The sequence below is a fragment of the Triticum aestivum genome, chromosome 6B (genome assembly GCF_018294505.1).
Source record: "Triticum aestivum cultivar Chinese Spring chromosome 6B, IWGSC CS RefSeq v2.1, whole genome shotgun sequence".
Classification (NCBI taxonomy): Eukaryota; Viridiplantae; Streptophyta; class Magnoliopsida; order Poales; family Poaceae; genus Triticum; species Triticum aestivum.
The window spans coordinates 647,710,838-647,782,926 of record NC_057810.1 but is presented as its reverse complement, the minus strand read 5'-3'; the positions used below and the strand labels follow the sequence as shown (position 1 = coordinate 647,782,926).

Here is a 72,089-nt window from a genome sequence, read left to right as displayed (position 1 = left end):
AGTACACCATCATTGTTCGACTTCCCAAAGAGGCAAAGAGCCAAGCGCAGGTCGGACGCTCGTGTGGCAGTTTCATGTGTAGAGTAGTCTAGATAGCATGTACCGTGCCTGTAAGCTTAAAATTGTTGGGGTCGGCTCCATGCTATGTGGCCGCCTTGAAGTTTTTTTTAAATTAAAATAGTCTTCTGGCCCTACCTGTCACCCTGGTGATTGTAGTTTGCACGCTCATCTGGTCAAGACAGGAATATATATTTTAATTTGTTTTTTTCGAAAAGGGGGGACTCCCCGGCCTCTGCATCAGAACGATGCATACGACCACATATATTTTAATTCGTGGTGGGTAAATGTTAGAGGTTGCAGCAAATATATTGTACACTGCGGGTCTTTCAGCCAAGTTTAGAGGCAAGCATGTGGGGCCAGTGCTATGATGTGTCGCGTAAACTCATAGAACGAGGAGAAGCTTGATTTTACTACACGCCTTCTCCCTCGCCCATGCACGCTGTTGCTCGCAAACGAGGACAGGCTTTTTCTTAGTAGTACTTCTACAACAAGCTATCCGTCCCGCTCGCGGTGGACGGACATGCAGCAGTGGATTCAACACTGTAGAAGCAGTAGTAGTAACATCATTGTTCGTCTTCTCGAAGAGGCGAAGAGCCAAGCCCAAACCAAACGTTGAAGTTGCGAACATTGGAGCACGCATATAGCCAGGCTCTTGCATGAGACAAAATTGCTATGTGAGCCCACTATTGTACTAGTACGTACAACTACTTGCTAGTATAGCCCTGTAAACCAGAAAGGAGTATTTGCCCTTCTAGAGATTTCAACAAGTGACTAGACTACACCGAGACGGAGTACATATGGAGCAAAATGAGTGAATCTGGATCGTAAATAAATATGTACTAGTTCTACCATTTTCCTCTCCGAGGTGCACAATATTGAGTATACCGACTAGTCTCTTTTTGACACGCATTTATGTTGTTTTTTTGACACAGTACAGATGCAAGCGCTCATATACACGCGCATACACTCAGCCCTATGAACGCACACACGCACGGCACTATCATCTTGAAATTTACGAAGTCACCATAGGCACCTCGTCGTCGACGGGTCCATAGGTGCTTGAATGCCAAGGAGGAAGAGGGTAGCGGTTCCCGAGACGTTGAACGGTCAATGATGCATCCTCAATTACATGCAGAGGGAATTAATTGGAGAAGAAGACTAGAGCGAGCACGATGTGAATGCAACAGAGTTTGGACTTGTTGGAAATATGCCCTAGAGGCAATAATAAATAAGTTATTATTATATTTCCTTGTTCATGATAATCGTTTATTATCCATGCTATAATTGTATTGATAGGAAACTCAGATACATGTGTGGATACATAGACAACACCATGTCCCTAGTAAGCCTCTAGTTGACTAGCTCGTTGATCAATAGATGGTTACGGTTTCCTCACCATGGACATTGGATGTCATTGATAACGGGATCACATCATTGGGAGAATGATGTGATGGACAAGACCCAATCCTAAGCCTAGCGTAGAGATCGTGTAGTTCGTATGCCAAAGTTTTTCTAATGTCAAGTATCTTTTTCCTTAGACCATGAGATTGTGCAACTCCCGGATACCGTAGGAATGCTTTGGGTGTACCAAACGTCACAATGTAACTGGGTGGCTATAAAGGTGCACTACAGGTATCTCCGAAAGTGTTTGTTGGGTTGGCATGAATCGAGACTGGGATTTGTCACTCCGTGTAAACAGAGTGGTATCTCTAGGCCCACTCGGTAGGACATCATCATAATGTGCACAATGTGACCAAGGGGTTGATCACGGGATGATGTGTTACGGAACAAGTAAAGAGACTTGCCGGTAACGAGATTGAACAAGGTATCGGTATACCGACGATCGAATCTCGGGCAAGTACAATACCGTTAGACAAAGGGAATTGTATACGGGATCGATTGAGTCCTTGACATCGTGGTTCATCCGATGAGATCATCGTGGAACATGTGGGAGCCAACATGGGTATCCAGATCCCGCTGTTGGTTATTGACCGGAGAACGTCTCGGTCATGTCTGCATGGTTCCCGAACCAGTAGGGTCTACACACTTAAGGTTCGATGACGCTAGGGTTACAAAGGAAGTTTGTATGTGGTTACCGAATGTTTTTAGGAGTCCCGGATGAGATGCCGGACGTCACGAGGAGTTCCAGAATGGTCCAAAGGTAAAGATTTATATATGGGAAGTCCTGTTTTGGTCACCGAAAAAGTTTCGGGTTTTATCGATAACGTATCGGGACCACCGGGAGGGTCCCGGGGGTTCACCAAGTGGGGCCACCATCCCCGGAGGGCTGCATGGGCCAAGTGTGGGAGGGGACCAGCCCCAGGTGGGCTGGTGCGGCCCCCCCACAAGGGCCCAAGGCGTCTAGGGTTTGGGGAGGGGGTGCTTCGACCTAACTTGGGGGGAAAGTTTCCCCTCTTCCCCCCCTTGGCCGCCACCCTTAGATGGGATTGGGGCTGCCACACCCCTTGGGATGGAAACCCTAGAGGGGGTGCACCCCCCTCCCTCTCCCCTATATATAGTTGAGGTCTTGAGGGCTGCCAACACATGAGTTTTGACCTCTCCCTGGTGCAGCCCTACCTCTCTCCCTTCTCCTCTCTTGCGGTGCTTGCCGAAGCCCTGCAGGATTGCCACGCTCCTCCACCACCACCACGCCGTTGTGCTGCTACTGGACGAAGTCTTCCTCAACCTCTCCCTCTCTCCTTGCTGGATCAAGGCATGGGAGACGTCACCGGGCTGTACGTGTGTTGAACGCGGAGGTGTTGTCCGTCCGGCATTAGGATCTCCGGTGATTTGGATCACGACGAGTATGACTCCTTCAACCCCTTTCTCTTGAACGCTTCCACTTAGCAATCTACAAGGGTATGTAGATGCACTCTCCTTCGCCTCGTTGCTGGTTTCTCCATAGATAGATCTTGGTAACACGTAGGAAAATTTTGAATTTCTGCTACGTTCCCCGACAGTGGCATCATGAGCCAGGTCTATTGCGTAGATTCTTTGCACGAGTAGAACACAAAGTAGTTGTGGGCGTTGATTTTGCTCAATATGCTTACCGTTACTAGTCCAATATTGTTTCAACGGTATTGTGGGATGAAGCGGCCCGGACCGACCTTACACGTACACTTACGTGAGACAGGTTCCACCGACTGACATGCACTTGGTGCATAAGGTGGCTAGCGGGTGCCAGTCTCTCCCACTTTAGTCGGAAAGGATTCGATGAAAAGGGTCCTTATGAAGGGTAAATAGAAATTGACATATCACGTTGTGGTTTTTGCGTAGGTAAGAAACGTTCTTGCTAGAAACCCATAGCAGCCACGTAAAACATGCAAACAACAATTAGAGGACGTCTAACTTGTTTTTGCAGGGTATGCTATGTGATGTGATATGGCCAAGAAGAATGTGATGAATGATATGTGATGTATGAGATTGATCATGTTCTTGTAATAGGAAACATGACTTGCATGTCGATGAGTATGACAACTGGCAGGAGCCATAGGAGTTGTCTTTATTTATTGTATGACCTGTGTGTCATTGAATAACGCCATGTAATTACTTTACTTTATTGCTAACCGGTAGCCATAGTAGTAGAAGTAATAAGTTGGCGAGACAACTTCATGGAGACATGATGATGGAGATCATGGTGTCATGCCGGTGACGATGATGATCATGGAGCCCCGAAGATGGAGATCAAAAGGAGCAATATGATATTGGCCATATCATGTCACTATTTGATTGCATGTGATGTTTATCATGTTTATGCATCTTATTTGCTTAGAACGACGGTAGTAAATAAGATGATCCCTCATTAAAATTTCAAGAAAGTGTTCCCCCTAACTGTGCACCATTGCGAAAGTTCGTCGTTTCGAAGCACCACGTGATGATCGGGTGTGATAGATTCTTACATTCACATACAACGGGTGTAAGCCAGATTTACACACGCGAAACACTTAGTTTAACTTGACGAGCCTAGCATGTACAGACATGGCCTCGGAACACAAGAGACCGAAAGGTCGAGCATGAGCCGTATAGTAGATACGATCAACATGAAGATATTCACCGATGATGACTAGTCCGTCTCACGTGATGATCGGACACGGCCTAGTTGAATCGGATCATGTAATCACTTAGATGACTAGAGGGATGTCTATCTGAGTGGGAGTTCATAAGATGAACTTAATTATCCTGAACATAGTCAAAAGATCTTTGCAAATTATGTCGTAAGCTCGCATTTTAGTTCCACTGTTCAGATATGTTCCTAGAGAAAAATATAGTTGAAAGTTGACAGTAGCGATTATGCGGACAGAAGAAAGCTTATGTCCTTAATGCACCGCTCAGTGTGCTGAACCCCAAACGTCGTTTGTGGATGTTGCGAACATCGGACATACACGTTTTGATAACTACGTGATAGTTCAGATAAACGGTTTAGAGTTGAGGCACCAAAGATGTTTTCGAAACGTCGCGGAACATATGAGATGTTTCGAGGGCTGAAATTGGGATTTCAGGCTCGTGCCCACGTCAAGAGGTATGAGACCTCCGATGATTTTCTTAGCCTGCAAACTAAGGGAGAAAAGCTCAATTGTTGAGCTTGTGCTCAGATTGTCTGAGTGCAACAATCACTTGAATCGAGTGGGAGTTGATCTTCCAGATGAGATAGTGATGTTTCTCCAAAGTCATTGCCACCAAGCTGCTAGAGCTTCGTGATGAACTATAACATATCAGGGATAGATATGATGATCCTTGAGGTATTCGTGATGTTTGACACCACGAAAGTAGAAATCAAGAAGGAGCATCAATTGTTGATGGTTGGTGAAACCACTAGTTTCAAGAAGGGCAAGGCCAAGGGATACTTCATGAAACAGCAAATCAGCTGCTGCTCTAATGAAGAAACCCAAGGTTGAACCCAAACCCGAGACTAAGTGCTTCTGTAATAAGGGGAACAGCCACTGGAGCAGAATTACCCTAGATACTTGGTAGATGAGAAGGCACGCAAGGTCGATAGAACTATATTGGATATACATTATGTTAATGTGTACTTTACTAGTACTCCTAGTAGCACTAGGGTATTAAGATATCGGTTCGGTTGCTAAGTGTTAGTAACTCGAAATAAAAGAGTTATGGAATAAACGGAGACTAGCTAAAGGTGAGCTGACGATATGTGTTGGAAGTGTTTCCAAGTTTGATGTGATCAAACATCGCACACTCCCTCTACCATCAAGATTATTATTAAACCTGAATAATTGTCATTTGGTGTTTGTGTTGAGCATAGACATAATTGGATTATGTCTATCGCAATACGGTTATTCATTTAAGGAGAATAATGGTTACTCTATTTATTTGAATAATACCTTCAATGGTCTTGCACTTAAAGGAGTGGTTTACTGAATCTCGATCGTAGTGATACACATTTTCATGCCAAAAGATATAAGATAGTAATGATAGTACCACTTACATGTGGCACTGCCATGTAAGTCATATTGGTATAAATCGCATGAAGAAGCTCCATGTTGATGGATCTTTGGACTCACTCGTTTTTGAAAAGTTTGAGACATGCGAGCCATGTCTATTGGTGTATACGCATGAAGGAACTCCATGCAGATGGATCATTTGGACTCACTTGATTTTGAATCACTTGAGATATGCAAATCATACCACATGGGCAAGATGACTGAAAGCCTCGTTTTCAGTAAAATGGAACAAGAAAGCAACTTGTAGGAAGTAACACATTTTGATGTGTGCAGTCCAATGAGTGCTGAGGCATGCAGTGAATATCGTTATGTTCTTACTTCACAGATGATTCGAGTAGATGTTGAGTATATTTACTTGATGAAACACAAGTCTAAATTATTGAATGGTTCAAGTAATTTCAGAGTGAAGTTGAAGATCATCGTGACAAGAGGATAAAATGTCTATGATATGATCATAGAGATGAGTATCTGAGTTACGAATTTTGGCACGCAACAAAGACACTGTGGAAATTGTTTCACAATTAATACCGCCTGGATCACCATAGTGTGATGGTGTGTCCGAACATCATAGTTGCACCCTATTGGATATGGTGCGTACCATGATGTCTCTTATCAAATTACCACTATCGTTCATGGGTTAGGCATTAGAGACAACCACATTCACTTTAAATAGGGCACCACGTAATTCCGTTGAGATGACACCGTATGAACTATGGTTTAGAGAAACCTAAGTTGTCATTTCTTAAAGTTTTGGGGCTGCGATGCTTATGTGAAAAAGTTTCAGGTTGATAAGCTCGAAACCAAAGAGGATAAAATGCATCTTCATAGGACACCCAAAACAGTTGGGTATACCTCCTATCTCAGATCCGGAAGCAAAAGTAATTGTTTCTAGAAACGGGTCCTTTCTCGAGGAAAAGCTTCTCTCAAAAGAATTGAGTGGGAGGATGGTGGAGACTTGATAAGGTTATTGAACCATCACTTCAACTAGTGTGTAGCAGGGCACAGGAAGTTGTTCCTGTGGCACCTACACCAATTGAAGTAGAAGCTTATGATAGTGATCATGAAACTTCGGATCAAGTCACTACCAAACCTCGTAGGTCGACAAGGATGCGTACTGCTTCAGAGTGGTACAGTATCCTATCTTGAAGGTCATGTTGCTAGACAACAATGAACCTACGAGCTATGGAGAAGCGGTGGTGGGCCCATATTTCGACAAATGGTTAGAATCCATGAAATCCGAGATAGGATCCATGTATCAGAACAAAGCATGGACTTTGGTGGACTTGCCCGATGATCGGCAATCCATTGAGATAAATGGATCTTTAAGAAGAAGACGGACGTGGACGGTAATGTCACCGTCTATGAAGCTCGACTTGTGGCGAATAGTTTTTCACAAGTTCAAGGAGTTGACTACAATGAGATTTTCTCATCCGTAGCGATGCTTAAGTCCGTCGGAATCATGTTAGCATTAGCTGCATTTATGAAATCGGGCAGATGGATGTCAAAACGAGTTTCCTTACCAGTCTTCGTAAGGAAAGGTTGTACGCGATACAATCAGAAAGGTTTTGTCGATCCTAAGGATGCTAAAAGGTATGCAAAGCTCCAGCAATCCTTCTAAGGACTAGAGTAAGCATCTCGGAGTTGGAATGTACACTTTGATGAGATGATCAAAGATTTTGGGTTTGTACAAAGTTTCCGAGAAACTTGTATTTCCAAAGAAGTGAGTGGGAGCACTATAGAATTTATGATGAGTATATGTTGTTGACATATTGTTGATCAGAAATGATGTAGAATTTCTTGAATGCATATAGGGTTATTTGAAAAGTGTTTTTCAAGTGAAAACCTAGATTAAGCTACTTGAACATTGAGCATCAAGATCTATGAGGATAGATCAAAAACGCTTAATGATACTTTCAAATGAGCACGTACCTTGACATGATCTTGAAAGTGTTCAAGATGGATTAGTCAAAGAAGGAGTTCTTGCCTAAGTTGTAAGGTACGAAGTTAAGACTTAAAGCTCGACCACGGCAGAAAAGAGAGAAAGGACGAAGGTCGTCCCCTATGCTTTAGACGTAGGCTCCACAGTATGCTATGATAAGTACCGCACCTGATGTGTGCCTTGCCACATGTCTGGCAAGAGGGTACAAAGGTGATCAAGGAGTGGATCACCAGATAGCGGTCAAAATTATCCTTAGAGGAATAAGGATTTGTTTCTCAATTATGGAGGTGATAAAGAGTTCGACGTAAAGGGTTACGATGATGCAAGCTTTAACACCTATCTGAATGACTCTGAGTAGCAAACCAGATACGTATAGTGGAGCAATAGCTCCAAGTGGAGCGTGGAAGTAGCATTTACATTATGACCTAGAGATTTGCAAAGTACATACGGATCTGAATGTTGCAGACCCGTTGACTAAAACTTCTCTCACAAGCAAAACATGATCAAACTCCAGAACTCATTGAGTCCTAATCACATGATGATGTGAACTACTTTAATGACACTAGTAAACTCTTTGGATGTTGGTCACATGGCGATGTGACGTGTGAGTGTTAATCACATGACGATGTGAACTAGATTATTGACTCTAGCGCAAGTGGGAGACTGTTGGAAATATGCCCTAGAGGCAATAATAAATAAGTTATTATTATATTTCCTTGTTCATGATAATCGTTTATTATCCATGCTATAATTGTATTGATAGGAAACTCAGATACATGTGTGGATACATAGACAACACCATGTCCCTAGTAAGCCTCTAGTTGACTAGCTAGTTGATCAATAGATGGTTACGGTTTCCTGACCATGGACATTGGATGTCATTGATAACGGGATCACATCATTGGGAGAATGATGTGATGGACAAGACCCAATCCTAAGCCTAGCGCAGAGATCGTGTAGTTCGTATGCTAAAGCTTTTCCAATGTCAAGTATCTTTTTCCTTAGACCATGAGATTGTGCAACTCCCGGATACCGTAGGAATGCTTTGGGTGTACCAAACGTCACAACGTAACTAGGTGGCTATAAAGGTGCACTACAGGTATCTCCTAAAGTGTCTGTTGGGTTGGCATGAATCGAGACTGGGATTTGTCACTCCGTGTAAACGGAGAGGTATCTCTGGGCCCACTCGGTAGGACATCATCATAATGTGCACAATGTGACCAAGGGGTTGATCACGGGATGATGTGTTACGGAACGAGTAAAGAGACTTGCCGGTAACGAGATTGAACAAGGTATCGGTATACCGACGATCGAATCTCGGGCAAGTACAATACCGTTAGACAAAGGGAATTGTATACGGGATCGATTGAGTCCTTGACATCGTGGTTCATCCGATGAGATCATCGTGGAACATGTGGGAGCCAACATGGGTATCCAGATCCCGCTGTTGGTTATTGACCGGAGAACGTCTCGGTCATGTCTGCATGGTTCCCGAACCCGTAGGGTCTACACACTTAAGGTTCGATGATGCTAGGGTTATAAAGGAAGTTTGTATGTGGTTACCGAATGGTGTTAGGAGTCCCGGATGAGATCCCGTACGTCACGAGGAGTTCCGGAATGGTCCGGAGGTAAAGATTTATATATGGGAAGTCATGTTTTGGTCACCGAAAAAGTTTCGGGTTTTATCGGTAACGTACCGGGACCACCGGGAGGGTCCCGGGGGTCCACCAAGTGGGTCCACCATCCCCGGAGGGCTGCATGGGCCAAGTGTGGGAGGGGACCAGCCCCAGGTGGGCTGGTGCGCCCCCCCCCCCCCACAAGGGCCCAAGGCGCCTAGGGTTTGGGGAGGGGGTGCTTCCACCTAACTTGGGGGGCAAGTTTCCCCTCTTCCCCCCCTTGGCCGCCACCCTTAGATGGGATTGGGGCTGCCGCACCCCTTGGGGTGGAAACCCTAGAGGGGGTGCACCCCCCTCCCTCTCCCCTATATATAGTTGAGGTCTTGAGGGCTGCCAACACATGAGTTTTGACCTCTCCCAGGCGCAGCCCTACCTCTCTCCCTTCTCCTCTCTTGCGGTGCTTGGCGAAGCCCTGCAGGATTGCCACGCTCCTCCACCACCACCACGCCGTTGTGCTGCTGTTGGACGGAGTCTTCCTCAACCTCTCCCTCTCTCCTTGCTGGATCAAGGCATGGGAGACGTCACCGGGCTGTACGTGTGTTGAACGCGGAGGTGCCGTCCGTTCGGCACTAGGATCTCCGGTGATTTGGATCACGACGAGTACGACTCCTTCAACCCCGTTCTCTTGAACGCTTCCGCTTAGCGATCTACAAGGGTATGTAGATGCACTCTCCTTCCCCTCGTTGCTGGTTTCTCCATAGATAGATATTGGTGACACGTAGGAAAATTTTGAATTTCTGCTACGTTCCCCGACAGGACTCTCATATAATAAAGGCGCCCCACCACTCCAATCCATCTACTCCCAAGTCTCTGCGCAACACTGCTCACTCCAATCCAAGACCAAGTGACCAGAAGCCACAAGCACCTATGGAGGCGATGGACGCGAGCGGCAGTCGGTTGTGCCAAATCATCCAAGGCACAGGCCTGTGGCCCCGCACTGCGCAGTGTTTCCAGACGGTGCTGGCGACCGCAGGCATCGTAGCCCTCGCCGACGCCGGCTTCTCCTCTCGCATGGACGAGATGATGGTCAACTCCATCCGCAAGTTCACCACCGTCAAGAAGCGCGCGGACGATCTTGCCGTACTTCTCCAGCCCGCGTGCCCAGGCTCCTCATTGCCTGCCACCCTCATCGGCCTACATGGTGACGAACTCTTGCAAGCCCTGGTGGCCCTGCAGGTGACGGAGGTCGCGACGAAGAATGTGCACCTCGAGGCCGCGCTCGCCGCGCAGCGCCTCACCATGCAAGAAACCGTCGAACTGCACATCCATGTCTATGAGGAAATCGTCTACATAGGCCACTACAAGGCAAGCAAGGACAGAAAGATGTTGGCCTTCTTCTAGCGGCTGGAATCTTTGGACGCCATTGTTCAGAAGCACGTCGACCTGGCCACAAAAGCCGCTGCTACTTTGGCGCCGTTCGGTGGGTCGGTGCCCTGAGTCGAGGAGGTGGACGTCGTCGATGGATGCATCTCTTCTTCTTGCCTCCTGTAACCAGCACTGCATCGCCTCATGGCCTTGATGTTTTATTAGTATAGTACTCCCTCCGTTCCCAAATATAAGTCTTTCTAAAGATTCTAGCAAGTGACTACTACATACGGAGCAAAATGAGTGAATCTACACTCTAAACTATGTCTTCATACATCTGTATGATGTATTCCATTTGAACTAGTATCTAAAAAGGCTTTTATTTATGAATGGAGGGAGTATATGGCATTTTTTATTCCAGTCATAACGTTTTCACTGTGAGGTGGGGCCGCAGTTGAGCAAACCCACCCCACCCACTGGGCGTTGGCCGAGTTTAGAATTAGAAGAGAGAAACGAGGGAGGAGAGGTAGCTGTAGCACGGACGCTGTTGTTAGATGGGACTCGTGTTTATAGAATAGGAGTACTGAGCACTCGTGCCTCTTTTTTTTGAGGGAAAAATTAGTCGTATGTCTAGTACCACTAGTTGGGTGCGTGCGACCTATAGCTGTCATCACTTTAGGTCTCCTTTTTGAACCGCGGCTACGCTTCACAGTACATATTTTTTCATGCATTTATCCTCCTATATGTACTCCTAGGCTATTTCCACGTGCTCCCATTTGCCGACATGTGGGACATAGAGCATCTGGGTCGTAGTGCATGCACGACTCGGAGCATATGCCAGGGTACTGTACATTTCAGACCTCACGAATTACATGCAAACCCCCCGCAGAAGAATAAATAAATCAATGAATTACTACATGAAACCAGATTATTTACGTGGAAACTGGAGCACATTCGTTAAATTTTGGACATAACACGTTTATAAAAAATGACCGGACCTAAACAAGTCTAAGGGCCTCTTTGATTTTTCCCGGAAAAAAAGGGCCTCTTTGATTCGCAGGATACTGAAAACACAGGAATGGGGAAAGTATGATGGCGATGAACCGAGACGAGGAGAACTCTAACTCAGTTAGAGGTTAGAGTTAGATTCTAACCCTGAACTAACTCTAAACTAAAGAGGTGTATGGATGGCAGGGTTAGATTGACAATAAATGCTCTATCTCAATCATTTGACTACTTTGGACCCTATTTTTAGTCAGACTAAAATAAGTCCCTTGGATCCAAGCACCCTCTTGGTGTGGCTGGCTCTTCTATGGCCTCCTCCCGCTCACAATTGACATAAACGAACCATCTATAGAAATCAAGCATGCAAAAACATGATAATTTTTACTTTGTCCATACAAACGAGATATCCCACTTAAACATACAAGTCATCAATCAAGCTTCACAAAATAAAAAAAACTTCATGAAACAAAGAATGAGCTAACTCATCACGAAAGTTGTTCACGATAGGGAGGGAGCCCGGAGCCCCTCACACGCCGATGGAGGATCTCGCCATCGTCGCTCTGGAGGAAGGCTCTGTAGAGCCAAAGCCCCGGGTACCCCTCCGACGCTGGCCCTTGCGAGTTGAGGTCGACACCAACATGGGTAGCAGGGCCGCTTGCCGCCGACTGGGAACTTAATCTTTGGGCCTCTAGAAATAATGCAAGCCTGTAACTAAAATACCTAGAAAGGTGAACTGAATCTTTGGGCCTCTAGAAATAATGCAAGCCTCAAACTAAAATACCTAGAAAGGTGAACCAAATCTTTGGGCCTCTAAAAATAATGCAAGCCTGAAACTTAAATACCTAGAAAGGTGAACTGAATATTTGGGCCTCTAGAAATAATGCAAGCCTGAAACTGAAATACCTAGAAAGGTGAACTGAATCTTTGGGCCTCTAGAAATGATGCAATCCTGAAACTGAAATACCTAGAAAGGTGAACTAAATCTTTGGGCCTCTAGAAATAATGCAAGCCTGAAACTCAAATACCTAGAAACGTGAACTGAATCTTTGGGCCTCTAGAAACAATGCAAGCCTGAAATTGAAATACCTAGAAAGGTGAACTGAATCTTTGGGCCTCTACAAATAATGCAAGCCTGAAACTGAAATACCTAGAAAGGTGACCTGAATCTTTGGGCCTCTAGAAAGATTTATTACCTCCTCAAGCAGCATCAATCAATTCCATGCGTGCACCGCAAATCTATAGTAAGTTTCATCAAGATCTACTTTTCCAAATCAGAATTAGCGCTAGAGCAAGCAAGATAAATTATATGGCCGTGAGACAGAGAAGGAACGAACAAACTCACCCCTCTCGCGACCTCCCTGGTAGATGCGCTGTTGCCGCGCATGACAGAGGGAGAAAAATGACTGGTGAAGGGGGAGCGGCGCGACCTTCGAAGGTCGGAGGGAGAGGGCGGCCGGAGTAGGGCGGCGGAGGCCGGAAGGAGAGAGCGGCCGGAGGAGAGAGAGGGTGAGCGGCGCTTGGGCGGGCGGCCCTATGGGGAATAGAGAGGAGTCGTGCGAGAGGGGGGAGCGATCTGGTGCGGGCAGGTGAGATTTTTTTAGGGGAGCGATCTAGTACGGGCAGGTGAGATTTTTTTAGTTCTCTTTTAGTGGGCCCGAGGATAACTAACCCAATTAGAACCTCTCCACCGGGCTATTTTTTTAGCTGGGATAGAGCAAACTAGCTCAAACTAACCCCTCTTGTTTCGATAATTTGAGGCTATTTCAACCCAAACTAGCTCTAACTCAGGGATCCAAACAAAGAGGAGTGTTACTGTACATGCTACAGCATGGACCGTAGCACATTGTTTTTATGGCCATATCACCACATTGTTTTCTACTGCTGGTTCACTGGGCTACCGTGGTTCGCACGACTGGTTCACTGGGCTGCCGTGGTTCGCACTCCTCCGACTTGAGTAGTACTTCCTCTGTTCCTAAATATAAGTCTTTGTAGATATTTCACTGTGGACCACATACGAATGTATATAGGTGCATTTTATGTGTAGATTCACTCATTTTTCTGCGTATGTGGTCCATAGTGAAATCTCTCCAAAGACTTATATTTAGGGATAGAGGGAGTAGTATAGTACTAGTATATACCGCATCATTCTTTGCTCCTTCTTACTACTCCGACATGTGGGAGAGCCAGCATCTAGGTCGACGTGTCTTGCACCAGATTAGAGCGCGGAACGGAAGGGGGGCATCACCCCGGTCGGAGCGCCAATAATTCATGACTATAGTGAGTGGTCATATCACAAGTCTTTCCAGCAGTAACGCACCGTCAAATCGCACAGCCCCACTTGCTCACCCTCCTCGCCTCTCTGTCAAACCGCCTACCCGAAAACTGCCGCGCGTACTGCCCGGGAAAAGCCCTGCCCTCAACTTTTAACTACGTGAAAATAGTTCGAGCTTGTTCATTCTATATAAATACAGTACTTACTGTATGTTTATTCACCCGTGGGGTTGTTCAATGAATGGAGGGGCGGGGAGCACAAGTGAACAATACTGTAGTAGTAAGTAGGAGTCATAGAGTAGTCACCTTAAATAGAGAGTTTCTTTTCTTTAATGCCACGTACAGAAATTGAAACGCTTGTTGTGGATAGAAAAAAGATAATCACTCCACTATATATGGATGCAGGGGCCTGAGCGCTTGCTTTACTAGGTTTGCTCTCTTCATTCTCTCATCCTCTCCAAATATAAACAAGACAACGGTAGCGACATTTTCTCTCTGCTCACCGCTGGTCACAGATCCGGCCGGATCCCTTCGGCCAGTGTGTGTAGAGGACTAAAAGGTGCATCGTTCACGTGGTCATCGCCGCCGAGGGAGGAAACCCACAGCTGCTGGAGGGGCCCGATCCTCTGCCCGTGCTGTTCTCTCCGACACAGCGCCTGCTCGGGAGGTCCTCCGACCCTTCTTCCTCCCTGCCGTATTGTCCGCAGATCCGACCTGCCGCCGCTGACATCCCGGCGACCCTTAAGTATAAGTTCTTCGAAAGCGGCCTTGCTCTACTGCCCCAGCTCCCCACGTGTCTGCATGTGCATCTTTTTCTACTCCCATCAGCTCTTCCAAAGCCACCTAAATTTTTAGTATTATTAGAGGTAAAGCTACTTCATGCATTAATCTAGGGCTTTGTTCAAACAACGAAGAAAGGGGGGGAAAGTTGTAGCATGAATCTAGGACTTGATTCAAAGACGAAATAATATGGTGAAAGTAGTAGAGACCGGATACCCAACCGGTCTCTTGGTTGAAAAGGGAAATAATGGGAAAATGCAGTACAAACTGGATAAGGAACAGATCTATTATTGGTTGAAAAAAGGATAGAAAGTGGCGGCTGGTGGACAAGTCAATAGAGTATGTCCAGGATTAGATTTGCTGCCATCACATAGCAAAAGGTCTCCAGGATTAGATTTGCTGCCCTCACATAGTAAAAGGTCTCAGGATTAGATTTGCTGCCCTCACATAGTAAAAGGTCTCGGGATTAGATTTGCTGCCCTCACATAGTAAAAGGTCTCAGGATTAGATTTGCCGCCCTCACATAGTAAAAGATCTCCAGGATTAGATTTGCTTCCCTCACATAGTAAAAGGTCTCCAGGATTAGGTTTGCTGCCCTCACATAGCATGAACAAGCTCGGCATTGATACGTCTCCAACGTATCTATAATTTTTTATTGCTCCATGCTACTTTATCTACTGTTTTAGGCAATATTGGGCTTTATTATCCACTTTTATATTATTTTTGGGACTAACCTATTAACCGGGGGGCCAACCCAAATTTGTTGTTTTATGCCTATTTCAGTGTTTCGAGGAAAAGGAATATCAGACGGAGTCAAAATGGAACAAAATCAACTGGAGAAGTTATTTTTGGAAGGAAAGCAACCTGATGGACTTGGAGTGCACGTCAGGGGAGTCCCGGGCTGCCCACGAGGGTGGGGGCGCGCCCCCCTGCCTCGTGAGCACCCCGGAGGTCCACCGACGTACCCCCTGCACCCATATATACCTACGTACCCTAAAACTTCCAGAACAGAAGATAGATCGGGAGTTCCGCCGCCGCAAGCCTCTGTAGCCACCAAAAACCAATCGGGGCCCCGTTCCGGCACTCTGTCGGAGGGGGATCCCATCACCGATGGCCATCTTCATCATCCCGGTGCTATCCATGACGAGGAGGGAGTAGTTCACCCTCGGGGCTGAGGTTATGTACTAGTAGCTATGTGTTTGATCTCTCTCTCTCGTGTTCCTCTATGGCACGATCTTCATGTATCCCGAGCTTTGCTATTGTAGTTGGATCTTATGATGTTACTCCCCCTCTACTCTCTTGTGATGAATTGAGTTTCCCCTTTGAAGTTATCTTATCGGATTGAGTCTTTTATGAGAACACTTGATGTATGTCTTGCCGTGATTATCTGTGGTGACAATGGGATATCATGTGCCACTTGATGTATGTTTTGGTGATCAACTTGCAGGTTTCGTGGCATTGGGAACCTGTGCATAGGGGTTGGCACACGTTCTTGACTCTCTGGTAGTAGCTTTGGGGCACTCTTTGAAGTACTTTTATGTTGGTTGGATGAATCTGAGATTGTGTGATGCATATCGTATAATCATGCCCACGGACACTTGAGGTGACAATGGAGTATCTAGGTGACATTAGGGTTTTGGTTGATTTGTGTCTTAAGGTGTTATTCTAGTACGAACTCTTTTATAGATCGATCCGAACGAATAACTTTGAGGTGGTTTCATACCCTACCATAATCTCTACGTTTGTTCTCCGCTATTAGTGGCTTTGGAGTGACTCTTTGTTGCATGTTGAGGGCTTGTCATATGTTCTATCTATGTTATTATTGTTGAGAGAACTTGCACTAGTGAAAGTATGAACCCTAGGCCTTGTTTCCTATCATTGCAATACCGTTTACGCTCACTTCTACCACTTGTTACCTTGCTGTTTTTATTATTTCATATTACAAAAACCCATATCTACTATCTATTTTGCACTTGTATCTTCATCTCTTTGTCGAACTAGTGCACCTATACAATTTACCATTGTATTGGGTGTGTTGGGGACACAAGAGACTCTTTGTTATTTGGTTGCAGGGTTGTTTGAGAGAAACCATCTTCATCCTACGCCTCCTACGGATTGATAAACCTTAGGTCATCCACTTGAGGGAAATTTGCTACTGTCCTACAAACTTGTGCACTTGCAGGCCCAACAACGTCTACAAGAAGAAGGTTGTGTAGTAGACATCAGGCATCACCACTTTATGCCTCCTTGTAGGTACATTGTGCTAATGCGTCCACTATCACATGTCCTTATACCAACCTTTTGTTGTTGTTAATGTAAGGGTGCATGTAAAATGAAGCGATCACACTGTTACCTTAGGGACATGTCTAACCAGTGTTATTGTTAATCTAATGCCTCCAGTGATAAGATGGAATTAAACTGTGTTACAAATGGCACTCCTGCTGTTTTCCCCAGTATGATAAGTAAGTTGCTCCTTTACGCTGCTGAGTGTCCTGGTGTCCCCACGGTCCCATGCCCTTAAACCAACTCTTTAGCTGTTGTTGATTTACTGTGTCTGGTAAACAAGCAATGCCACCATTAAAGTAATCCCATATCTGAGGAATCTCATTGTTGATCGTAATGCTTCTGGTAACATGAAGCATTGCTGACGTTTTAAAATTTCTACTGTCCTTGCATGATTGCCATGAACATAATTAAGATGCTTCTTTTCATTTTGTATATGTTTCGTATATTCTTATTGACCAGCAACCGTTTACTTTCTATCATTTTGTGCAGATAGGGATATCCATTTCACCTTGTTGCTATTGTGACCTTTTGGTGAACTGTACAAAACACTTTTTTTGGAATGAGTGTCTTGTGTAGGTCAACTAAAATGTCACGTGGGCAACATCTCTCAATTTTGGTGGAACTGCACAAAATGGTGATTGGAGTTTCCAAAATCTCCGTCAAGTTCTGTTGGTAATCTCGTGCAACGTTTTATTAGCCTTTGCAAGATGGAGCCGTCACTGTCACCACAATGGCACTTTATTTTAGTGGAACTGCACAAAAGGATAAGAAAATTATAGTTGCACCTTACATGAGCCAGACAGCCAACCTTAATGTTCCTCAATTTTAGTGCAACTACTAAAGAAGAACCTGCCAGCTCACAAGAGCAAGTACTTCTTGCTAGCTGAATGATGCAATCTTTGCTTCATTTCAGGTGAACCGTAGAAAAAGGCGCATGAATTGAGTCATGGAACTCCAGGCTGACCTCATCCTAGTGGAGCTAGAGGTTGAGTTCAAGGAGGCCGCTATTAAAGTGAAATCGTGCTCTCCTGTCTCCTTGTTTGTGCTGTGCAAACGGGAATACTCAACTACAGATGTTGTGACGGTCAAGAGCATTTGCCAAGTTCTTCGATTGTATGACATGGCTAGCCAAGATGGATTTAATCCCGATATTCACTTTATCAAAAGGCTCTAATGGGTTGGTTCTGAATCTTGCAAGCTGGGAATCAATGAGATGTGTAGGCATCTTTGTTGTACTTATTATTTGAATCTTATTTGTTGGTTCTGAATCTTGCAAGCTGGGAATCAATGAGATGTGTAGGCATCTTTGTTGTACTTATTATTTGGATCTTATTTGTTGGTTCTGAATCTTGCAAGCTGGGAATCAATGAGATGTGTAGGCATCTTTGTTGTACTTATTATTTGGATCTTATTTGTTGGTTCTGAATCTTGCAAGCTGGGAAACACGGCATGATGATGCAGAGGACAGCAACCATAACAAACAGTTCAAACTTGGTAGTATTTCTTTGTGAAAGTGCGACAAATGTGCTGATCGTGTGTGTCCTGAGAATAATAATTCTAATTGTTGTGCATGTTGATCCCGTGGCACTGATAGAACAAGCCAATGCATTGCTTGTTTTAAGTATAAATTTCTATTAAAGCTAATTAAATTTAAGTAAAGTGACCACTAACTCCTGTTATTACAGTACCAATACAGACCCGCTCGTGAACCGACGTGTGGCTGGAGTAGGTTTCTTAATGGAGGCGTTTGAATGCGCCGAGGGTGCATCTTCTGCCGGGCGTGCATCGGACAAGGGAGGGGTAGTAACTGTTGTCGCCTGTACACACTCAGCTTACTCTTGAATCCAGTTCCCCAAGAGCTGAAAAACGAACTGCTACCGCCGCCTACATACTCGTTCACTCGAAGAGACTCCAATGGCGATCCGAGGGGTGAGCCTGTTGGATATGGACTTCAGCAAGCAGTTAGTTCGCCATTCAGTCCTATGGCTGCACCAAGTTGAATGTGATGTACACCAACGATACGGACTCGATGATATGGCTGCACCAGGTTCTGGAGCATTCGCCCGTTTCATCGGTAGCGCCGACTGCACCTTCGCTACGGTGGAGAGAAGGAAGAACGCGACGATTCGGCCATCTGGTGCAACAAGCTTGTCAACATCCAGAAGCAGTACAAGATCATCAGCAACAGCGAGGGCGTGTCTGCTTCCCGTAACCGACGAGTACACGGACAGCCGCAGCGTCATGATCAAGCATGCCAGGAAGGTTTAGATGTTGTACTTCATCTGCTTATAAGCACCTTTATCATCTGAGTGTTTCATGCATTAGCCTATGTGTCGTAATTATCTGTTTTGTCCGAAATATTTCTTTTAAGAACCCATTAACCTGATTGCTTTTTTAGTGGCTATTTGCTTATGTATGTAAACTAGTTCACTTGTCCATAAAAAAACTAATTCACTCGGTTGCCGTGCTTTGAATCTCCTTCCTCCCAACATATTCCTCTCCTCAGGTGGACCCAGTAGGTCTCTGAATTTTCTCCCACTTTCTTTTTCGATGTAAACTGAGTTTTCTCCCAGTACTTTCCCCTAGAATCAACTCAACTGTCCCACGTCTAGCCTAAAAAATAATAATACCCCACGTACTATTAACTCATCAAATTAAAATGATATTTTATTTCGTAAGTTGAAAGTTCTTACAAAATAATAATAATAATTGTTTATATATAACTTGCCAAGTTAACTCCTAGTGATTGCGTACATAAGCTTGCAAAGATTTTACTGACGTGCAATCATGTGTTTATGTTTTTATAACATTTCTCCGTCTAGCCCAACATGATATTTTCACCCAGCCCAGCAAGTCTGCGGATTTCGAGAAAAATGCAAATGGGATTTAAACGGGCTGCATAGATGCTACATCATTGTTTCACCCAGCCCACCAAATGGACTAAAAAACAAATGGACTGGCTGACATGTGGGCCAGTAGATCGAATCCTAAGAAGGCATTGGATTTACATCCAACGACTGGCATTCTTCTTCAATCTCTCGTCTTCTTCCCCCAGCGCTGCCGGAACCGCCTGCTCCAGCCTTCGGCGTCCAGCGGCATTGTTTTGCGCTCCTCAGCGAAACGCTACCCCGCCGACGGCCAGGTCATCCCTCCACTCCGCACCTCCTGTTATTCTCTGTCGAGTGTAGGCCCACCCCGCACCCGAACCAGTCAAGTTTCCCACTCCTCTCCATTTGCGACTCCACTGCCGCGTCTTCCCCATCTCCGGGTCATTCCAGTCTAGGGCCTTGCCGTCGTCCATCGCCTCGGTGCGCTCGGCGCGGCATGGTTAACATACGAGAGTCATCGGAAGAGGACTGTACGTGGAGAGCCTGACGGCTGGGACCCATGAGGTCCATGGTCGCACGCAAGGAAAGTTCCTCCGTATTACGTACTGTACATGCACTGTACGTGGGAAGGGCTTCTGTATTTCGCGAAAAAAATGTTACCCTGCTGACAGGTCGGACCCACCAACTATATCTTCACACACAAGTGCCTCCTTATTACACACCAAAAAATGAATACCCCCTGCTAGCTGGGACCGACCATAGTGGGTGGCTGACTTGTGGGCCTACTAAGTTGATGAGGACAGAGGGCTTTGTCAACTTAGTCAATATGAATGATTCTAGCTCCAGTGATCGTACGATGTCCATCCAACGGCCATAGTGCTTCTTCAACCTCTGGTCTTCTTGCTCCAGCCGCCCAAAGCAGTGCCGGTCGTGCCGCATGCTCCTGCCTCTCGTGGTCGGCTGTGATGCCGCGGAGGCCTCACCGCCCCCTACTACTCCCACTGCTGCCCCAGGGTATCCCTCTACTCACCCATACCCCCTGTTATTATGCGGCGACAGCAGCCTCACACCACAGCCGAACCAGTGAACCCTCGTACTCCTCTCCGCGTGGGCATCCACTGCCGGGTCTTCCCCGGCTCCGCGTCGTCCCCTTCCTAGGCCTTGCCGTCGTCCACCGCCTTGGTGCTCTCGGCGCAGCGTGGTCAATGTGGTCAACGACCGACTTCCATCGGAAGAGTACTGTACGTGGAGAGGCTGATAGCTGGGTCCAAGGCCATAGCCCAGTTTTTTTGTGATTTGCCAAGTAAGTCGCTTTGTCAGGCCTGTTGGGCTGCAAATCTTTCAAGACGAGGAGAGCTTCATTCGGCTGGCCGAGAAAATGGCCTATCAGTAATGAGAAATGGGATGTACATTTTTAAAACACATTAAACCGGCAATTAGTTTCAAATATCTTTTTTTTCATTTCAAGATTTTAAATTACATTAATTTTTATGCATGGAGAATTTGTTGGATTTTATATCTATATACATTTATTTTTAAAATCAGTTTGAATGTGAGTCAAAATTTCGGGATTAAAAACAGTTCGGACCGCACCGAAATATGCAAACTTTCGTATAATTTTTTAACTGTGGCCACAATATGGGTTGTAATGCTAACAAAAAAAATATGGGCTCCCAAAAAAACCTTAAGAATTAGCAAATGGGCTGTAAATTATTAGAAATAATGGCAGATGGGTTGTATGCTGTTTTCCACATATTTGAGGCTTTCCTTAAAAAAAGGTTGACGCACAAGCAGTGACTGTTGGATGTCCATCCAACGGTCATCGTGCTTCTTCAATCTCTGCTCTTCCTGCTCCAGCCGCTCAAACAAGCGCCAGCGGGACTGCCTGCTCCCTCCTCCCCACGGCCGGCTGTGCTGCCGCGCAGGCCTCACTGCCCCACCGTACTCCCATCGCTAGCCTAGCCATCCCTCTACTCACCCACACCTGTTGTTATTCTCGAGCGACGGCATACGAACTGGTAAACCCTCGTACAGTCGTACTCCCCTCCGCGTGGGAAACAACTGCCGGGTCTTCCCTGCATCCGTGTCGTTCCCTTCCTAGGTCTCGCCGTCGTCCACCGCCCTGGTGCTCTCGGCGCGGCCTGGTCAACATGGTCAACGACCGACATGCATCTGAAGTGGACTGTACGTGGAGAGGCCGACAGCTGGGTCCACGGCCGCACGCAAGGAAATGCCTCCTTATTACGCGCAAAATAATGATTCCTCCACCTGACATCAGGGACCCACCGAAAGGGCCTCTGTATTTCGTGAAAAAAATGTTACCGCCGCTGACAGCTCGGACCCACCAGCTATATCTTCGCACGCAAGGAAGTGCCTCCTTATTACACACAAAAAAAATGAATACTCCCCCTGTTAGCTGGGACCCAGTATAGTGGCAGGCTGACTTGTGGGCCTACTAAGTTGACGGGGACGGAGGGCTTTGTCAACTTAGTCAATATGCACGATTCTAGCTCCAGTGACAGTACGATGTCCATCCAACGACCGTAGTGCTTCTTCAACCTCTGGTCTTCTTGCTCCAGCCGCCCAAACCAGCGTCGATCGTGCCTCGTGCTCCTGCCTCCCGTGGCCGGCTGCGATGCGGCGGAGGCCTCACCGCCCCCTACTACTCCCACCGCTGGACAGGCCATCCCTCTACTCACCCACACCCCCTTTTATTATGCGGCGACGGCAGCCTCACACCGCAGCGAACCAGTGAACCCTCGTACTCCTCTACGCGTGGGCATCCACTACCGCGTCTTCCCCGGCTCCGCGTCGTCCCCTTCCTAGGCCTCGCCGTCGTCCACCGCCCTAGTGCTCTTGGCGCGGCGTGGTCAACATGGTCAAGGAATAGCTTCCATCGGACATGGACTGTACGTGGAGAGGCTTACGGCTGGGTCCACGGCCGCAACAAGGAAGTGCCTCCTTATTACGCGCAAAATAATTATTCCTCCACTTGACAGCGGGGACCCACCGGACGGGCCACCATATTTCACGAAAAAAACATTTCCCCCTGACTGCTGGGACCCACCAGCTACATCTTCCCAAGAAAGGAAGTGTGTCCGGGCAAAAAAAAATAAACGATTCGCCCCCCTGACTGCTGGGACCCACCAGCTACATCTTCGCAGGCAAGGAAGTGCCTGACAGTCGGGACCCACCTGGTCGAAGCGTACGTAGGGTTGTCATTCTGGTCGCGAACGTGTACGTGCATACTGGTCGTTGTAGAGGCGCGCACGTGTCGTAGTAGAGGCGCGCACATAACATGTACACGTACGTACAGCGGCGAGGGTGCAAGAAAGAAAATACAGCCACGTACATACATACGGGCAGGGTCTCGAACGCCTACTCGCGCATACGTACATGGCTGGGTCGGAACGAAGAAACAGCGTCGTCGTCGTGTTCATGGGGAGCCAATCGGCTGGGTCGGAACGAAATGCGTGGTCTTGTTCATCGGGAGGGCTTGGACGGAACAGGCAATGGAAACGAGGCCTGGCGTACCGCACAACGAGGAAACGGACCTCCTACATTCGGAACGGGGTCCTGTTGATCGGGAGGGGTGTGGCGTACCACAAAATGGAGGAAATGGACCTCCTACGGTCGAAACAGGGGTCCTGTTGATCGGGAGGGGTGTGGCGTACCGCAAAACGGACGAAACGGACCTCCTACGGTCGAAACGGGGGTCCTGTTGATTGGGAGGGGTGTGGCATACCGCAAAACGGACGAAACAGACCTCCTACGGTCGAAACAGGGGTCCTGTTCATCGGGAGGGGTGTGGCGTACCGCAAAACGGGACTCCACGGGATACTGTTCATCTCCACCGTCGATCTCCTCCAGCCTCCACGGGCTACAGTCAACCTCCTCCAGCCTCCATGGGCTCCTGTTCATCCAGCCTCCACCGCGCGCTACTCCACCGGCTACTGTTCAACCACCCCTCCACCGTCTACTATTCATCCACCCCTCCACCGTCTATTGTTCATCCAGCCCTCCACACCACGGGGTCCTGTTCAACCACCCCTCCATGGCCACCCCTCCACCGTCTACTGTTCATCCAGCCCTCCACACCACGGGGTCCTGTTCATCCAGAGGCAACGCCACCGCTCACTGTTCATCCAAACCCCCTCGCAACGCTCACTGTTCATCCAATCGATCGGCTTCAGTTAGCAACAGTAGTGAAGGAATCGCTCCATCGTGTTCAGTTAACAGCCATCGATCGATCGCTCGAGTTCAGTAACGCGTAGCCTGCAGTGCAATCGCTCGGGTTCAGTTAGAGCCCAATGCCTCGCTCGGGTTCAGCTAGAGCCAACGCCTCGCACATGTACGAGAGAAACGCGCATCGCTCGGCCCCCGACCTCCCACCGTAACCGGCAACTCCCCGAAATTTGCATCCCCCTCGCTTCTACCATGGTTTTTTCCATCATGGACGGCCCAAAGAATGTCATGCAGCTGCGTCTCCGGCCCACCGAGGACGAAAAGCCCATTTTCTATCATGATTTTTTGTCATAGAAGTAGGAGCCCACCACATCTATGATGATACCGGGTTTTGTCACAATTATCGTCATAGAAGTGTCATATGTATGACAGAAAAAAATTCGTTCGGCCCAAAATGTCATGGATGTGTCTTTTTTTTGTATTGTTGGTAGAGTGATATTCGTTGCATCTTTCATATGGTGTCTAGCTTTCATTGCTTCTAATTTGTTGAAATGCCTTCTCCTTAGTTTACACATCATAAGTTGTGAATATGCAATGTTGTGAATATGCAATGGCACTAATGACGAGAGACCTCTAACATGGTAGTGTGATGTTGTTTGCATCTTGCATATGATTTATTTCTTGTACTACTTCACATTTGTTTAAACGCCATTTATGATTAGACACTGTTAACTTGGCAGAGCGATATTTGTAGCATCTTTCATATGGTGTCTACCTTCCATTCCATTGCTTCTAATTTGGTGAAATGTCTTCTTCTTAGTTTACACATCATAGTTCTGGTTATCTCTTCCGTCCTGTTTTTCATACATATTGTATCCTCCTATCATGTGGTTGTCTAACATCAAAGTTCAGTTCGTCTGCATCACGCATCAATTTGTTCTGAAGAACTAAATTGTTATTCCTTTTATTGTCGGCTTGACTTAACATGGCACAGAGAAAGAGGAAGAAACACAGAATGGTAGGGAATGAGAAGCGGATGAATCCTGCAGATTCTTCTGGTACTGATGGTGCAATAGAAGGTCAAAGTCCAGCGGAAAATTCTACAAACACGCCATCCCATGCTACACGAGCTGCAAAACAAGCCAAATAGAAACAAATAGCTGCCACCAAACAAGCAGAGACAGCCCTAGTTCTTGCAACACCTACCACAGTACTACCAGTTGCACGACTTACTTGTGCGTCAACTGAGCTAGCAGCCCGTTCCGAAGCTCCCTTGCCACCTGACACTACTTCCCAAGCACTCTTAACACAAGACGAGTTGGCAATATCAGATGAACCTTGTGAGCTTCAACAGCAAGAAGGTAGTTGCTAGAGTCAAGTTATAGTTGCATGCTTCTTTATATGTAGTCTCACACCTTGATGTACAATAACACTTCCTATGTTCGTTGTTGGACTAGCACCTAGGCGCAAGAGGAAACAAACATTAGGGATAATGCTCGATAGGTTAACTAAATCTAGAGGAGGAAGAACGGAGATCCGTTTTGAGGCAGGTTTAAAAAGGCCACATGATGCTATAGAGTCAGCCAAGTTAGTATCAGAGGCAGCGGTTGCCGTTAGGTGTCATGTACGTATCCTCCCAACATGGATTCAGTACAGGAATGACAAAGACGAAACCCAGTTCAACACCTTCCTCGACCATTTATCTGTAAGTATGGTTATGTATGGAAACTAGTAATATCTTCTTGCTTTGTCCCATACTTTCTAGGTTGCTGATAATGAGACTCCCATAATTTTCAACAGATGAGGTTCAAGTTGGATAGCCAAGACGATGCAACCAGACAAGCTTGCACCCATGTTTTCAAATCTGCTCTGCTACATCATCGGTATAACTTGAGGAAAACTCACTTTGAAGGCAAGGCTAACAGTGAACTTTCCCAAACATCTCCAGTGGAAAATATATCGGATGAAGACTGGAGGGGGCTTGTTAAACACTGGTCTGATCCGAAGTATCAGGTACATTATATATATGTGATCAGATCACATGTTGAAGTCCTATTTACGCATGTGCCACACAAATCTATCTTCTTGTAGGTGAACTGTTCAAAGAACAAGGCCAACCATACGAAAGTAAAATTCCAACACATGACAGGATCTCATAGCTATATTGCACACTGCGAGGCTCTTGTAATTAGCTATTGTTTCACTCTTTTCACTATACCATATCATTAGATCTATATTGACTTGTTCGAAATGCAGAGGAAAGCCCGCAAGGACCAAAAAGTACATGAACCAAATGTTGTGGAAATCTTCAAGGACTGTCACACCAGCAAGAAGAAGGGCATGACTACACCAGTCAAAGCCGCTGTTGTAAGTCATTAATCCTCATGCCTTTTAACTACTACTTACTCTGACTTGTGCCTTGAAATGCATGGTTTGCAGCCAATGTCTATTACTCTTTCAATTTTATACACAATTGTCTTAGTGTATCATTGCACCTTACAAGGTTTAAAAGAGAGGAGTGATGCTCCTTTGATCTTGACCTGTAATCTAGTTCCATGCTGGACTTGCCCACACAACGTTACAATTGCCTGTTTGTCTGTTCTCAGTTGTTTTGTGATATGAATGATGTCATACTATGCTTACCGTATTATAAACTTCGTCCCTTTATCCTTAGCCCTCAATACAATGTGAAGAAATAGACAATACATTAGCGATGGTACATGGTCATATGTTTGGAACCTGGTTTTATTATGTACTTTGCAATAAAATACAACTAATATTTACATGGGTTCACTTGAATAAGTTCTGTATATAGACCAAAGCTATTTTGTTTGGTTTTGCTACCTCCTTAATATCTTCTGTTTTGGTACTACTAACGTAAAACCTCAACTTTTCAGCGAGCTATGGAAAAAATGGTGGAACCACCACCTTCTGAAGGTGGCGAGGCAACTATAACCGCAATGTCAGCTCTTGCAGCAGTGGGTCAGTACCTGTCCACTAACAGTGCCAAAAGCACGTTCCTGTGTAATACTGGGTTGGTTGTTAAGGCAATATCGTCCAAACTGCCTCATGATCAAGATATGCAAGCTCAAAGCAATGTTGTATCTGCGCTCCAGACACAAGTCCATTCCCTAGCAGAGACCCTTTGTGAAATAAGGAGAGACATTGTTTGATGTCGTCAAGATATGCATGGTTTTGAAACCAGACTATCAGACATTTCCTATGTTGTTCAGGAGCCTAGGGGAAATGAAGGCTAGGGTTATGGTGCTCCATCGGACAATACAACATGAAAATGTAATAGTCAGGTCAAATGAACTAAGCTTCTGAACTTCTGGTGGTGCATTTATTTGCTAGACTTTTAAGTCTTATGCCAACCTTCCTTTTGTTATATAGTTGTAATTTGTTTTGGTGCAATACAAAATTTATTCTTAACGTGCAGCCACCGGCTGAAGAAAACATCAAGCCATTTTTGTATAGTGTAGGGTGTTCCCTATATTTGCACTGGTGGCAATCTTTGATGCCGAGTGGACGTAATCTGTGCAATCGCCTTAATAGCCTAGCGTTAGTTTTGGCCTTATTTATTTCCTAGTCTTCTTTTTCCCTGGTTTGCTAGTGGCCGCAACTACCATGGGCCATATACGGGTCGTAGGATCCATGGGTCTCCTACGGACCGTCGATAAATGGGCCTCCAACAGGGCCATAGAATCAGTCGACCTCGGGCCGTCGGATAAATGGGTCTACATGGGCCGTAAACGGGCGTAATTGGTATCGGCCCAGCACGGTAACAGGCCGTTAATAGGCCACAACATAGGACGGGCTGGAAACGGCGCAACGGGTTAACAGGCTAGAAATGGGCTGACTCTTGCCATGAGCCCAATTTGGCCCATTAGGGTAACCGACCAGTAACAGGCCGACTCTTGGCATGGGCCGAATTTGGCCAATTAGGGGAACAGGCCAGAAACGGGCCGACTCTTGCCATGGGCCAAATTTGGCCCATTAGGTTAACAGGCCAGTAACGGGCCGACTCTTGCCATGGGCCTAATTTGTCCCATTAGGGGAATAGGCCAGTAACGGGCCAGAAGTAATCGAGGGCCGAAAAGGAGCCCAAGAACGTATGGGCCGTCAATAGGCTGAAAGCTAACACGGGCTGGAAACGTCCCATGTAAATCACGGGCCGTTAACGGGTACAAAGTAAATTACTGTTCATTATGGGCTAGAGTCACCGTGGGCCTGTAAAGGGCCAAAAGATACAAAGGTCTCATATGGGCCGAAAGACATCGTGGGCTATACATGGGCCGAAAGTGAAATGAGCTGGTGTTATATTCGACTGCCCACACGTTGTTGGGCTTATTTCCTTCAGGGCCTAACGGGCCGTGAGTTAACGGGCCGTAAAATGGGCTACTTGCGAAGAGACCGTTAACAGGCTTTTCATGGGCCAGCCCGTTAACTTTTGACCAAGTCAAACGGGCCGGCTTTGTAAGTTAAATGGGCCAGTGGTGGGCCGTGGCACGTGTCGACATATCATAGGCGCCTATCTGACCCACTGACGAGCTGACACGTGTTTCGTCCGGCCAATAAGAATTTTACACATGGAAATTTCCCATTGGTCGGGGCTGTTAACGGGTTATCGGATCCAAAACCCGACCCGATAGCTTAACGGCATTCCGTTATGGTGGATGCCATGTGGTGGTCACCCTTGATGAAAGCACTTCTGTGACGCGTGATTTATCGTCATGGAAGTGGACACTTCCGTGATGATAATTTTGGTAATGTCATGGAACACTTCTACGACAGCACAGGTATGACTATCTTGATTATGTCATAAATTTGTCATGGATGTACATGCATGACAAAAAACGCGACCTACTATGACAAACACGTATCATCACGCAAGTGTATTTTTTTGTAGTGGGGGCTGGTGCGCCCCTTTCCCTAGCCGCAGGCCCTAGAGGAATGAAAGGAGGGGGCGCCACCTCTTCCTGCCTTTCCACCTTGGTGGGAGAAATGAAGGGGGGGCACCTCCTCCATCCTTCCCCTCATCACCAAAAGAAGGAAAAAGGCGGCGCCGGCCTAGGGCAGGAGCCCAAGTAGGATCCCTCCTACTTGGCGCGCCCATAGGGCTGCTCCCCCTCCCTCCCATCTATATATATGAAGGGGGGCGCCTAGAACACACAACAACATCAATTGTTAGTCGTGTGCGGTGCCCCCCCTCCACAGTTTACAACCCCGGTCATATTCTCGCGGTGCTTAGGCGAAGCCCTGCATGGATCACTTCACCGTCACTGTCACCATGCCGTAGTGTTGACGGAACTCATCTACATCCTCGACACTTTGCTGGATCAAGAGTTCGAGGGACGTCATCGAGCCGAACATGTGCAGATGTTGGAGGTGTCGTACATTCGATGCTTGACCAGTCGGAACGAGAAGAAGTTCAAGTACATCAACCGTTGTCAAACGCTTCCGCTTTTGGTCTACAAGGGTATGTAGACACACTCTCCTCCTCTCGTTGCTATGCATCTCCTAGATAGATCTTGCGTGAGCATAGGAAATTTTCTGAAATTGCATGCTACGTTCCGCAACAGTCTCAGCACGACCAACTGTCGCAATGATGCATACTCAGGGAGAACACTTATACCTTGAAATTTAGTTAAGGTATCATCTTATAATGCTACCGTCGTACTAAGCAAAATAAGATGCATAAAAGATAAACATCACATGCAATCAAAATATGTGACATGATATGGCCATCATCATCTTGTGCTTTTGATCTCCATATCCAAAGCATCGCCATGTTCTCCATTGTCACCAGCTCAACACCTTGATCTCCACCGTTACGTCGTGGTCGTCTCGCCAACTATTGCTTCTACAACTATCACTAACGCATAGTGATAAAGTAAAGCAATTACATGGCGTTTGCATTTCATACAATAAAGAGACAACCATAACGCTCTTGTCGGTTGCCGATAACTTTTACAAAACATGATCATCTCATACAATAACGTATATCACATCATGTCTTGACCATATCACATCACAACATGCCCTGCAAAAACAAGTTAGACGGCCTCTACTTTGTTGTTGCAAGTTTTACGTGGCTGCTATGGGCTTCTAGCAAGAACCGTTATTACCTACGCACAAAAACCACAATGGTGTTTCGTCAAGTTTGCTGTTTTAACCTTCTTCAAGGACCGGCCGTAGTCAAATTCGATTCAACTAAAGTAGGAGAAACAGACACCCGCCAGCCACCTTTATGCGAAACTAGTTGCATGTCTGTCGGTGCAACCGGTCTCATGTATGTGGACATGTAAGGTTGGTCCGGGCCGCTTCATCCCACAATACCGTCGAATCAAAATAAGACGTTGGTGGTAAGCAGTATGACTATCACCGCCCACAACTCTTTGTGTTCTACTCGTGCATATCATCTATGCATAGACCTGGCTTGGATGCCACTGTTGTGAACGTAGCATGCAATTTCAAAAAAATGCCTATGCTCACGCAAGATCTATCTAGGAGATGCATAGCAACGAGAGGGGGAGAGTGTGTCTACGTACCCTCATAGACCGTAAGCAGAAGTTTTTAAGACCACGGTTATGTAGTTGAACTTTCTTCGTGATCCAATCGATCGAGTACCGAACGTACGACACCTCAGCGTTTAGCGCACGTTCAGCTCGGTGACGTCCTCACCTTCTTGATCCAGCAAGTTGGGGAGGTAGTGGATGAGTTCCGACAGCAAGACGGAGTGGTGATGGTGATGGTTAAGTGATCTCCGCAGGGCTTCGCCTAAGCACTACGGATTTTTTTTCGAGGGTCTAAATCGTGGAGGGGGGCGCTTCACACAACTAAGAGTTTGTCGTCGGTGTGCTAGGTGCCCCCTCCTCATATATATAGGTGGGAGGGAGAGGGGAGAGGCCAAGGGGGAATCCCAAGTGGGGCTGAATCCCACTTGGGCTCCTGCCCTGGTTCGGCCTCCCCCTTCCTTGTATAGACGCCAGGGGAAGGAGGGGGAGGTGCCCCCCCCCCTTTCCTTTCTCCCTTGAGGAGGGGAAGGAAGGAGGGACTTGCCCTCCCCCATTTTCCTTCCCTAGGGCTGGTCGGCCTGGTGGAGGGGTGCACCGGCCCCTTGTGCGCTAGTATGTCCCCTCCTTGGCCCATTAAGCCCATATCTTTTGCTGGGGGGTGCCCGAAACCCCTTCCGGTGACCTGATATGTACCCGGTACCCTCCGGAACACTTCCAGTGTCCGAAAACCATCGTCCTATATATCAATCTTTACCTATCGACCATTTAGAGACTCCCCTTCATGTCTGTGATCTCATCCGGGACTCTGAACAATATTCGGTCACCAAATCACATAACTCATATAATACAATATCATCATCGAACGTTAAGCGTGCGGACCCTACGGGTTTGAGAACTATGTAGACATGACCGAGACACCTCTCCGGTCAATAACCAATAGCGGAACCTGGATGCCCATATTGGCTCCTACATATTCTACGAAGATCTTTATCGGTCGAACCGTTATGACAACATACGTAATTCCCTTTGTCCATCGGTATGTTACTTGCCCGAGATTCAATCGTGGGTATCTTCATACCTAGATCAATCTCGTTACCAGCGAGTCTCTTTACTCGTTCCATAATACATCATCTTGCAACTAACTCATTAGTCACTTTGCTTGCAAGGCTTCTTATGATGTGTCTTACCGAGAGGACCCAGAGATACCTCTCTGATACTCGGAGTGACAAATCCTAATCTCGATCTATGCCAACCCAACAAATACCTTCGGAGATACCTATAGAGCATCTTTATAATCACCTAGTTACGTTGTGACGTTTGATAGCACACAAGGCATTCCTCCGGTATCCGGGAGTTGCATAATCTCATAGTCGAAGGAATATGTATTTGACATGAAGAAAGCAATAGCAATAAAACTAAACGATCAATATGCTATGCTAACGGATGGGTCTTGTCCATCACATCATTCTCCTAATGATGTGATCCCGTTCATCAAATGACAACACATGTCTATGGTTAGGAAACTTAACCATCTTTGATTAACGAGCTAGTGTAGTAGAGGCTTACTAGGGACACGGTGTTATGTCTATGTATCCACAAATGTATCAAGTTTCCGGTTAATACAATTCATGAGTAATAAACATTTATCATGATATAAGGAAATATAAAATAACAACTTTATTATCGCCTCTAGGGCATATTTCCTTCAGGCGAGACGTCGCAGACAGACCAGCTCACCCCAGAGTGCGCACGAGAATGATCAACATGTGGCTGGGGAGAGGATGGCAAGATCGGCTACCTCACCTTGCAGAGCACACCGCATACATCACGACCTCCTTCGACAATCACCTAGAACCCCACCACAAGCTACCGAGCAGGGCCACCCCTGATGCATCATCGACGAACCATCGCCCGCATCGAAGTCCCAAGCACCACACCACCATCCCAAGGGGCTTCTTTAGGAAGAGAAATGATGTCGTAGTGCCATTACGCCCAATCCGATGTAATTTTGGGTGTTCACCTGGGACCGGGAGATGGAGGGTTGTGGTAGATCTCGATGCCATCTACGGGAAGAAGAGCGGCGCATGGAGAGCTGCCGGCATTGTGACCGGCATTGTTGGTAAGAGTTTCCCCTAATCCAGAGCCCCAACCCCAATGTCCCGAGCGGCCACTGGATCCAGCCATCGAGAGGTCCCCGGCATCCGGGGACGGTAAAGGGAAGGACGAAGAACACAAGGAGGATCGTCGGCATCAAATCGGTACCACGGGCTCACGAAGCAGCCAAGGTCGGATATACACGCTCGCCGACCGTCTTGTTGCCCGAGCAGCCAATAACGGCACCCAACAACATATGGCGCCACCCCCCGCTGCCCGGAAGGAGGCACCCTCTCTGGCAGTGGCTGTCACTCTCGCCGGACCTCGACCCCCCCCCCCCCCCCCCCCCCCCCCCCCCCACGAGTGGCTAACCGGCGTTGTCGCGACCTCGACCAGGGGAGGGATGGTGGAGCCCCGCCACCGCCTGTGTCGCATGGGCTTCGCCCAGCGAAGCAAACGCCCACCGGCGATGGCGAGGAGGAGCAAGGAGAGCACCGCCGGCTGAGCTAGGGCCCCTGAGACGTGCGCGGCGGGAGTTTGGGGAGGTGAAAGGTAGGCAGGCTGATGAGTACTTTTCATGAAACTACGAGGGTGTTTGTTTCCAGGGACTTATTGGTTTAGGGACTTAAAAAAGTCTCTATAAGTCCCACCTAAACCAAACACAAGGGACTTATTGGGACTTATTGTGGTGATTTGGGACTTATCAAATAAGACTCTCAGGGAGGAGCTTATTGGGACTTATCCCGGGCCGGACCTACCCCGCGTCGCTCCAGGCTCGTTCCCCGCACGCCGCCTGCCTCTCGGTCCAATCGCCGCCGCCGCCCCGCCTCTCGCCCCGTCGCCGCCCCGCCTCTCGCCCCGTCGCCGCCCCGTCGCCACCCCGCCTCGGTTTGTTCTACCTCGGTTCGTTGCAGCGGTGCCTCCAATCACCGGACAGGCCCTCTCCCGAGCTTCGTTGCAGCGGTGCAACATGGACTTATAAGTCCCTGTAAACAAACAGGTAGGGACTCGAGACTTATAAGTCCCTGTAAACAAACAGGTAGGGACTTATGACTTATAAGTTGGGACTTAAAAAAGTCCTAGGACTTATGAAACAAACATGGCCTACATGATGACAAAGTACAGGTTGCATTTTTCATGAAACTAAATCACACCTTTTAGAAAATCAGCTTGACACACAAGAGCCTAGATATGGCTGACGTGCACACGAGGTGCACTGTCGTAGATACTTTTTGGCATAGGACGACCTGAACTGTGGATCGTTTGAATGGGTTCCTCGGCGACACAGACCACCAACGTTAGCGGACCCTCCACCTTTTGGTTGCCCACGCCACGGGACGGGAACGGTCTCCGTGACTGCGCGCGTCAGCCCTCCTGCTTCCTCCGTCCCACTACAAAACCCCCCAGCCTCCCAACCTCAGAGAGTGCTCCTCTCCATTCACCACCTCTCCCTCCTCACAAGAGCATCGCCATTCTCAACAACCACACCACGTCGATCGCCAAGGTCCGTGCCTCACAACCACCGCGTAGCTAGCTAGCTAGGTTGCTGTGTTCGGGCAGCCGAGCGGGGTACGAGCCGGAGACGATGATGATGATGGGCGGTCGCGCGGGGGCCGGCGGCGTCGGGGCCGGCGGGGGCCGGTGCCCGTTCACGGCGACGCAGTGGCAGGAGCTGGAGCACCAGGCGCTCATCTACAAGTACATGGCCTCCGGCGTGCCCATCCCCTCCGACCTCCTCCTCCCGCTCCGCCGCAGCTTCCTCCTCGACTCCGCCCTCGCCACCTCCCCCTCCCTCGCCTTCCCTCCCCAGGCCGCACGTACGTACCGTGTCCGTGTCTTCTTCACCGACTTGTTTACTTTGATTTGCTTCCATGTCGACCTTGCTTGCATGCGTTTACGTGTTGATACTGACTCGTGATGGTGTTGCAGTGGGCTGGGGATGTTTCGGGATGGGGTTCGGCCGGAAGGCGGAGGACCCGGAGCCGGGGCGGTGCCGGCGGACTGACGGCAAGAAGTGGCGCTGCTCCAAGGAGGCGTACCCGGACTCCAAGTACTGCGAGAAGCACATGCACCGCGGCAAGAACCGTTCAAGAAAGCCTGTGGAAATGTCCTTGGCCACGCCCCCGCCGCCGCCTTCCTCCTCGGCCTCCTCCTCCTCCTCCAACGTCCACTCCGCCGTCAACGCCGCCACCACCACCACCTCCCCCGCGCCGTCCTACCACCGCCACGCCGCCGCGACTCACGACACGACGCCCTACCACACGCTCTACGGCGGCCCCTACTCCTCCGCCGGCCGCCAGCAGCACGCCAGCGCCTACCACCACGCCGCGCAGGTCAGCCCGTTCCACCTGCACCTCGACACCACCCACCCGCACCCGCCGCCGTCCTACTACTCCACCATGGACCACAGCAAGGACAGCTACGCCTACGGGCACAGCGTCAAGGAGGTGCACGGCGGCGGCGAGCACGCCTTCTTCTCCTCCGACGTCACCACTGACAGGGACCACCACCACCACCAACACCACGCCGGCGCCGGCGGCAACGGGCAGTGGCAGTTCAAGCAGCTCGGCGGCATGGAGCCCAAGCAGCACAACCCCACGTCGCTCTTCCCCGGCTGCGGCGGGTACGGCAACAACGCGGCGTACGCCATCGACCTGTCCAGCAAAGAAGAGGACGAGGAGAAGGAGAGGCGGCAGCAGCAGCAGCACTGCTTCCTGCTGGGCGCCGACCTGAGGCTCGACAAGCCGTCGTCGGGGCACGGCGACTCCGCCGACCAGAAGCCTCTCCGGCCCTTCTTCGACGAGTGGCCGCACGAGAAGACCGGGAGCAAGGGGTCGTGGATGGGGCTCGAGGGGGAGACGCAGCTCTCCATCTCCATCGCCAACGAACTCCCCATCACCACCACCTCCCGCTACCACCATGGTACGTACGTTCAGCTCTTCTTCTCTTGCACTTTGAAACTAGCCATTAGTTTCCCTGGCTCAATGGTTCGCTTTCACGATCTGCAGGTGAATGATCCCAAGTCCCAACGAGACCAAGTACGAAGCTGCAACGAGAGACCATCTCCACGAAGAACACGCACGTACGGAGCGAATCCATTGGTCCTTTCCCGGCGTGCTACTCCAGCTGCATGCCCGCCAAGACCTGGACCAGCTACCTCGAGGCATGCATGCACAGTTCGAGCGCTGAAGATCTTGAAAGGCCGGAACCTACCTACTACGACCATCATTTTCATTTCTTCTTCCTTCTCCTTCATTTGTAATCTTTGCTTTGGTCGAGTGTAACATTTCCGCGACATCCATGGCGTGGCGAGGCTACTATGTTGAGGCAATCTGAATCTTTCATTAGCGGAATAGATTTTCTTAGATGAGATGCTAGCTTCCGAGCTGAGCTAAGCCGAGCGTGTTCGCTTTAGCTAATGTCCTTTTTCTTTTCTCATTCGGATTCCTCTGTGAGACTGTCTGAGATGGTTTGTCACATCTGCTGATTCTGCTCAAAGCTCAGAAGCCCGCCCGCACCACACACACACTGCTCAGCATCAGCAGCTTTACTTTATGCTCTCTGAGACGCTCGTACAGGTACTTATTTAGGACAATACAGTACTCCAACTTGGTCACTCACACCATGCCTCTGATGATAAGTGCTAAGCATACTGTTACTTTTTCCTCCACGACTGACCTTTTGGCATGGTCTTTGCTTTGCCCCTGTCAAGCGCAGGCCTCCTACGCTCTCTAGTCTCTACCGTTTGTTTCGTGATGTCACGTCACAAGCTAGAGCTAGAGCTAGGTTTCAGTGCTGCACACGCTGCATTCCAAGTCCGGCAAAATTGATAAATTTGACCTATGGACGAAATCAAATCACAGAATGAACTGCCGGTGAAATTATTTCACGCGGCTGACCTTTTTGTGTGACGCCCGACACGAAGGCGCCACACTACACTGTGCAACGCCTCGCAGATAGGCGCTACACGTCTGACCAGCGTTGCACCCGTGTGATCCGAAAATTACTAAGTCAGTGTGCAGCGCCTGAGAGCTAGGCGCCACACTATACAGTGTAGCGCCTATCTTCTAGGCGTTGCACTAGTGGCTGCTTCATTTTGTAGTGCAACCACTAGTGCAGCGCCTGAGAGCTAGGCGCCACACTATACAGTGCAGCGCCTAGCTCGTAGGCTCTGCACAATGACTTAGCAATTTTTAGACAGTCTAGGATGCAATGCTGGCCAGGCGTGTAGCGTCTATCTATGAGGCATTGCACAATGTAGTGTGGCGCCTTCGTGTCGGGCGTCACATAAAAAGGTTAGCCGCGTGAAATAGTTTCACGGATAGTTCATTCTGTAATTTAATTTCATCTACAGGTTAAATTTGTCAAATTTGCCGCCAAGTCCAAGCTCTATTCAGCCGTTTCTCACTCAGTCGCTGCGAGAAGCTGGCTGGATGCAGTGCCACTGGCCGAGCAGCAGGGGGAAGAGGAGACTGACAACGACTCCTGGGCTGGGCGAATTGAATGGCTGTCAGTGGCAGCCGCAGTGCAATTGCTGCCGGCCGGCCAGCCAGCCCAGCCCCTGAGACGATGTCAGGGCGTGTGTCAGGCGTTGCGCCCATGCGACGGATTGACCGATCTAGGCTCAGATTTGCTGAGTGCTGACCGGCGTCCTGCATCTGCATGCCAGCGCTGCGTGGCCCCCTGCATGCATGCATGCGCTCCACAGTGGGTTTGGGTAGGTCGCTGTCTGCCGTAGCACCGCCGTGACAGTGTCGAGAGCCATGGGCGCATGTACCGGTTGAGCGGTATGCGTCCCTGCCCCGTGGGCCAGCCAATGCGTACGTCTAAACACTGTAGCCAGTCCCTACGTTAGCCGCAGCGCGAAGCCCCGAACCCTTTCAAATGCATATCAACTTGGAGAAACTTGCTAGTGGTAGTACCACTCTTCTAGGGTTATTAATGGATGGATCCGTTTACTTCTGGCCGGCAGTTCGTACAGCTCGAGCTAGAGGTTAAATTGATTTCAGTGCGTAACCACGAGTTTGTTGGCCGAAACGGCCAAGAAACCGGTCAGTACGCGTCAGTCGGCCGTACGTACGCGGCCACTAAACATTAGCCCGGCGGTAGCATCTCTGCGCCAGCGGCGCCGATTAAACAAAGCCGCACGGCCACCGCTGCCACGCACGCACGCCCGGTCCGTTCAACGTCGAGCCGAGACCGACCCGTGCGCCACCACCTGCAGCGCAGCGGCGAATCTGCGGCCTGCCGGCAGGGTTCACGTGAGGGCGCACGAGGAGAGGCGCTCGACGACGGGTCCCGGCGGTGGTGGCGGTGGGCGTACGGCGCCGTGTCTCCGCCGTGCCCGTGCACGCATCAGTATCATCTACATGTATGTCGCCGTGTTAACTGAACGGGGATAGAGAAATCGGCCTCCGCCGCTTTGGAGATGGCTAGCAATGGTGGCACCGCATGTGCTGCTGACACTGTCCCCTCCCTCCCTCTCCCCAGCTATTGCGCCATGGTCCTGGCTGCCATTTCCGTGTAAGCTTCGGCATGTGCTGGCCTGCTCTGGTCTCTGATCCCTGCCTGGTGTGGCGCCTAGTATATTGGCGTGGTGACCACTGATTTGTTTTTGCTTTCCTGTTTGGAGCGGGAGGTTCAATGGCGCTGCATGTCTGCATCATGGTATGGGCAGGCACCTGCACCGGCCCCCGCGACACGGTTACGCGAAACCCAGGAGAAAAACGATCGACGGAGAGCATGTCTGGTTCCTTTGATGATTATAATCAGAAAGCTGTTACGGTTTCTACGGTGCTTGGTGCAGCAGCACCATCAGTATGTTCTTCCTTGTGTGTAGAAATCATGGCGAAACACGTGTCAAGCTATGCGCACTGACTAACAAGGTGGTAAGCGTAGAGGATTCATTCAAGTCAAAGGGCGACAGGCAGATCAAGGGCCAGCTGAGCTGATCAGGGGCAAGCAAAAAACAATGGTGATTAGCTAGAAAAAGCGACTGTCATGTTGATGGGCAACCTAGAACTCTGGGATCCTGTCAGGGGCAAACCGGCTAAACAACCGTCATGCGCGGTGAATTAGTAGTAGCTGGTACTAGCTAGACATGCCGATTTAACTAACCGGGCTGCGCAGTCTGACACCTCGGGATGGCGAGCCCTGCAACGTGCTCACCGCAGGCGCAGGGAAGCCGGTAGCGGTAGCTCGCGGCCACGACCCTTTCCTCCTTTGAATACTGGGATCGGGAGGTCGGTGTGGCGCCGAGATGCCTGCCTCTTCGCCGCGTCGTCACCGCACGCGTTAGTCAGTACTGTCTACTGTACATCAGTTTAGTTTAAATTTTGAACCCTCTGCGTCAGTTTTCTTGGGTTATTTTGTCAGTTCAGGGGGATCCGATGCGGGCAGAGGATGTATTTATCTCGGTTTCCCGTGCTCCATCGCCAGTGTCGCGGCTCGTCAGGGCGCTTAAACTAGACGTCGTAATCTAACTAATACTGTACTAAGGTGCGTCGATCGGGCCTGGGGCTCTGGGTGCAGGTGCAGGTGCAGTGCAGGAGTATCAATCGATGTTCAGACACGGAAGCGCCTGCACATTGTCAGCTAAGTCAGTGGTGCACTCCAACTTGACGAGATGCTGCTTGTGGCTCCAATGGCTTTGCTTCTAGCATCGGTGCTAGTACTTCTGTTACTGTGCAGCTGTGACAGACTGAAAGCCTCTGACAGAACGAGGATTAGGGCGTGGCCTGCAGCCTGCTTGGTTGGTTTGCCTCAATCTCTGGCCTGTTTCCGCTGCTCCTCCAAGCATGTCTTGTGCAGGCGGCACTGCAGCTCCACAGCGGACAGTGCGTTGCTCTTGCTTCAGCAAAAGATCAGATGAAAGCAGGGCAAAAAAACATATTTGACCCGTGGACGAAATCAAATCAAGATCTCAACTGCTTTTGTAAAAACATCACAAACTGACCATTTTATGTGGCGCCTGACAACAGGGCGCTGCACTCCACTATGCAGCGCCTTTGCCTTAGGCGTCGCACACCTGGCCAGCGGGCAGCCCCACAGTCAGCCGTGCAGCGCCTAAGCGCTAGGCGCCACACAGTGTAATGTGCCGCACCCAGCCTTAGGCGCTACACGTTGACTTAAACCGCATCGGCCCAGCCCTCCCCAGGCAGTTCTTCCCTCTCCCGGGCCAGTTGCTCTCTGTAACAGAGAGCAGCGATGGCGCCCCCTTCGATCCCCCCCCCCCCCCCCCCCACACACACACACCTCTCAGATCTGGAGATTTGAGCCGTGGATTCGATCTCCAATCCCTCCTACTAGGTAAACTCCTCCGTTCCCTCTCTTTTCCTCCGTAAATTCGTTGCCATTTAGAGATTTGTCCAAGATTGGGTGGAACCCTTGATTTGCTTGGTTTGGATCTTTATTAGTCCAAGATTGGGTGTTGTGATTTATGATGTGTTCGTCATAGTGGTACTACCTTAGTATTGTTCATTAGTTCACAATATATGATTCTTGTTAGTGAAACCCTGGATTGTTTTTTTTAGATATATCTGAGATGCCTAGTTTTGTAGATAATTATGAGATGTTGAGTTTTGTAGGTATATATGAGATGTTGAGTTTTTGTAGATATATATGAGATGTTGAGTTTATTTGAAATATGAGATGTTGAGATGAACACATATGACATAGGAGATATATATGAGAATTTTTGAAATGAGTATTTTAAATCATTTATTCATTGTGTGGGAAGGAGATGTTGAGATTAATGTAGATGAACACATATGAGATGTTTAGATGAACACATATATGTTTATTGTTTGATCTTTGTAAGGATGGTTTGGCTTCTCGACGATGCGTATGACACACGACACTGGGTCTACATGATGCGCGAGAAGGGGGTGGTAATAATGAGTAATCTAAATATTTTACAAATTTGCCTTTAGTTGAAATTGACATGCACTAAGATTTGTCATTACTTTGTTTTTTGCAGAAGCTTGAACCTCTGAAGATTCGGTCCCACGGGGTCTCTGTTCCTGTCATGCCCTACGATGAGTGGTACACACCCTACATCCAGCAGGCAGGACTCCTCCCGTGGATTCAATTGGTCAGCCGGTCCACGCCGAACCTCAACACTCCACTGGTGTCCTCTCTTGTTTATCGATGGAGGCCGGAGACGCATAGTTTCCATCTTTGGACTGGGGGGATGACCGTGACGCTCCAGGATGTCTCCTTGATCACCGGTATTCCTATCAACGGGAGGCCTCTCTGTATGAGCACCGATCCTGATGGGTGGCGCAAGCAGATGACTACTCTTATCGGTATGGCTCTTACCGAGGCTGAGGCTGATGTAGAGGAGGGAGAAGAGAAGAAGAAGAAGGAAAGGAAAGCAGTCGGAGCAGCTTTCACGTGGATTCAAAGCAACTTTGCGCATTGCCCTGCGGATGCCAGTGATGATGTGATCCAGACACATGCTCGTGTCTATATGTGGTACGTTGTCTTGAGGACTTTGTTTCCTAACTTCACAGGCAAGAACGCTCCATGGATGTGGCTAAAGGCGTTGACCGTCTTCGATAGCAGATGGAGCTGGGGTTCAGCGACTCTTGCCTACTTGTACGATAGGTAGTTTGTTTGTTTTGTTATCAACTCATTTCTTCATTAGCACTGCAACCTTGCTGTCAAGTTAACATTGTTTTTTTATATGCAGCTGGACGATGCATGTTGCAGGATCACAGGTAGTGCATGCATTGCTGGTAATATGCTTCTACTTTCTGTATGGAGTTGGGAGAGTCTGCCTGTTGGACACCCGAAGAGCGTCAAGCTTAATCCTTGGGATGAAGATGACGAATTACGGCGCCCCACTTGGGCTTACAAGTGGGATGTGGTATCCGGGATGACGAGCGATGTCAATCTCATGTACCAAAAGTACACCGCCGAGATGGACACATTACGCCTGAGCAGGTAACGAGGACATTACATCATTCATTTCTCATGCTTGCCTGAAAACTTGTCATCAATGTTGCGTTGTTGTCCTATTTCATAGGTGGAATGGCAGTCATATGGCGCCAATGACACAGTAGGGTTCACCGACGAGTTTGTCATCAGCCCGATGTGCTTGCGGGATAGGGATCTTTGGCTTATGCGGTGCCCAATGATATGCAACTGGGCGATTGAGTTTCATTTGCCACATCGTGTGTTTCGTCAGTTTGGTCTGTTCCAGCCTCACCTGCCGGAATGGTGGACACGGACAAAGCACTTCATAGGTAAGAGATCATGAACCGTATTGACTAAGCATCGCCACTCCTCTTGAATGTGCTAATGTTTGGATTTCTACCATGCAGGTTGGACAGGAGAAAGCATCGGAAGATAAAGGACTGGCACAAGCATCATGCATCATATGTTACCTGGTTCCAGCTTAGTGTGGAGCAAGCTCGTAATAGTGCACGCGCCTAGCTTCGTGAGCATAACTCACTTGCTTTCGATAACTACGTACGATGGTTTCTTGAAAGGGTTTTTTACATCTACGCCCCTGATTTCTTAGCTCTACTCATTCATCCCCACGCTCTTAACTTTTGCTCATTTTTCCCCACTCCCTTGCCCGAAACCCTCAGAATAGGTCACAACAGACGTTGCCGTCGGGCCAGTGCTTTGACCGTTAACTCTGACGAGTGGGGTCGCGTTGGGCGGTGTCGCTGTTCGACCGTTGGGCCCTGGTTTCATTGGGTCATCCCTTGCATTAAATGCCTGCACGCGCCGCCACGATGCACCGATTGAGCCTGCATGCGCCGACCGAGCCTGCATGCGCCGATGCGTGCCGCCACAATGCACTGACCGAGCTACTTTCGTGCACGCCAGCCGCCACGGATGCAGCGACGGTCGCTGCTGCTGGTTCCTCTCTTCTCGCACGCTTGTCTCCTCGATTTAGAGCATCATTTTTTACGATCAGTTGCAGCCTTTTCGATCCACTCGCATCTGCACCCATTTTGCTAAAAAATAAACTTAACAAATATGTTTTATATTTTTGTGGCTGCATGCACTAGCTAGGTGGCTACATATTTGTGGCTTGTGTAAAAAAGAAGGGGTCGTTGTGGCTGCATGCACTAGGTGGTTACTAACAAAGAGAGCTCTCTAAGAAAACAATCAACAAATATGTAGATAGGGCCAACAAGCCCATAGCACGATCACATAGTTGAAACTAGGAAGAACTTCATAATAGAATAGATAGGAAACTTAATAATTGAACGTAATAAAAGGGCCAGCAAGCCCATAGCATCTCCAACATAGTTCAGTTACAACTTAACATAACATAGACTCAAAAAAAAGAAAAATAGATAGAGGGTTTAGAACCCTAGACGCCGCCTTCTCCACCTTGCTCCTCCTCCGAGCGCCCTTCACTGCTCCTCCGAGGCGTTGTCGATGGGTACGGAAGAGTGTGCATGCGCGATGCGGTGGGGAAGATGTTGATGTACTCCGTGAACATGTTGTGGGTGGTGAAAAGCGATGAACTCGCAGCCACACCAAAACACCCGGCCGAGGAGGTAGAAGGCATCGAATGTGTTGGTGAAGTGGGCAAGGAGAGCAACCACCACCCCGTTTTCGATGACCTCCTCGACACAGAACATCCTTGGAGATCCCCGCAGGAGGTGGTGGTAGCCGGACGCGAGGAAGAACTCGGTGAAGTTCCTTGCGGTCCTCCACCTTGATATCGCCCACACACGTAGTGTGCGCTCAACGTACACGCCAGGAGGGTAGAGCCTCTCTGGCACGGTGGGTGGGAAGTGGTAGGTTGGTCCAGTGTAGTGCATGGCTGAGGATGTGCTAGAAGAAGGAGAAGTGGTCGAAGAGCAAGAAGGGCTGATGGCAGAGAGGATGGGAGATGGATGAGGGATGGCAGAGGCAGAGAGTGGCTTAAATAGACGTAGTGCTATGTGTTATTTGGCTGTGGCAATAACGGGGTCAAATGTGAAGTAGCCCAGTTTCAAACCCACTGCAGCATCGGGAGTGTACACACGTGGGAAACAGTGGTTTGAAAAGAAGAAGAAAAAGAAGCTAATTGCACGCGTGAGAATCTGTGGTCATATATATTATATGAACAAAAAGAGACAATTTTTGAATAGTTTGTGGCCATTTTGCATGATAAAAATAAATTTGGCCCTTAAAAATTTGGTCATTATGCATTTGTATAGAACAAAAAGAACTAAATTTTTCTACCAATGTCAATTGATTTCAAACGATGCATAAAACAGAGCCAACACGTTCACAAAAAACAGAGCAAACGATGCAAAAAAACGACGCAATTCAACGGCCCAACCAGAGCTTGGTTTCCTTTTGGGCCCAATAACAACATTTTTTTCGCAGAGTCAGTGGTGGGCGAGCAGCCGAGCACAACCAGTAGGATCGCCTCTCACGGATCGCCCCCATGATCCAACGATGCGGAGCCGTCCTTGTGATCCAACGGGGCGGAGCCTGCACGCAGCCTGCCCACCTAATTCCTTCTAGAAGACCATATCTGAGGGCTGTCGCTTGGCGCGAGGGTATGATCGGACGACTAATGTTGGGAGCTAGGGTTAGGCGAAACCCCGCGGGGTTTAGAGGGGTTTTGAGCTGGTCAACGGGGTTTCGAAGGCTTTGACTGAGCATAACTAATTTTTTTTTAAAAATCGAAAAATATGAAACCTTCGTCGTTCGTCGTGTTATAAGACAAACTAACAAGGAAAAATACTAAACTTGGTCTATGGTCATTTTCGTAAAAAAAACCTAGCTGGCACGATCGAGGTCAAATGAGCACCATTAATTTAAAAAAACCCGCGCACAATGTTGTCTTATGTGACATGTTACCAACCAAAAATCATAAACTTGGTCTATGGTCATTTTCATGAGAAAATCTTCACACATATGGGCTATGACGTACATGGTTTTATAGAGTTCAAGGAGAGGAGGTAGGGTTACCTTCTGTTTTTAAATTTTTTAAAAAATCAAAAAAATCACCAAAGTTTTATTTCAAAGTGAATAAGAAGGATCTGAACTTAGTTTTCCATTTTCATATTTCAAACGTGTTTTTAATAGTTTTTATATTAAAGCATATGTTTTCAAAAGAAAATGTAAAAATATGAACATTAATTCAAAAAATAGTGAGACTTCGAATCTACACTATGGAAAGTGAATATGTGTTAATAAAAAAACATTTGACTCATTTAGAGTAGGTCCAAAAAAACTTGATTACAAATGGGTTGTTTACCCTAGCCTGGAAGCTTATTTGGAGCACATTTCTCAAATTCAAATTTATTTGATCTCCTCTAAAGCACTTCAAAGTTTGCATACATGATCTCCTACACAAACATAGACAGGTTGCCAAGGTTTTATTTGTTTTTGCATTTTCTTGAATTTATATTGTCCAGTCGAATGTCAGTTGAAAACATCAGATAATGAAACATGCTGGTGGGAAAAAGCATGCATTTGATTTGATTAATAAAATGAGACAAATAATTAGGATAAAACTCCTTTATGATCAGTGAAAAAGCAGCATGTGTGATCAGTGAAGCAACACTGAAACAACATGTGTGATCAGTGAAGCAACACCGAAACAACATGTGTGATCATTGCAGCACCTAAAATCATAGTTTACAACATCTAAACATAACTAACCATACACCACAGGAAAATTTATGGACAGAAAAATATAGATAGCAACCATATTACTAGCATCACCATAGATTCAGGTCGACAAACCATAACCAACCAGATTCAGTTCAACAAACCAAAAGTAAACCAACAGATAAAGATAAAGATTCAGTTCACTCATCACAGCATCACATCACATCACACCGGAGTCAGGGCCTTCGCGAGGGCGACAAGTTGCCCCCTGATCATGTAGTCCTCCCCGCAAATCGCTACATCCTATGCATGAGACAAAAGGTGATCGAAGCGACCATCCTTTGGCTTCGGCTTGGTTGTGCAGTAGGGGCAATGCCACTTCTTGGTCTTGCGGTTGTAGAAGGAAGCAACTCCCTTGGCCTTGATCTTCACCACTTCCTTGGCTATGAAGGACGCGGCGTTGCCCTTGTACACTTCTTCTCCAGAATCATACTGCACACATGAATGAGTTACATTAATAGATTATAGATTCATGGATACACCATGTCAAAGGAACTAAATGAACAATCTAAATTTCAAGTAGGCTTACCTCATATTCTGCATCATCACTTTCCTCTGGATCAAACGGGTCGTACTGGGCTAGCTTCCTCTTTCAATCCCCCCCCAACCATCATCCTCCTGAATATACAATTACATCCATCACTAGTAAATATGGAAGCCAATTGAAAATTTTGATATGCACACATGACACATTGATCATAGGGCTAATATACTCCCAATATACTATGATCATTGTTTTGTATATTCCATTGCCGTGCACACAAATTGAACAACAGAGATAATATAACTATATATTGTGGACAAATTTATATACTGACGAATCAAATAACTTCTTAATCAATGGATTCCATTTGGGCATATGACATTCAAAACCCCAATCTGAGTAGCATTCAAAAACAAATCTAATAGGGACCCAATCTAAGGCAACGAATCTGAGTAGCATTAAAAAAACCATTTTGTGAGCATTAAAAACAAATCTAATAAGCATGCATTTGTGTAGCATTGAAGCACAGAGATCCCTAGCTCTCATACAGATCTATCTAGCATTTTTGCAACGAATTCATCCAACAAACCCTAGTCCAAAAAACCCCACCCCCCCAATACAAAAAACCCCGGCCCATCCGTCAAACCAACTACTCTAACCATATGAACTACCGTATGAATCACAATTCTAACCAATGCAACTAGGGAGCAACTAACTCTACAAGCTAACCAAGTGCAAATACCTGCTGCTCCACGGCAGGCGGCGCATCGGGGGCATCGGGATGGACTGCGCCGCTCAATGCCGTCACCTTCTTCAGCGCTGAGGCAGAGCCCGCCACATCCTTCTCCACATCCGCAGTGGTTCCGATTTTCCCCACACTGCCGTGGATGACACCGACATCCGCGGTCACCGCGCCCTACAGCTCAACCACATCTTCGGCCGCTGCACCAGCGCCGCCACGAGCTTCGGCCATATGACAGATGGAGGCGCTGAAGGTGAGGAAGAGGATGCGGTGGGGGAGAGCGAGATGGTGCGGTGGAGGTAGTGGAGGAGAGCGAGACGACGCTGGTGGGGGAGAGGAAGACGATGCAGCAGGGAGAGGATTTGGGGGAAAATGGTAGGGGCGATGAAGGTGGTTGCCCCTCTTTATACGATGGGTCGTTTCGGGCATGTCCATGGACACGTGTGATGACCCACAAGTGTAGGGGATCTATCATAGTCCTTTCGATAAGTAAGAGTGTCGAACCCAACGAGGAGCAGAAGGAAATGATAAGCGGTTTTCAGTAAGGTTTTCTCTGCAAGCACTAAAATTGTAGGTAATAGATAGGTTTGTGATAAGAAATTGTAACGAGTAACAAGCAATGAAAGTAAATAAAGTGCAGCAAGGTGGCCCAATCCTTTATGTAGCAAAGGATAAGCCTGGACAATTTCTTATAATGAGGAAGGAGCTCCCGAGGACACATGGGAATTGTCGTCAAGCTAGTTTGCATCATGTTCATATGATTCGCGTTCGGTACTTTGATAATTTGATATGTGGGTGGACCGGTGCTTGGGTACTGCCCTTACTTGGACAAGCATCCCACTTATGATTAACCCCTATTGCAAGCGTCCGCAACTACAAAAGAAGTATTAAGGTAAACCTAACCACATCATTAGACATATGGATCCAAATCAGCCCCTAACGAAGCAACACATAAACTAAGGTTTAAGCTTCTGTCACTCTAGCAACCCATCATCTACTTATTACTTCCCAATGCCTTCCTCTAGGCCCAAATAATGGTGAAGTTCATGTAGTCTACGTTCACATAACACCACTAGAGGAAAACATAACATACATCTCATCAAAATATCGAACGAATACCGAATTCACATGACTACTAATAGCAAGACTTCACCCATGTCCTCAGGAACAAACATAACTACTCACAAAGCATATTCATGCTCATAATCAGAGGAGTAATAATATGCATTAAGGATCTGAACATATGATCTTCCACCAAGTAAACCAATTAGCATCAACTACAAGGAGTAATCAACACTACTAGCAACCCACATGTACCAATTTGTGGTTTTGATACAAGATTGGATACAAGAGATGAACTAGGATTTTGAGAGGAGATGGTGCTGGTGAAGATTTTGATGGAGATTGACCCCCTCCCGATGAGAGGATCGTTGGTGATGATGATGGTGATGATTTCCCCCTCCCGGAGGGAAGTGTCCCCGGCAGAACAGCTCTGCCGGAGCTCTAGATTGGTTCCGTTAAGGTTACGCCTCGTAGCGTCGGAGTTTCATCCCACAAGCTTGCCCACGGTTTTTTCCAGGGTAAAAGCCCTCATATAGCAGAAGATGGACACCGGGGGGGGGGGGGGGGGCACCAGGGGGCCCAGGAGATAGGGGGCGCGCCCAGTAGGGGTGGGCGCGCCCCCACCCTCCTGGCCATGGTGTGGCCCCCCTGATGTATTTCTTCTGCTCAATAATTCTTATTAATTCCAAAAACATGTTTCATGGAGCTTCAGGATTTTTGGAGCAGTGCAGAATCGGTTTCCAATGTTTGCTCCTTTTCCAGCCAGAATTCCAGCTGCCAGCATTCCCCCTCTTCATGGTAAACCTTGTAAAATAAGGGAGAATAGCCACAAGTATTGAGATATAATGTGTAATAACATCCCATAATGCAATAAATATTGATATAAAAGCATGATGCAAAATGGACGTATCAACTCCCCCAAGCTTAGAATTCGCTTGTCCTCAAGCGGAAACCGATATCGAAAAATATGTCCACATGTTTAGAGATAGAGGTGTCGATAAAAATAAAATACAGACATGAGGGCATCATGATCATTATTGTAACAACAACATATATAGATTTTATGATATGATTTCTTATACTCAAGTAACAATCAATTCACAATGTCAAGTATGGTTCAAAAACTTCATTGAGAACTAACAAACTATAATCTCAGTCATTAAAGCAATTGCAATTTATCATAACATCAGAAAGAGTCAACAATAGAGCCTTTTCAGCAAGTCCACATACTCAACTATCTTGTAGTCTTCTACAATTGCTAACACTCACGCAATACTTGTGGTTATGGAGTTTCAGCCAGACACTGAGAAAGATAGGGGCTTATTGTGTTGCCTCCCAACGTATTCACCTTTAGGTGATGTCAACAATAATAGCCTATGCTAACTTACATCCAGTTGGATATATATATATCATGATCTTTCAAACACGAGGGGCTTGCCAAAGGATAAAATGAAAAAGGGAAAGGTGAAGGTCACCTTGACTCAAGCATAAAGTAAAAACATAAAGTAAAAGATAGGCCCTCCGCAGAGGGAAGCAGAGGTTGTCATGTGCGTTTAGGGTTGGATGCACAAAATCTTAATGCAAAAGAACGTCACTTTATATTGCCCCTTGTATGTGGACCTTTATTATGCAGTCCGTCACTTTTATTGCTTCCACAATAAGATTGTATAAAGCTTATTTTCTCTGCACTAATAAGTCATACATATTTAGATAGCAATTTTCATTGCCTGCAACATGACAACTTACTTGAAGGATCTTACTCAATCCATAGGTAGGTATGGTGGACTCTCATGGCAAAACTGAGTTTAAGGATATTTGAAAGCACAAGTAGTATCTCTACTTGGTGCAAGGAATTTTGGCTAGCATGAGGGGGAAAGGCAAGCTCAACATGTTTGGAAGGTCAATGACAATATACTTTAACTGAGATGTGAGAGAACATAAGCCATTACGTTATCTTCCTTGTCCAATGTCAACTCTTTTAGCATGTCATACTTAATGAGTGCTCCCAATCATAAAAGATGTCCAAGATAATATATTTGTATGTGAAACTCTCTTTCCTTATCACTTCCTATTAATTGCAACAATGACTAAAACTACGTTTATCAACTCTCAACAACTTTTATGCCTCATACTTTCTATGTGTGAAGTCATCACTAACCATAAGATCAATATGAACTCTTTTATTCTTTCTACTTTCTCAAGATCATAGCAAGATAGCAAAGACCTTGACTCAACACCAATCTTTATTATAGATAGCTCACGGACTCGACTACATAAAGATATCACAAAGCAAAACTCAAAACTACTTGATAAGAAAACTTCAATCTACTAGATCAAGATACTACTAAAAGGATCGAACTAAATAAAACGGTAAAGATAGGAGTGTGATGGTGATACGATACAGGGGCACCTCCCCCAAGCTTGGCAGTTGCTAAGGGGAGTGCCCATACCCATGTGATTATGTCCTCGGAGGTGATGGAGGTGGTGATGATGATGGTGGATAATCACACATCGAGCGTAAAAGCTCCTCCAACTTGCGGATAATGCCCTTGAGCCCGGCGATATGATCCTTCAACAAAATATTCTCCTACGTGAGATACATGTTCTGTATGCGAGCTAACTCAACCATCTTGAAAGCTTCAATCTCTATTGGAGTAAAGAGGTTAGGTAAAGGTTGAGGGATGTCTTCTTCTTTCACCGCCGGAGCTTGGACCTCCACGACCTTCTTGATCCCTTCATCCTTGTTGATCTCCTCCGGTTCTTCCTTTTTCAGCTCTATCTTCAATAGCCAAGCATCCCTGTCTTCGTTGTTGTAGGAGGGTGGCGTCATAGTGCTCTAGATCTGCAACGGAAACAGCTCGAAACGAAAACAGAGGATATTTGCGTGATATGGTGGTCAAAACCTTCGGGAGTTTATATAATGAATTTTTACCGACCAAAATATGTATCGTGCAAGAAAATGGAGTCCGGGAGGCACACGAGGTGTCCACGAGACAGGGGGCACGCCATCCACTCTCGTGGGGGCCTCGTGTCCCTCTCGGACTACTTCTTTCTTCCTAAAATTCTTAAATATTCCAAAACTGATAAAAATTGCCATTGGAGTTGTTTTGGAGTCAGTTTACTTACCGTACCACATACATCTTCCTTTTCGGAGTCTGGAACATTCTGGAAAGTGTCCCTTATGTATTCCTCCGGGGTTACGGTTTCAATAATATTAGTTTCAACATTGATAGGATTACCTGAAATATAATGTTTAATTCTCTGACCGTTCACCACCCACGGACTTGTGCCTTCGAAGTTGTTGATTTTTATGGCACCAGAATGATAGACCTCCTCGATAACGTAAGGACCTTCCCATTTAGAGATAAGTTTTCCTGCAAAAAATCTTAAAAGAGAGTTGAATAATAACACATAATCTCCTACGTTAAACTCATGATTTTGTATCCTTTTGTCATGCCAGCATTTGACTTTTTCTTTGAATAGCTTAGCATTCTCATAGGCTTGGGTTCTCCATTCATCAAGTGAGCTAATATCAAACAACCTCTTCTCACCGGCAAGTTTGAAGTCATAGTTGAGCTCTTTAATAGCCCAATATGCTTTATGTTCAAGTTCAAGAGGTAAATGACATGCTTTTCCATAAACCATCTTATAAGGAGACATACCCATAGGATTTTTGTATGCAGTTCTATAGGCCCATAATGCATCATCAAGTTTTTTGGACCGATTCTTTCTAGATCTATTGACAGTCTTTTGCAAAATTAATTTGAGCTCTCTATTGCTCAACTCTACTTGACCACTAAACTGTGGATGATAAGGAGATGCGATTCTATGATTGACATCATACTTAGCAAGCATCTTACGGAAATCACCATGAATAAAATGTGAACCACCATCAGTCATAAGATATCTAGGGACTCCAAACCTTGGAAAAATAACTTCTTTAAGCATTTTAATAGAGTTGTTATGATTAGCACTACTAGTTGGAATAGATTCTACCCACTTAGTAATGTAATCAACAACAACTAAAATATGTGTGTAACCATCAGAGGCAGGAAAAGGTCCCATATAATCAAAGCCCCAAACATCAAACGGTTCGATAACAAGAGAATAATTCATAGGTATTTCTTGACGTCTACTAATATTACCAATTCTTTGACATTCATCACAAGATAAGACAAACTTACGAGCATCTTTGAAGATAGTAGGGCAATAAAAACCAGATTGCAGTACCTTGTGTGCAGTTCTATCTCCAGCGTGGTGTCCCCCATAGGATTCAGAGTGACACTTGTGTAGGATCTGTTCCTGTTCATGCTCAGGCACACAACGTCTAATAACACCATCTACTCCTTCTTTATAAAGGTGTGGGTCATCCCAGAAGTAATGCCTTAAATCATAAAAGAACTTTTTCTTTTGCTGGTATGTGAAACTAGGAGGTATAAATTTAGCAACAATGTAATTAGCATAATCAGCATACCAGGGAGCAGTACGAGAAGCATTGATGACCACTAATTGTTCATCAAGAAAGCTATCATCAATAGGCAGTGGGTCATCAAGAACATTCTCTAACCTAGATAAGTTGTCTGCAACGGGGTTCTCAGCTCCCTTTCTATCAATAATATGCAAATCAAATTCTTGGAGCAGGAGAAGCCATCTAATGAGTCTAGGGTTAGCGTCTTTCTTTTCCATAAGATATTTAATAGCAGCATGATCAATGTGAATAGTAACTTTGGAATCAACAATATAAGGTCTAAACTTATCACATGCAAACACAACTGCTAAGAATTCTTTTTCAGTAGTACCATAATTTCTCTGGGCAGTATCAAGAGTCTTACTAGCATACTGGATAACATTCAATTTCTTATCAACTCTTTGCCCTAGAATAGCACCTACAGCATAGCATCACACATAATTTCAAAAGGTAAATTCCAATCAAGTGGCTGGACAATATGTGCAGTGATCAAAGCTTTCTTAAGTATTTCAAATGCTTCTACACAATCATCATCAAAGACAAAAGGAATATCTTTTTGCAATAAATTAGTCAGAGGCCTAGAGATTTTAGAAAGTCCTTGATGAACCTCCTATAAAAACCGGCATGACCAAGGAAACTTCTTATACCTTCTATGTCCTTGGGACATGGCATCTTTTCAATAGCATCAACTTTAGCTTTATCAACTTCAATACCTCTCTCGGAGATCTTGTGTCCCAAAACAATGCCTTCATTCACCATAAAGTGGCACTTTTCCCAATTCAAGACAAGACTAGTGTCTTTGCATCTCTGCAAAACTCGATCAAGGTTGCTCAAACAATCATCAAAAGAGGATCCATAAACAGAGAAATCATCCATGAATACCTCACAAATCTTTTCACAAAAATCAGATAATATAGCCATCATGCATCTTTGAAAGGTAGCAGGTGCATTACATAAACCAAAATGCATACGTCTATAAGCAAAAGTACTGAAAGGGCAAGTAAAAGTAGTTTTAGATTGATCCCCCGCTGACACATGTATTTGAGAGAAGCCAGAATAACCATCTAGAAAGCAGAAATGTGTGTGTTTGGATAGTCTTTCTAGCATTTGATCAATAAAAGGTAAGGGGTAATGATCTTTCTTAGTAGCTTTATTTAATTTACGGAAATCAATTACCATCCTATAACCTGTAATAATTCTTTGCGGGATCAATTCATCTTTATCATTAGGAACAACAGTAATACCTCCCTTTTTAGGAACACAATGGACAGGAATTACCCAATCACTGTCAGCAACGGGATAAATTATACCTGCCTCAAGGATCTTTAGTATCTCCTTTCTTACCACTTCTTTCATCTTGGGATTCAGTCATCGTTGAGGATCTCTAACTGGTTTGGCATCTTTCTCCACTGTAATTTTGTGTTGGCATAACGTGGGACTAATGCCCTTAAGATCATCCAGAGTATATACAATAGCAGCTCGGTGCTTCTTCAGAGTTTTCAATAATCTTTCTTCTTCTTGCTCTGAAAGGTTAGCACTAATAATAATAGGATATATTTTCTTCTCATCAAGATAGGCATACTTAAGATTATCAGGTAATGGTTTGAGTTCAAACACGGGATCGCCCTTGGGTGGAGGGGGATCCCCAAGAATTTCAACCGGAAGGTTATGTTTCAGCATAGGTTCCTGTTTAAGGAACACTTCATCTATTTCCCTTCTTTCCTTCATAAACATTTCGTTTTCATGGTCTAGCAAATATTGTTCTAATGGATCAGTAGGAGGTACAGCAATGGAAGCAAGACCAATAATCTCATCCTTACTAGGTGATTCTCTATCACGAGGTTGTCTATGAAACTTAGCAAAATTAAACTCATGAGACATACCCTCTAAGCCAATTGTAACAGTATCCTTTTCACAATCAATCCTAGCCTTAACTATGTTCAAGAAGGGTCTACCAAAAATAATGGGACAAAAATCATCTTGTGGGGAACCAAGAACAAGAAAATCAGCAGGGTATTTAACCTTCCCACACAAGACTTCAACATCTCTAACTATCCCAACTGGTTTAATGGTATCCCTATTAGCAAGCTTAATAGTAACATCAATGTCTTCTAATTCGACGGGTGCAATTTCGTGCATAATTTCTTTATATAAATCATAGGGTATTGCACTAGCACTAGCACCCATATCACATAAGCCATGATAACAATGATCTTCTATTTTAACAGAAATAACAGGCATGCCTACGACAGGTCTATGTATCTTAGTATCTGGTCTAGCAATATTAGCAGTCTCACCACAGAAATAAATAACATGCCCATCTAAATCATCATCCAAGAGATCTTTAATCATAGCAATACTAGGTTCAACTTTGATTTGCTCAGGAGGTGTATAAGTCCTAGTATTACTCTTACGAACAACAGTTGAAGTTTTAGCATGATCCTTTATCCTAACTGGAAAAGGAGGTTTCTCAACATAAGTAGTAGCAACAATAGGATCACTATAGGTGATAGTCTTTTCTTCAACTGTAATAGGTGCAACTACTTTCACTTCAACGGGAGGATTATATTTAAACCATTTCTCCTTAGGGAGATCAATGTGAGTAACAAAAGATTCACAGAAAGAAGCTACTATCTTAGAGTCAAGTCCATATTTAGTGCTAAATCCGCGAAAAGCATCGGTATCCATAAAAGATTTAACACAATCGAACTTAGGTGTCATACCTGACTCCTTACCATTGTTGGAATCCCAATCTTCAGAGTTGCATTTAATTCTTTCCAATAAGTCCCATTTGAAATCAATAGTCTTCAGCATATAAGAACCAGCACAGGAAGTATCAAGCAGGTTGCGAACATTGAGAGAAAGCCGAGCATAAATTTTTTGAATAATCATTTTCGCGAGAGAGCTCATGATCGGGGCATGAATATAACATTGACTTAAGCCTCCCCAAGCTTGAACGATGCTTTCTCCTTCGTGAGGCCATAAATTATATATGTAATTACGATCATGATGAACAAGATGCATAGGATAAAACTTCTGGTGAAATTCCAACTTCAATCGTTTATAATTCCAAGATCTCATATCATCACATAGCCTATACCATGTCAATGCATCTCCCTTCAAAGATAAAGGGAAGACCTTCCTTTTGACAACATCATCGGGAATACCTGCGAGCTTAAATAATCCACAAACTTCATCCACAAAGATAAGGTGTAAATCGGGATGCAATGTTCCATCTCCTGTAAATGGATTAGCTAGCAGTTTCTCTATCATACCCGAAGGAATCTCAAATAAATATTTTCAGTAGGTTCAGTAGGTTGAGGAGCAACTCTTTGCTCTTCTAGTCGGGGTGAAGATACCCCGAACAAGCCCCTCAAAGGATTAGTTTCCATAGTGACAAGTAACAGAAAATTTAAGCACACTATATAAATGTTTCCTTACCAAGTTCCACTCACCAAAAGCGCTACACTCCCCGGCAACGGCGCCAGAAAAGAGTCTTGATGACCCACAAGTGTAGGGGATCTATCGTAGTCCTTTCGATAAGTAAGAGTGTCGAACCCAACGAGGAGCAGAAGGAAATGATAAGCGGTTTTCAGTAAGGTTTTCTCTGCAAGCACTGAAATTGTAGGTAATAGATAGTTTTGTAATAAGATAAATTGTAACGAGTAACAAGCAATGAAAGTAAATAAAGTGTAGCAAGGTGCCCCGATCCTTTACGTAGCAAAGGATAAGCCTGGACAATTTCTTATAATGAGGAAGGAGCTCCCGAGGACACATGAGAATTATCGTCAAGCTAGTTTTCATCACGTTCATATGATTCGTGTTTGGTACTTTGATAATTTGATATGTGGGTGGACCGGTGCTTGGGTACTGCCCTTACTTGGACAAGCATCCCACTTATGGTTAACCACTATTGCAAGCGTCCGCAACTACAAAAGAAGTATTAAGGTAAACCTAACCACATCATTAAACATATGGATCCAAATCAGCCCCTAACGAAGCAACGCATAAACTAGGGTTTAAGCTTCTGTCACTCTAGCAACCCATCATCTACTTATTACTTCCCAACGCCTTCCTCTAGGCCCAAATAATGGTGAAGTGTCATGTAGTCAACATTCACATAACACCACTAGAGGAAAAGAGAACATACATCTCATCAAAATATCGAACAAATACCAAATTCACATGACTACTAATAGCAAGACTTCACCCATGTCCTCAGGAACAAACGTAACTACTCACAAAGCATACTCATGTTCATGATCAGAGGAGTAATAATATGCATTAAGGATCTGAACATATGATCTTCCACCAAGTAGACCAATTAGCATCAACTACAAGGAGTAATCAACACTACTAGCAACTCACAGGTACCAATTTGTGGTTTTGATACAAGATTGGATACAAGAGATGAACTAGGGTTTTGAGAGGAGATGGTGCTGGTGAAGATGTTGATGGAGATTGACCCCCTCCCGATGAGAGGATCGTTGGTGATGATGATGGTGATGATTTCCTTCTCTCGGAGGGAAGTGTCCCCGGCAGAACAGCTCTGCCGGAGCTCTAGATTGGTTCCGCCAAGTTTCCGCCTCGTGGCGGCGGAGTTTTGTCCCGTAAGCTTGCCCACTATTTTTTCCAGGGTAAAAGCCCTCATATAGCAGAAGATGGGCACCGGGGGGCCACCAGGGGGCCCAGGAGATAGGGGGTGCGCCCCCCACCCTCCTGACCAGGGTGTGGGCCCCCTAATGTATTTCTTCTGCTCAATAATTCTTATTAATTCCAAAAACATGTTTCGTGGAGTTTCAAGATTTTTGGAGTAGTGCAGAATAGGTTTCCAATGTTTGCTCCTTTTCCAGCCAGAATTCCAGCTGCCGGCATTCCCCTCTCTTCATGGTAAACCTTGTAAAATAAGGAAGAATAGCCATAAGTATTGAGATATAATGTGTAATAACAACCCATAGTGCAATAAATATTTATATAAAAGCATGATGCAAAATGGATGTATCAACGTGCTACCCCACGACGGCGGTCTTGCATGCACTCACATACACGCGGCCCCACTTGTCAGAGTTAACGGTCAAAGGCATTGACCCGACCGCAACATCCGTTGTAACCTGTTCTGAGGGTTTCGGGCAAGGGAGTGGGGAAAGGTGAGCAAAAGTTAACAGAGTTGGGATGAATGAGTAGAGCTAACGAACTAGGGGCACCGAAATAAAAAAACCCTTCTTGAAAATGCTCGAGTTGAGGTATGCCCACCGGCATACAATGAAGATATTCTTGAAGATCCCGCAAACTTTGAGGATCTATCAAAGCATCAGTACAACAAAACTGTCAGGGAAGGGGTAGGAGTCCCTGCTGTTCCGATGATTAACTATGTGGTAAAGTGTTCCCTTCTTTACTTTCCCGTTGACCGTATTACACATGTTTGAATGGATAACGTGTTACTTTGTTCTCATCCGCAGTGCAACCAGATCAAGAAAGCAGCTGATGAAAGCCAGTCTATTCTGGAGAAGACACTGGTTGGAGAAGGCAACGATGATGATTCACTATGAGCATTCCTCAAAGTACATATCACACTCAGGTGTCCATGTCACATATGTTGCGGGGTTTGGTACCTTATACACGTGTTCATGTTACAGCGTCAGGCCAAGAAGTTAAGGCGGTTATCAAACCTTCTCGGTTGCCGTGACCAGAGTATGATGAATCATCTGCCTCTAGGTATAGTACACCATCAGACCCTTATCTCACCATTAGGGGACGATGTGAGTTCCTCATATGTTTATCAGGATGATGAGGGTGCGGTCACCCAAGAGGTATGACTAATCTTTTAGATGTAATTCTCACTTGATTATGACACTGGTCTTTACCATATAGTTTGATTGTGTGATAGGGCCATGAACTTGATGATGACATGACTTTGGCGGACGCTCAAGTTCGGTCCACATACATGTTGAAGCCTAGGCAGCCCATATGCCGGTACACGCCCACCGACTTTGACAACAGAGGCAACCCAAAGGTGGTCGTAGGGAGCTCGCGAATGGCGAGCTTGGATGATGAGGCAGAGGAGGAAAAGGAGGCTCGTCCTGCTAGGAGGAAGAAGATAGCCACCACGCGTGGCACCAGGAACACGCGCAGAAGGCATTAGTCATCATCGTTTTAATTATGAAACTGAACTTGTCGCTGTTTCATTAGGTTGATGAACTTGTGAGGTTATGTGATATGTTGGTGAATTCTTAGTAGTGTGCTACTTGTGCTTGCGAACTTGTCGTTTTGAATTGTCTTAAATGATGTAATGTTCAAGTTATTAATTGTGTTTGTTCGAATTTGTGTGAAGTTGAAGTTATTGTAAGTGCATAGATGTTCTAGCGAATTGAAATTGCTGCCAAAAGTGCTTCTATTTCTGCAGTTTACAGCAATACAACACCCACGAGCCAGGCGCTGCACTATACAATGCAGTGCCCAGCTGTCAGGCATCACACAGTATAGTGCAGCGCCCGTGGCCTGGGCGCTGCACATATGGACATGGCTGTCCAGGGGCAACAGAAGCTTTGCAGCAGCTATTTGTGTAAAAATCCGAAGTCATTGTGCAGCGCCTATGGTTCAGGCGCCACACTGTACAGTGTGGCGCCTGACGCTTGGGCGCTGCACTGTGTAGTGCACACAAATAAAATCACAAGAAGGTCATGGTGCTTTATTGCCTCGAGCAAGGTCCTTTCCCTTCTTCTTCTTCCTTCCTTCTTCTTCTTCTTCCTCCACCCACCACCCCGGCATCTCACCTCCTCCCTTCGTGTCCTCCACCCCCTTCATTGTTGCTTTGCTGGGTTGGGATGACGCCATACCTACAGAAATGGCAACATATTAGTTAGTCACATAATGTGAAATGACAATAACAACATAAATAACAACACAAACATTGAGCCAAAATAACAAGATAATAGTAAGTCACATAGGACAATGGTCCATTGAGCCAAGAAAACATTCCTCCACTACGGCCGCCGCCAAGGCCAAGATCACCACCACAGCCATAGCCACCACCACGGCCTCTACCACCATCACAGCCTAGACCACCACCACGACCTCTACCACCATCACCACGGCCAAGACCATCACCATGACCTCTCCCACCACCACCACGGCCAAGACCATCACCACGACCTCTCCCACCACCATGGCCAAGACCATCACCACGGCCTCTACCACCATCACAGCCTCTACCACCACCACGACCTCTTCTAAGACCTAGTTGACTCCCTCTTTGTTGCCTAGTTCCTCGTCGGCTTGATTGATTTGATTGGTTTGGCACTTGGGCACTTGTTTGACTTGCTTGGCTACTCCTTGGTTGACTTGCTTGGCTACCATTTGCTTGGCTTGTGCTTGCATCATTTTTCTTTGATCTCTTTCTTGGTTTGGTACAAGTTCTTGTGCTGTGTCCCCCATCATTGCATTCCCCACAACGGGATTGCTCGCGAGGCTCTTGGAATTGGCCGGTGTCGGATTCTCGAACGCCACCATGGCCCCATCCGTCCATGTCACCTCTAAGACGCTTTGTCTTCGTGTTCCCCGTCTAATGACCATCAATTCCGGGTCCGGCCATAGTTGAACTCCATGATACTCCGGCCATTGTGATTGGTCCAAGTATGGCTCAAAACGGGAAGTCCATGTTTTCTTTACCGTCATGATTGAGAACTCAAACTCCTGCATGGTAAGAGGGTGATTGACGTCCACATTCCTAACATGCAAGTGATTGACTCCCACAAGATGAATGCTTTTCCTTATTCTCACCAGCAATCTGCTTATCCGTCTCCATTGAGTACTTTAAAAAGTACGCATTCATCTTGTCAAATGTGTATTGAACAATTGCCATCACGGGTAATGCACGTACACCCTTGAGTACCTTATTGAAGCATTCTGCCATGTTGCTTGTCATTTGACCGTACCTCCGGCCATCCTCATCGAAAGCATGTGCCCACTTATTCCTTTCCACAATGTTCCTATTGAGAAAGTCAAGACCACTGGGATCAAGTTTCTTGTGTGTGAGCAATGCATTGTACAAGTTGGCGAACCGCTTGTCGGAGAAAGCGAGACAACAATCTTGAAGATCATCGGCCAACTCCTTGATACCATATGCCCTATGAAAGTTAGTGATAACCCACAAGTATAGGGGATCAATTGTAGCCTCTTTCGATAAGTAAGAGTGTCGAACCCAACGAGGAGCTAAAGGTAGAACAAATATTCCCTCAAGTTCTATCGACCATGGATACAACTCTACGCACGCTTGACGTTCACTTTACCTAGAACAAGTATGAAACTAGAAGTACTTTGCAGGTGTGATAGGATAGATTTGCAAGATAATAAAAAGCACATAAATAAAAAGTAGGGGCTGTTTAGATGAAGACACAACTAAGTTAGTTTTAGTAGAGAGCTTTTTGTCACGAGAAAGTTATTCGTCCCTAGGCAATCGATAACTAGACCGGTAATCACCATTGCAATTTTATTTGAGGGAGAGGCATAAGCTAACATACTTTCTCTTCTTGGATCATATGCACTTATGATTGGAACTCTATCAAGCATCCACAACTACTAAAGATCATTAAGGTAAAACCCAACCATATCATTAAAGCATCAAGTCCTCTTGATCCCATACGCAACAACCCCCTTACTCGGGTTTATGCTTCTGTCACTCAAGCAACCCACTATAAGCGAATCATGAACGTATTGCAACACCCTACAGCAGGAATCCCTCACGCTTGCGCGACATGGAGAGCACCATATGACATCACCAATAATAAAACATGCAACTCAAACCAATCACGATCATCAATTAACCCATAGGACAAAACATATCTACTCAAACATCATAGGATAGTCATACATCATCGGGAAATAATATATAGTGTTGAGCACCATGTTTAAGTAGAGATTACAGCGGGTAAAAGAAGGGTTACACCGCTGCATAGAGGGGGAAGAGTTGGTGATGAGGGCAGCGAAGTTGTTGGTGTAGACCGCGGTGATGATGATGGCCCCGACGGCGTTCCGGCGCCACCGGAAGCAAGGGGGAGAGAGCCCCCCTTCTTCTTCTTCTTCTTCTTCTTCTTCTTCTTCTTCCTTGACCTTCTCCCTAGATGGGATAAGGGTTTCTGGTCTGGTCCATGGACTCCATGGCTTGGGAGGGGCGAGAGCCCTCCGAGATTGGATCTGTCTCTCTGTCTCTCTCTGTTTCTGTGTTCCTCCCTGTTCCAGATTCTGGCCTTTCACCGTTTCTTATATTCCCAGAGATCCGTAACTCCGATTGGGCTGAAGTTTTAACACAATCTCTATCCGGATATTAGCTTTCTTGCGGCGAAAGAAGGGCACCAACCGCCTTACAGGGTGTCCACGAGGGTCAGGGGCGCCCCCTGCCTTGTGGGCCCCTCGAGCATCGTCTTGCGTTGATTCTTCTTCCCAAAAAATCATAAATATTCCAAAAAAATTCTCCATAAGTTTTTATCCCGTTTGGACTTTGTTTGATATGGGTTTTCTGCGAAACAAAAAACATGAAACAAACAGGAACTGGCACTGGGCACTGGATCAATATGTTAGTCCCAAAAATAGTATTAAAAGTTGCCAAAAGTATATGAAAGTTGTAGAATATTGGCACGTAACAATCAAAAATTATAGATACGACGGAGACGTATCAGCATCCCCAAGCTTAATTCCTGCTCGTCCTCGAGTAGGTAAATGATAAAAAAAGATATTTTTTGATGTGGAATGCTACCTAGCATAATCTTGATCATGTAATCTAATCATGGCATGAATATTAAGACACAAGTGATTCAAAGAAATAGTCTATCATTTGACATTAAGGCAATAATACTTCAAGCATACTGAGGGAGTCCTGGACTAGGGGGTGTCCGGATAGCCGGACTATCATCATCGGCCGGACTCCAAGACTATGAAGATACAAGATTGAAGACTTCGTCCCGTGTCCGGATGGGACTTTCCTTGGCATGGAAGGCAAGCTTGGCGATACGGATATGTAGATCTCCTACCATTGTAACCGACTCTGTGTAACCCTAGCCCTCTCTGGTGTCTATATAAACCGGAGGGTTTTAGTCCGTAGGACACACAACCATTACAACAATCATACCATAGGCTAGCTTCTAGGGTTTAGCCTCCTTGATCTCGTGGTAGATCCACTCTTGTACTACCCATATCATCAATATCAATAAAGCAGGAGTAGGGTTTTACCTCCATCGAGAGGGCCCGAACCTGGGTAAAAACATCGTGTCCCTTGTCTCCTGTTACCATCCGCCTAGACGCACAGTTCGGGACCCCCTACCCGAGATCCGCCGGTTTTGACACCGACACATACTAATAAAGCAATCATGTCTTTTCAAAATAACATGGCCAAATAAAGTTATCCCTACAAAATCATATGGTCTGGCTATGCTCCATCTTCACCACACAAAATATTCAAATCATGCACAACCCCGATGACAAGCCAAGCAATTGTTTCATACTTTTGACGTTGTCAAACTTTTTCAAATTTATCACGCAATACATGAGCGTGAGCCATGGACATAACACTATAGGTGGAATAGAATATGATGGTGGAGGTTGTAAGGGCATATTTATCCCCAAGGTGTTTTGGTGATTGATGACAATGCTTTTGCGGACTAATCGTGTGCGTTGAGATTTCCAGAGATTCATCCTTTGGCACGAGATGATTCCCTCCCCTCGGTGTTTTATTCAAGACGGTGCAGCACTTTCATTTCTCTGTTGGTGGACTAGTTGCGTAGGAGTCACCGTACTATCAAGAGGGGATCCGCTTTGGTAAGGCTAGGGTGGAATCAACACGTACACATCCTTATTGCACGCGCTGATCCTTCCCGCTTCAATGGAGCTCTCCTTCCCCTCTCTGTTTTCTCTATCTGGTCCAAGCGGTAGTACCGCGGGCCACAACGGTAGTACCGCCGAAGCACAACAAGCGGTAGTACCGCTCCTTAGCGGTAGTACCGCTTGCTGTCTTCCGCCGTAGTACCGCTGAGGCTCCGGGCTACTATCGCCTTGACTCGAGGCCTCGTTTTCTCGTGTTGGGTTCTGCAGCACTAGCTGCGGCAGTAGTGGCGGTAGTACCGCTCCCGAGCGGTAGTACTGCCCTTACCACCGTGGTAGTACCGCTCTGGGTCCAGGATCTTGATCCCCTCATGTGTGCGGCAGTACCGCTAGGTGGCACGGTAGTACCGCTGGCTCAGCGGTAGTACCGCCCACCCAAGCGGTAGTACCGCTCTCTGCGGGGCTGCTTGGTGGGTAATGGTTGGATTGTTCCCGCCACTATATAAAGGGGTCTTCTTCCCCAAAGTTGACCTACCTCTTCCCCAAAAAGCTCCATTGTTGCTTCAAGCTCCATTTTCGCCTGATCTCTCTCCCTAGCTAATCAAACTTGTTGATTTGCTCGGGATAGGTTGAGAAGGCCCCAATCTACAATTCCACCAAGAGAAATTTGATTCCCCCACTAATCCCTAGCGGATCTTGTTACTCTTGGGTGTTTGAGCACCCTAGACGGTTGAGGTCACCTCAGAGCCATAGTCCATTATGGTGAAGCTTCGTGGTGTCGTTGGGAGCCTCCAATTAAGTTGTGGAGATAGCCCCAACCTTGTTTGTAAAGGTTCGGTCGCCGCCTTCAAGGGCACCAATAGTGGAATCACGGCATCTCGCATTGTGTGAGGGCGTGAGGAGAATACGGTGGCCCTAGTGGCTTCTTGGGGAGCATTGTGCCTCCACACCGCTCTAATGGAGACGTACTTCCCCTCAAAAGGAAGGAACTTCGGTAACACATCCTCGTCTCCATCGGCTCCACTCTTGGTTATCTCATGCCTTTACTTGTGCAAGCTTTTTGTGTTGTATCCCTTGCTTGCTTGTGCACTTATTGTTGTTGCATCATATAGGTTGTTCACCTAGTTGCATATTTAGACAACCTACTTTGATGCAAAGTTTAATTTGGTAAAAAAAGCTAAAAATTGTTAGTTGCCTATTCACCCCCCTCTAGTCAACTATATCGATCCTTTCAATTGGTATCAGAGCCTCGTCTCTTTATTAAGGACTTTGCCGTCCGAAGAGTATGGTTGACACCGTAGACGGTGGGAGGAGGAGCACTCCGGTGTGAATCCGATCTCGTCTACGGGTGATGGGGAAACCACGGTGTCCCGTGAGGAATTCAATGTGGCCTTGGACACATTGAAAACCTCCATGACAACCAGGTTGAAAGCATGTTTAATAAATTCTTAGAAGGACTTAAACTACCTACCTCGCCGTTGAAAGTGGGTGATCCCACTAACAAGGTGACGGATGCTAACTCCGACAAGGGGGAAGCTAATAGTGAGAAGGGTCCTTCTACTAGTGGTAGAAATGGCACCGACATCTTTGCCCATGTGGAACCTCCAACTTATGGAGGACCGATTCCCTCTACTCATTTAAATCATGCCGGCCCTCCTCCTAAGATTGTGAAAAATGAGGATTTTGACTCTTGGGTGTATCGCTTCAAGCGTCATTTAAATCATGTGAATACTAATATTGGGAGAATCATTGAAGAATGTTTCTATCCACATGACCGAAGCAACTTCACCCCTAGAGAAGCAGTGGATAATCAATTCAATGAGAATGCTCTCTTCATCATCCAAGATGCTATCCTCCCCGAAGATCTCCCTCATCTCCGACCCCATGCCATGGCCAAAGATGCATGGCAATGCGTTGTGTCTCTCTATCGGGGAAGCGCGAGCATTCAATACTCCAACTATGAAGTGGTGCAAGATGAAGCCGATGAGTTTGCAATGAAAGAAGATGAAGAACCTCGTGAGCTCTTTCGGAGAGTAACCAAACTCGCGGTCTCACTCCGAGATCAAGGGAGCAAGGACACGGATGACAATTGGATCAAGCGCAAGTTCCTCAAGGCCATGATGCCCTACAACAAGGCCATGTCCTCCGTCATTCGTCAAAGACCGGACTTCCACTCCATGACCTCAAGTGAAGTGTTGGATGCGTTCGTTGCAATGAGCATCTTGGACAAGACCGCCGATAACGCGGTGCTCCGCTCTCAAAGGGCAAAGAAGCCCAACCTTGCCTTGAAGGCCAAGGTTATTGTGGAAGAAGAGGAAGAAGAGGAAGATGAGGAGAGCAACCCCGAAGATACAAAATATGATTATCATGAGCACATGGCTCTTGCTTCAAGGCAATTTTGGAGCAAGAAGAACTCAAGGCCCAATTTCAACAAGAACAACTCAAGTGGCTTCAAGGGCAAGCAACGAGTAAGAACTTGTTACAACTGTGGCAATGTGAGCCATTTCGTTGCGGATTGTCCTTACGAGAAGCGGGAAGACAATGGTGGCAAGCTCATCCGAAAAGACAAAGCCAAGTCCTTCCCCAACAAGAACAACTTCACCAAGAAGACTCCTACTCGAGGGTTGGTGGTTCAAGAAGAATACCGTGAGGATGACGATGATGATGAAGATAGTGAAGCAATGGCCATGGCATCCGTTGCCATTGCCACAACTCCCCGGATGTCTCTCTTCGATTCACCCAACGAGAACATCACCGCCAAGTGCCTCATGGCTAAAGCCACCAACAAGGTAACCCCCAACATCAAAACCACCATCATTACTAATCCCTCTTTGACGGATGGCATTGATGAAAGTGAGGGGTCTAATGAGGAAGTAAATGAATTTGAGTCTTTTATGAGTAAGCTCAAGGGCAAATCCAAGAAGCACTTTGTTGCTCTCTTGGAACAACTTGGTGAAGCCAATGACATGATCGAGGCTCACGAAGAAACCATCTCTAAGATGGAAGGTCATAGTCGTGACTATGCCGATGAGATATCGGATCTCTCTAATGCTCTTGAGGAAGAGCGTGGGCATCGTTTGGCTCTTGAGGAGTCACACAACGATGACCATGCCAAGTTAAAGAAAGATCTTGATCATGCTCTTGTTGTGTCTCGTGTGCTAACTTCCGAGAAGGCTAAACTTGGGGTTGATCATGCTAGACTCAAGGAGGAGTTTGATGTACTTGACAAGGCCCACAAGGTCTTGAAGGGTGCTCATGCAAACCTCAAGGAGTCTCATGCTCAACTCCAAGTTAAGCTAACCAAGGAAAAGGCCACCTTTCCTCATATGGTATTAATTGATAATGCATATGCCACTAACCCGTGTTGTGAGCATGTGCATCTTGTGGAGGAGAATGCCAAATTGAAGGATCAACTTGAGAAAGGCCTTGTGACATGCATTCAAGGTGAGAAGAACCTCAACGACCTTTTGAGCAATCAAAAGGAAGTTGTGGCCAAGGAGGGAATTGGGTTCGCACCCAAGTCCAAGAACAAGAAGAAGAACGACAAGACCAAACGACCTCCTCCTCTCAAGCAAACCTTTGTGAAAGAGGGAGAGGGTGCTCCTAAGGAGAAGAAGAACAATGTGAAGGGTGTTGATGTCAAAAAGGGCAAAACCACCTCCTCCAACAAAGCCGGCGACTTTAACCCTTCTTATGTGTTGTGCCGTGCTAGTGATGGGCATGTTTATGCTAAATTTGTTGGTTCTCCTTATGAGTACATTGAATGGTCTATTTGGGTTCCTAAGACCCTTGTTACTAACATCAAAGGACCCATTACTAAATGGGTACCTAAAACCAAGCATTGATCTCTTGTAGGTGTTTGCTTCCGGTGGGGGATCATGGTTGCTCGATAGTGGAGCAACAAATCATATGACCGGGAGCAAGGACTTGGTGGTGGACGTGCAAAAGATCCCATCTATGCCCACCAATGTCGAGTGGGGTGATGCCTCATCTTCTAAGGTATTGGGTCTTGGCAAGGTTGTCATTTCTCATGATCTAACGATCGAGAAAGTCATGCTTGTTGAGTCCCTTGCATACAATTTACTTTCCGTTCGTCAACTTGCACTCATGGGCTTTGCCACTTTCTTTGATATTGATACCGTGGCCCTCTTGTGGAGCAAGACTCTTAAAGTAGCCTTTGTTGGGCATGTCGATAACGGTCTCTATGTGATTAACTTTTCGGAGCGACCCACTAAGACCGCGACATGCCTAATGGCTAAAGTTGATGTGGGATGGCTTTGGCATCGCCGTTTAGCCCACGTCAATATGAGATCTTTGCAAAGTCTTCTCAAGGGGGACCATGTCCGTGGACTAACAAATGTTAGTTTTGCCAAAGATCGTGCTTGCAGTGCGTGTATCGAAGGAAAGCTTCATGAGAAGGCTCACCCTCCCACGACTATCATCTACTCGAAGAGACCCTTGGAGCTCCTTCACATGGACCTCTTTGGGCCTCCATCCTTTGATAGTCTTGGGGGTAGAAAGTATTGCTTGGTGATTGTGGATGATTATTCAAGATACACTTGGGTATATTTCTTCAAGAGGAAGAGTGAAACTCAACAAACCGTCATCGACTTTGCAAATGAAGCTCAACGTCAACATGATGCAAAGATCTTGACAATAAGAAGTGACAACGGCACCGAGTTCAAGAACTACACCTTGGATGAGTTTCTTAGTGATGAGGGGATCAAGCATCAATATGCTGCACCCTATACCCCTCAACAAAATGGTGTCGCGGAGAGGAAGAACCGGACGTTGATGGATGCGGCAAGGACCATGATGGCGGAGTTCAAGTCTCCATACAACTTTTGGGCTGAAGCCATCAACACAGCATGTCATGCATCCAATCGGCTCTATCTCCGCAAAGGCTTGAACAAGACTCCTTATGAAATACTTACCGGTAACAAGCCCAACCTCAAGTACTTCCGGGTGTTCGGGTGTAAGTGTTTCATTCTCAAGAAAGGTGTTCGTTTGTCTAAATTTGAGGCTAGAGCTTATGAGGGCATATTTGTTGGTTATGCTACAAACTCTCATGCTTACCGTGTCCTCAACAAGTCCACCGGACTCATTGAGGAGACGTGTAACGTGGAGTTTGACGAAAATAACGGCTCCCAAGTGGAGCAAAGTGGTACTTGTGATGTAGGTGATGAAATTCCTCCCCAAGCCATAAGAAGAATGGGTGTGGGTCATATCCTACCCATTGAGGAACCCCTTGTGGCCGAAGGAGAAGGACAATGCTCCACTCAAGTGGAGCCATCACCAACCCAAGACCCACATGCTTCCAAAGAACAAAGTGAAGGCCCTCAACCTCGTGAACAAGACCAAGGGCAAGATCAACCTCAAGATGGTGGTGAACCACCAAATGATGCCCAAGGTCAAGTTCTCCCCCTCGAGCAAGTTCAAGATCAAGAGCAAGCTCAAGATCTAGAACAAGCTCAAGACGGCGCTCAAGATAATCAAGTTAATCCTCCTCCCTCCACATCCGAGGAGGAATTAGAGCGTCGTGCCGCGAAGATTGCTTCCAAGCTCACCACCAAAGGTCATCTCATGGAGAATGTGGTTGGAAGCCTAAGAAAGGGGGTAAGCACTCGTAGACAATTAGCAAACTATTGTGAACATCACGCGTTTGTCTCTTGTGTTGAACCCCAAAAGGTCTATGAGGCGCTCGAAGATTCGGATTGGCTCAATGCCATGCATGAAGAACTCAACAACTTCGAGTACAACAAGGTGTGGAGATTGGTGCCAAGGCCGTCGGGGAACCACAACGTCATTGGAACCAAGTGGATTTTCAAGAACAAGCAAGATGCTCATGGGAACATCATTCGCAACAAGGCAAGATTGGTAGCACAAGGCTACTCCCAAGTCGAGGGTATCGACTACGGTGAAACCTTTGCTCCCGTTGCTCGCCTTGAATCCATTCGTTTGTTGATTGCTTATGCTTCCCATCACAACTTTAAGTTACAACAAATGGATGTGAAAAGTGCTTTTCTTAATGGTCCTATTAATGAGTTGGTTTATGTCAAGCAACCCCCCGGGTTCGAGGATCCCTACTTCCCGGATCATGTGTATCAACTCGATAAGGCACTCTATGGCCTTAAACAAGCCCCACGTGCGTGGTATGACCACCTTACCGAGTTGTTACAAGATCGTGGATTTGAGGTTGGGCAAATCGATCCCACTCTTTTTACTAAGAAGGTCAAAGGGGAGTTGTTTGTATGCCAACTATATGTTGATGATATTATCTTTGGTTCCCCTAACAAAGCTTTCAATGAGGAATTTGCCGCTCTCATGACCTCTAAGTTCAAGATGTCTTCGATGGGAGAGTTGAAGTTCTTCCTTGGTTTTGATATCAAACAAAGAAGAGAAGGTACCTTCATCAACCAAGCCAAATACACTCAAGACATGCTAAAAAGATTCAAGCTAAGTGATGTCAAGCCGGCTTCTACTCCAATGCCTACCAAGTGCCAACTTGACATTGATCCCAATGGTAAAGCGGTGGATCAAAAGGTATATCGCTCCATGATTGGCTCCTTGCTTTACCTTTGTGCATCTAGACCGGATATCATGTTGAGTGTGGGAATATGTGCACGGTTTCAAGCCGCACCGAAGGAAAGCCACTATGTGGCGGTCAAGCGAATCTTTCGATATTTGGCTCATACCCCAAACTTTGGCTTATGGTACCCAAGAGGAGCAAACTTCAAGCTTGAAGGATATACGGATTCCGATTGGGCGGGAGACAAAGTGGATAGGAAGTCCACTTCCGGAGGGTGCCAATTTCTTGGTTGCTCTTTGGTGAGTTGGTCTTCCAAGAAGCAAAGTTGTGTGTCTCTCTCGTCCACCGAAGCGGAATATGTGGCGGCCGGTAGTTGTTGTGCACAACTCTTATGGATGAGGAAAACTTTAAAGGAGTACGGTGTCATTTGTGACAAAGTGCCTCTTTGGTGTGATAATGAAAGTGCCATCAAGATTTCTCTCAACCCGGTGCAACATTTCAAGACGAAGCATATTGAGATTCGGTATCACTTCATCTGGGATCACATTAGGCGAGGGGAGATCGAGCTCAAGTATGTCAACACTAATGATAACCTTGCAGATATTTTCACGAAGCCTTTGGACGAAGCAAGATTTAGCGAGTTAAGGCATGAGCTTAATATCATTGATTCGAGCAATGTTTCTTGAATCCATGCACATCCCACCACATTGAACATGTTGTCTAGTTTAGGTGTAGGCATGGACATAGGGGGAGTGTTGTTCTCTCAATGAACTCTCCCTCCCCCCATTATGCATAAATTGATCAAGTCTTTCACTTTAACCATCTTCGATGGTACTTGTGCTTCAAGGACGAGTTTCGGTCATGGGCCCAAGGTTAAAATCTTCGCAACGCCATACCTCTTGACTCAAACATAGGTGGCCTCGGCCACCGCCCTCTCTTGAAGAGGTGTGTCTTGGCCCCTTGCTAGTGTGTTTGTTGCCTAGTCGTTTTGTCGTTGGTTTTTCTCTCTTTTTGATCTTAGTCGTTTTGTCTAGTTGCCGTGGCATGCTGGGCGGTACTACCGCTGGTGGTGCATGGTACTACTGCTTATAACGGTACTACCGCCCACCAGCACGGTACTATCGCTGCGGGGCGGTATCAGGGGGTTATATCGGGGCAGGGGTGGTTTCTTCTCCCCCATACCCATTCACTTCGCCCGTCGCTCCTCTTAGTCTCTCCAACAACTTCTCGCCACGGGAGGGCTCCGGCGGATCTTCTTCTCCAGGGCGTCCCTCTCCATTTCCTTCGGTGGAGTCGGTCCCCACCTCATCCTCTTGCCATGGATGTCGGTATTCCCCCCGTTCCCTCTCTCTTTTTTTCTAGATTTCAGATCTAGCGTATTAGGGGCAATAGTGGTTGCATCTCTAGATCTTTGGCTAAATCTAGGCTTGAGTACGGTGGAGAAGGCAACTAGACGATTTGGATTAGCGCTTGGTAGGAGTATTTTTGAATTTGGTAGGCCGGTAGTGCCGGATCTGACCACGGCAGTAGGAAACCGCTGTTTCCCCGCTTCGAGCGGTACTACCGCTCTCATTGGAGCGGTACTACCGCTTGGAGCGGTACTGCCGTCTCCAGGTCGCAGTACTACCGCTGCCTGCCAAGTTCCATCATGTTCCTACCATTCATTGATCCTTTTTGTTGTGTTTGGTGGCTTATGCTCGTTCCTTCTGGTTGTTTTGCGTGTTCTTGTGTTTGGTTCCAGGTGATGAACATCCTCAGCATCAAGCTCGCCGTGTCAACCCCGGTCATGCCACGTCGAAGCGCTACCGCACATCTGAGTCAGCAGGAGGTTCCTCTAGTGCTCCACCTCCACCTCAACTCCAGAAGAAGTCTGTCATCAAGACAAAGCCAAAGGGCAAAACTGTGCCTCAAATGAATGCCAAGGAGTTCTGGACAAGGCTTCACCGCAACCCCTATGTGGAAGACCAAGAACCCACTTTGGTCAACCGTCCGTTCTGGAACCGCTTTCAGTTTGCCATTTTCTTTGATGTACTCAAGGCCAAGAAGAATCTCTATGTGGATGTGCGCTCCATTGACACGGACTATATGGAGAAGGATCCTGAGTACTTTGGTGAAGCTCTTCAGATATGCTCTTAGCTGAACATTCTCAGAATCATGTAGTTCAACAAGGACTATGATGCAGATATAGTGGCTCAATTCTATGCCACTGTCCATCTAGGGACTGATGAGGACAGGACTCTGACTTGGATGACCAATGTCAAGTTGCTTTCTGTCAAGTGGAAGGCATTCATGGAGTTACTTGGGGTGGAAGATCACGGGCTTGAGACTCCTGTCGGCTTTCGCCCTCACAGTAATTCAACCTCCACTCACAAGCAAGCCCTCTGGCCCTACTGCACTCAGAAGATCAACCCTGACACTAAGAAGGTAACATATGAGCTGCCTGCCTTTCTGGACATTCTTCACCGTGTCTTCCAAGAGACTCTCTTCCCTCGTATAGGGAATCTAGATATGGTTCACTCCTATCTCGTGGACATCTTCTCTTCTGCCAGCATGAGAAGGAAGCATACACTAGTGAGTCCCTGGACATTTCTCATGTTATGTGGTATGAGCTCTTATCTGCTATCTCTGAGCGCAAGTGCCCGATCTATGGTCCATTCATCATGTTGCTTATTGAGAAGGCCTGGGATAAGGTCTATCCAAAGGTTATGCTAGAGTCCGAGGAAGAAGGATAACTGGGGCACCCAGGTCCCTAGATCTGGGGCTACATCTTCTGTTGCTGCCATGGAGACCGAGGAGGAGGCTGATGCTAATGACGATGATGACTATGAGCCTTCTGGGGCAGAGCCCTCTTGGGCAAAGAAGCTCAAGCTCAAGGTGAAGAAGTTGTTCTGCATGGAGTCTCACGGTCAGTACATGACTCATGTGGCTGAGAAGAAGGCCAGGG

General features: G+C 46.6%; 1 protein-coding gene across 1 annotated transcript; it reads left to right on the top strand.

The window, feature by feature from the left end:
- Nucleotides 1–33,821: 33,821 nt before the first annotated feature.
- LOC123138478 (growth-regulating factor 1) lies at nt 33,822–35,779 on the top strand. Its single transcript, XM_044558455.1, has 3 exons — nt 33,822–34,226; nt 34,339–35,331; nt 35,418–35,779. The coding sequence occupies exons 1-3, from the start codon at nt 33,995–33,997 to the stop codon at nt 35,423–35,425; spliced, it is 1,233 nt and encodes a 410-aa protein (XP_044414390.1). The 5' UTR covers nt 33,822–33,994; the 3' UTR covers nt 35,426–35,779.
- Nucleotides 35,780–72,089: the final 36,310 nt, after the last annotated feature.

Bases quoted from the DNA above. Each gene is read 5' to 3' on its own strand.
- LOC123138478 (XM_044558455.1), top strand. From the start codon at position 33,995: ATGATGATGATGGGCGGTCGCGCGGGGGCCGGCGGCGTCGGGGCCGGC. The intron at 34,227-34,338 runs GTACGTACCGTG...ATGGTGTTGCAG, and splicing joins CTTCCCTCCCCAGGCCGCAC to TGGGCTGGGGATGTTTCGGG.